The sequence below is a fragment of the Panthera uncia genome (genome assembly GCF_023721935.1).
Source record: "Panthera uncia isolate 11264 chromosome E2 unlocalized genomic scaffold, Puncia_PCG_1.0 HiC_scaffold_19, whole genome shotgun sequence".
NCBI classification, from domain to species: domain Eukaryota; kingdom Metazoa; phylum Chordata; class Mammalia; order Carnivora; family Felidae; genus Panthera; species Panthera uncia.
In genome coordinates this window covers 5,379,637-5,451,725 of record NW_026057588.1, presented here as the reverse complement: position 1 = coordinate 5,451,725, position 72,089 = coordinate 5,379,637, and the positions used below count along the sequence as shown (strand labels likewise).

Genomic DNA, 72,089 nt, shown 5'->3' with positions numbered 1-72,089 from the left:
CAGGTCACGACCTCGCGGTCCGTGAGTTCGAGAGACAGAGCATGAACGGGGGAGGGTCAGAGAGAGAGGGAGACACAGAATCGGAAGCAGGCTCCAGGCTCTGAGCCGTCAGCCCAGAGCCCGACGCGGGGCTCGAACTCACGGACCGCGAGGTCGTGACCTGAGCCGAAGTCGGACGTTTAACCGACTGAGCCACCCAGGCGCCCCTAACATTTTTTTAAATCTTATTGAAGTAATCTCTACACCCAACATGGGGCTTGAACTCAGCACACTGAGATCAAGAGTCACATGCTCCACTGAGGCAACCGGGTGCCCCTCCACATTTCTACTTCTGGTCCAAGAGCCACACTTTTGAATAACAAAGAGATCAGAGAATCATGGATGACTTTCAAGTGAAAGGGTACTGTGAAAATTAAAAGTTCTTTTTTTTTAACGTTTTATTTTATTTTTTGAGAGACAGCGTGAGCAGGGGTACAGGCAGAGAGAGAGGAAAACACAGACTTCAAAGCAGGCTCCAGGTTCTGACCTGTCAGCACTGAGCCCAACAAGGGCTGGAACCCACAAATGCAAGATCATGACGTGAGCTGAAGTCAGACCACTCAACCGAGCCACCCAGGTGTCCCCCCCTTTTTTTTCTTTTAAAGTAGGCTCCACACCCAACATGGAGCTTGAACTCACAACCCTGAGCTGAAGAGTCGCACACTCTACCAACTGAGCCAGTCAGGTGTCCTGGAAATTACAAGTTCTAATATCAAGAATGGAAACAACAATCCTTCTTGAACATGTACTATGTACTAGATATCGTTCTAACAGCTTTTCATAAATTAAGCCATAAAACCACAAAAATGATCTATGAGAGCAATAGTGGTATTATTCTTCATGACTCAAAAGAATATCTTGGCAAACTGTCAGTAATTGTAGAACCTGAGCATTACCCCAGATTATCTGACCTTGAATTTATCTAAGTGGAGCATACAACTATAGAGGACAACCCTAAAATAATGTTCGTAACAGGTTTTGAAACTGAGTAAAGTATTGGAAAAAATTTAAGAAGGTACCAATACAGAATTGATCAATTAAAAAGAGATAAAAGACACTAAAAGTTAAATTTTTATTTTTTTTTTTATTTTTTTTTTTTTAAATTTTAACGTTTATTTATTTTTGAGACAGAGAGAGACAGAGCATGAACAGGGAGGGTCAGAGAGAGAGGGAGACACAGAATCCGAAACAGGCTCCAGGCTCTGAGCTGTCAGCACAGAGCCCGACGCGGGGCTTGAACTCACGGGCCGTGAGATCATGACCTGAGCCGAAGTCGGACGCTTAACCGACCAAGCCACCCAGGTGCCCCAAAAGTTAAATTTTTAAAGATTAAAAATGGCTGGCTGTCTCACTTGGTAGAGCATGCAATTCTTGATCTGGAGATCGTGACTTCCAGCCCCACATTGGGGGTAGAGATGACATAAAAAATAAAATATTCTTCAAAAATTAAAAAATATATATGGGCCTATGTGGCTTACTTGGTTAAGTGTCCAACTTTTGATTTTGGCTGAGGTCATGATCTCACTATCATGAGATTGAGCCCCACATCAGGCCCAGTGTGGAGCTCACAGCCTGATTGGGATTCTCTCTCTCTCCCACTTTCTCTCTGCCCTTCCCCTGCTTGTGCACTCTCTCCCTCTCCAAATAAATAAATAAACCTTTTAAAAAATAAATTAATTAAAAAATTTAAAATATATTAAAAAGGGATGGTGTCGAAAATTTTCATTGTCATTGAAATAAATAATTTATTTTATTTTATTTTTTATTTTTTAAAATTTACATCCAAATTAGTTAGCATATAGTGCAACAATGATTTCAGGAGTAGATTCCTTAGTGCCCCTTACCCATTTAGCCCATCCCCCCTCCCACAACCCCTCTCGTAACCCTCAGTTTGTTCTCCATATTTATGAGTCTCTTCTGTTTTGTCCCCCTCCCTGTTTTTATATTATTTTTGTTTTCTTTCCCTTATATTCATCTTTTTTGTCTCTTAAAGTCCTCATATGAGTGAAGCCATATGATTTTTGTCTTTCTCTGACTAATTTCACTTAGCATAATACCCTCCAGTTCCATCCACATACTTGCAAATGGCAAGATTTCATTCTTTTTGATTGCCCAGTAATACTCTGTTGTATATATATGCCACACCTTCTTTATCCATTCATCCATCGATGGGCATTTGGGCTCTTTCCATACTCTGGCTATTGTTGATAGTGCTGCTGTAAACATGGGGGTGCATGTGTCCCTTCGAAACAGCACACCTGTATCCTGTGGATAAATGCTGGGTCGTAGGGTAGTTCTATTTTTAGTTTTTTGAGGAACCTCCATACTGTTTTCCAGAGTGGCTGCACCAGCTTGCATTCCCAAAAGTAAAGAAATATTTTTAATTGCTTGAAACTTATACATCTATTTCTGGATGATGTTTTATTTTTTTTTTTTTTTTTTGGTCTAATAAACACACTCTGGAGACACACATTGATAGAACTAAAACAGCTATTGTTTCTGAGTCTTGTGTTTCTTTGAAAGTTTTTGTTTCATTTATCCTTTGTGCTGAGCTATATTTTACAGTTTTAAGACAGTAGAGCTTATATTAATTATACAATTCTTGTTTTTGTTTTCCGCAGCAAAGGAGAAGTGATAAAGAAGAGGAGGTCTCTGACATGAGTGCGGAATACAACGGAAACTTAGACCTGATTAAAGACCAAGACCTGATTAAAACCTTCACTTGTGGGATGGAGCACCTGGGTGGCTCAGTCGGTTAAGCGTCTGACTCCAGCTCAGGTCATGATCTCACGGTTTGTGGGTTGGAGCCCCATGTCAGGCTCTATGTTGACAGCTCAGAGCCTGGAGCCTTCTTCGGATTCTGTGTCTCCCTCTCTCTCTGCCCCTCTGCCACTCATGCTCTGTCTCTTTCTCAAAAACAAACAAACAAAAAAAAAAACAAAAACAAAAAAAACCCTTCACTTGCAAAAGCCAGTATGTCTGGCCAACAGAGAAGGCATCCTTTATTAGCCAAAGCAAACTACAAGCAAGGTTTAACTGAGAAGAAATGGGAGTTTCCAGATTAAATGAGGTGATTTATGGGTACCTCATAGTATATCCCAAGATATTTATTTTTTAAATTTTTTTTTATTTATTTTGAGAGAAAGAGAGCAGAGGCGGGGCAGAGAGACAGAGAGAGACTGAGAATCCCAAGCAGTCTCTATGCTGTCAACACAGAACCTGAAGTGTCTCGACCTCATGAACCTCGAGATCATGACCTGAGCCAAAACCAAGAGTCAGACACTCAACTGAATGAGCTACCCAGGTGCCCCAGAAATGTTTAGTTTTAATGAAGTTTAGCTTATAAATTGGGGTGCCTCGGTAGTTCAGTCGGTTGAGCGTCTGTCTTCTGCTCAGGTCATGATCTCACAGTTTGTGAGTTCGAGCCCCACATCGAGCTGGCTGCTGTCAGACTGTCAGTGCAGAGCCTGCTTTGGATCCTCTGTTCCCCTCTCTCTCTCCCTCCCCCACTTGTGCTCTCCCAAAAATAAATAAATATTAATAAATAATTTCATTCATGCATTGTCTCTAGTGTTTTACTTAAAAAGCATTCATTATATATCCAAGGTTATCAAGGTTTTCTCCAGTTATGTATGCAGAGTTTTGTTATTTTTCACTCTACATTTAGGTCTGTGTCCATTTTGAGTTAATTTTGGTTTTGCTATTGTTGTCGTTGTTTATTTATTTTGAGAAAGAAAGAGAGAGAGCAAGTAGGGGAGGGGCAGAGGGGGAGGGAGAGAGAATCCTAAGCAGCCTCCAAGCTGTCAGTGCTTGGAGCCAGCAGGACACGGGGCTCGAACTCACAAACTGTAAGAGCATGACCTGAGCTGAAACCAAGAGTCTGATGCTTAACCAACTGAACCACCCAGGTGCCCTGTTGAATTTGTTTTTGTGAAGGGTGTAAGGTCAGTTTCTAGATTCATTTTCCTTCACGCAGATATTCAGTTCTTTCAATACCATTTGCTCAAAAGACCATCTTTCCTCCACTGGTATTTTCTTTGCTTCATTGTGAAAGATGAGTTGACTGCATTTACGAGGGGTCTCTTTCTAGGTTCTCTATTCTGTTCCATTGATCTATCGGTCTATTCTTTTTTAAGTTTTTATTTTAGTTCCAGTTAGTTAACATACAGTGTTATGTTGGTTTCAGGTATACAATATTCAACACTTCCATACATCCCTGGGTACTCATCACAATAAGTGCATTCCTCTACCAGGTTGTTCTTCCACTAACATAGCCTTGTGTTGATTACTCCAGCTTTATAAGTCTTGAAGCCACATGGTGTCAGGCCTCCAACTTTGTTCTTCTCCTTCCATACTGCGTTGGCTATTCTGGGTCTGTTGTCTCCTCACCTGGGTGGCTCAGTCAGTTAAGCGGCCAACTTTAGCCCAGGTCATGATCTCACTGTTTGTGAGTTCAAGCCTCACGTTGGGCTCTGTGCTGACAGCTCAGAGCCTGGAGCGTGCTTCGGATTCTTTGTCTCCCTTTCTCTCTGCCCCTCCCCTGCTTGCACTCTGTCTCTGTTTCTCTCTCTCTCTCTCAAAAATAAAAATAAACATTAAATTTTTTTTTTAAAAAATGTGAGTATACTTAATGCCACCTAATTGCAAATTTGACAGGCTTTAGAATGGGGATTTGTGGTTTCCAGTTCCACATATAAGGATCTTGAAAGTTGCCATTTCATTCTAACAAAGGTAAAAAACTGAACAGATTAAAAATAACTCTTCTTGGACCCATAAAAGAAGGGAGGACATGGGGCAAACTGCTTTCCCCAAGACTGGATTGACAATTCCATATTTACATCATTTCTCTCTTCTCCCGTTCTAGAAGCAGCCAGGAGGAAACAGACTATTGTTTTGACACTTTGCTTACACCTTTCCTCGGCCAAAGATCCAATTCCATCGCTCCCAAAGTCTACCCTGTACAAAACACCAGGACAGGAACACAATTCAGCCAAGTGCTTTCCATATTGTAACAGCAACACCTCTCCTCCAGCTTCCAATAAAGCGTTCCTCATGTCTGTCTGGGACCCCGCCAGAACTGCCTCTGCTGTCTGTATTTCCACTGAGGTGTTCTCAAGAAGACTAAGGTCCCCTCTACAGTCTCCCCTTCTCTTTTGAGCTGTCACCAGAATCGCCCTTCCTGGTCCTTTCGTGCTGATGCAGGCTTTTTCTACCCTGCTCTCCCACAGTCTTCCAGCCCCCATCCATCATGCTGTTCCCATGCCACAGGTTTAGGGATGTTTCACAGGTGTACCCCAATTCTCATTACCAATTTTTGTCTTAGTCTATTTCAGCTGCTAAAATGGAATGCCAGAGACTGGGTAGTTTATCAACAACAGACTTTTTTTTTTTTTTTTTTTTTGTCATAGGGGTAGAGGCCGGGAAGTCCGAGATCAAGACACCGGCAGATTCGGTGTCTGGTGAGAACCCATTTTCTGGTTTATAGACAGAATTTTCTGGCTAGGTACTCAAATGATGGAGGGGCAAGGGAGCTTCCCTAGGCCATTTTTATAAGGGTACTAACGCCATTCATGAGGTCTCTGCCCTCATGACCTACTCACTTCCTAAAGGCTTCACCTCTTCATGTCATCAAGGTGGGAGTTAGGTTTTACCATATAAAATCAGGTGGGACACAAATATTCAGACCAGAGCAGGGTACCAAAGAGAAAATAGATTTTTCCTTTACTGCTGGAAGGTTCAAACACTGTAGGTTTTTACTTAGTCCCAATAACCTTTAATTGGTAACCAAGACTTTCAATTTTGCCATGTTTTACCGGCTACTCTACCGGCAGAGATGTGATAACATCCTAGACAGGGTATTGACTGAACCTCCAGAACTACCAACAAAGAGAAGATCATCTAAACAGTGAAAAATTTGCCTCTCAAAGGATGGAGGCACCCATGCTAAATTCTGCTGTGTCCATCACTGGCATGTGGCAGAAGATTTGGTCTTACCAACACTTCTCTCCTTGCACATCTCTCTAATGAGAATACTTCCCTCTAAAACTTGTAAGACAGGGAAATATATAGTGCAACCCATCAATGTCTACTATAATTCTAAAGCAGGAACAGTAACAGGATGTTGAATGTATCCAAAGGATTCTGTCTATACTGTTATGGGAGCTTCCTTCCCAAACCCGATCACTCGAATTTGAGTTATTTTTTTCTAAGGGAGTGCGACGTATTTTAATGCACAGGTGCTGCAGCAATATTACACTTTCCCTTGGGCAAGTATTTGGGAGGGATTCAAGGGACTGTGTGAGGCTACCACAGGGTCTGCCCAGGATGCTAGGGAGATTTCATTCTCCTTTGGCTCTTCACCCTAAGATCCCTGCTGCCTTCTTTATCTTACAGCTCCTCGTGTCTAGAGAGTAATCAGGACCACGGGCTTTGCTCCATCCATGAAAGTAACCTGCAGACTTGGTGCTTCCAGACCCCCCTGTACCTAATGTCCCCTCCCTCTGCAGCATCACAGAGAACAAGATGGTGACATGGGTACCTGTTGTGAAAAAAGAGACAAGAGAACCAAACTGGGGTCACTTATGCTCAGCCCCACATTCCCAAACCAAGGCTTAATCCCTAACTTAATTTCAATTTCAGCCTCTCCCAGCAATGGGATCTGAAACCCGTCAGTGTGGAATCACTTGTTCGGCACTAGTGAAGTGCCCTACCGTTACTTAAAGAAAGGTGGCCTTGCCACACCAATCCACTCTGTGTTTGTACAACTTCCTTGTCCTGCTCTCTCCTGCCTAGAAGTCTTTTATTTTGTACAGCTCCTCAGCGCTCCTTTCTATTTGCTGGATGATGATGCCCAATTCACGTACCATAAAATAATATCTTTTAAATTGTGTTTGAATGGTTGAATTGTGGTTTTTTTAAATTAATTTTGAGAGAGAGAGCGCGTGTGCACGCGCACGAGCAAGGGAAGGACAGAAAGAGAGGGGCAGGGGAGAGAGCAAATCCCAAGCAGGCCCCATGCTGCCAGCACAGAGCCCGATGCAGGGCTTGAACTCATGAACCGTGAGATCATGACTTGAGCCGAAATCAAGAGTCAGACACGGGGAGCCTGGGTGGCTCAGTCAGTTAAGCGTCTGACTTCAGCTCAGGTCATGATCTCATGGTTTATGGGTTCCAGCCTCACATTGGGCTCTGTGCTGACAGCTCAGAGCCTGGAGCCTGCTTCGGATTGTGTCTCCCTCTCTCTGCCCCTCCACCACTCGTGTGCCATCTCAAAAACAAATAAACATGAAAAAAAGAGAGAGAGAAGCTTAAACCAACTGAGTCACCCAGGTGCCCCTGAATTTTGTTTTTTAACAGTACAGATGGCAGTAATAGGACCATAGGAAAGTTCTGACAGCTTTGGGGACAATGAGAAACACAGGCATGGGTCCCTGCAAACCCTCTGACCTCTCTCTCTTCCTGACCATCTTCGAGGGCTGTAGATAAATTCTCTCAGTTCTGAGATCCTCCCTCTGCATCAAGCTCTCATTCTTTTTTTTTTTTTTAATTTTTTTTTAACGTTTATTTATTTTTCAGACAGAGAGAGACACAGCATGAACGGGGGAGGGGCAGAGAGAGAGGGAAACACAGGATCAGAACCAGGCTCCAGGCTCTGAGCCATCAGCCCAGAGCCCAACGCGGGGCTCGAACTCACGGACCGCGAGATCGTGACCTGAGCCGAAGTCGGACGCTTAACCGACTGAGCCACCCAGGCGCCCCAAGCTCTCATTCTAATTGGCTTCCTAGTTCAGGGAAGACGAACTTGAGTTAGCAAATTGTTTCACCCAGAACCCAAGCCCCCAAGGCTTGGTTCAGTCCACAGTGTCCCATTTGATTGGAATCCTGGTCCACAAATATTTGGCAGTGTCTAAGAGAAATGAAAAGATGAAAATCTATGACCCAAAGATTTCACTACTATTCCTACTACTATGTACTGAATATAGATTCATATGTGTATCAATGTCTCACCAAAACACAAGTTCTAGGATTTACATACCAGCACTATTTCTAACAGCCACAAGCTGGAAACAACTCACTTGCCCATAAACGGTAGAATAATTACTTTTTTAATATTTATTTATTTTTGGGAGCGCGCAAGCCAAGGAGGGGCAGGGTGAGAGGGACAGAGGATCCAAAGCAAGCTCTGAACCGTCAGACCAGAGGCTGATGTGGGGCTCAAACTCACAAACTGCAAGATCATGACCTGAGCCAAAGTCGGATGCTCAACCGACTGAGCCACCCAGGCACCCCACAGAATAATTAAATCAATAGTTTAATGTTCACACAATGGAATACTACACAATAACGGCAATGCAAGGTCCATGCAATGGTATAGATAAATTCACAAACACCATATTGAATAAAAAAAGATAAATAGAAAAGAGTTCATGCTGTACCATACCATTTATATAAAATGAAACACAGGAGAAACTGATCTGTGTTTTTAGAGGCTAGAATAGTGTTCACCCTTGGGGTGGTGACTGAGAAGGGGAACCAGGGACTTCTGAGTGTTAACAATTTTCTGTATCTTTATCTGGGAGTTACATACAGAAGTATATGCAGATTCTGGAATTTCTTAAATTTGCTGCATACTTAGGACCTGTGCGCATGTCTTTGTTTTTTAATAGGTATCACAAGTTCTAAAAAACGGGTCTGGGAGAAGTACCTGTGTGACTCAGTAGGTGGAGCATGTGACTCTTGATCTCAGAGTTGTGAGTTCAAGTCCCAGGTTGGATGTAGAAATTACTTAAAAATAAAATCTTAAGGGGCGCCTGGGTGGCGCAGTCGGTTAAGCGTCCGACTTCAGCCAGGTCACGATCTCGCGGTCCGTGAGTTCGAGCCCCGCGTCAGGCTCTGGGCTGATGGCTCGGAGCCTGGAGCCTGTTTCCGATTCTGTGTCTCCCTCTCTCTCTGCCCCTCCCCCGTTCATGCTCTGTCTCTCTCTGTCCCAAAAATAAATAAAAAACGTTGAAAAAAATAAAATAAAATAAAATCTTAAAAAAAGAAAGAAAGAAATCAATGTAGAAGAGTTAAGATAGAAAAACAAGACGGGGCGCCTAGGCAGCTGAGTCTGTTAAGTGTCCAATGTTGGCTCAGGTCATGATCTCACAACTTGTGAGTTCAAGCCCTGTGTTGGAGCCTGGAGCCTGCTTTGGATTCTGTGTCTCCCTCTCTCTCTGTCCCTCCCCCACTCACTCTCTGTCTCTCTCTCTCTCTCTCTCTCAAAAATAAATAAATTTTTTTAAAAAGATAGAAAAACAAGACAATAGACTAGATTCAATGTAAAGCACACAATAAGAAGGTAATTCTAAACCTACATATGTATATCCATTACCATATGAAACACAGGAATTGCTCCTGTTAAAGTCAAACTTTTTTTTTTTAATTTTTTTTTAACGTTTATTTATTTTTGAGACAGAGAGAGACAGAGCATGAATGGGGGAGGGTCAGAGAGAGGGAGACACAGAATCTGAAACAGGCTCCAGGATCTGAGTTGTCAGCACAGACCCCAACGCGGGGCTCGAACTCACAAACTGCGAGATCATGACCTGAGCCGAAGTCGGCTGCTTAACTGACTGAGCCACCCAGGTGCCCCTAAACTTTTTAAAAATTATATGCAATTAGATTATTTTCATGGATATAAATTATAAGAATTAAACTAGAGAAATGGAAAATAGGTTCTACATAATTTTAAACAGTGAAACAATTAGCATAGATTTTAAGATGAAAGCATTTTGCCATTATTGAAATCAGTATTATTTTTAAATTCCTTAATGAATAATACTGCAATACTATTGAGTGATAGGAAACAATTATATGCATAGGTATATGTGTGTATGTATATATGTGTGTATATACACATGATTACATTTATATGAATACCATGTATATATATATTTATATATACATATACACAAAAACATATATATACTAACATAGTATATATGTATATATTTTCTCCCTTGTGATCTAATATATGGTAGGTACTTTGGTGCTCATGTGAGCTGAAAATATCTTTATTTTGTAGCACAAAGTTCAATATCTATAAGGTCAAATTAACCCTACTGCTTTTAAAAGTGTAGAATCCTTGGGGCGCCTGGGTGGCGCAGTCGGTTAAGCGTCCGACTTCAGCCAGGTCACGATCTCGCGGTCTGTGGGTTCGAGCCCCGTGTCAGGCTCTGGGCTGATGGCTTGGAGCCTGGAGCCTGTTTCCGATTCTGTGTCTCCCTCTCTCTCTGCCCCCAAAAAAAAAAAAAAAAAAAAACGTTAAAAGTGTAGAATCCTTGATACTTTGCATCAGTTTCATAATGTAAAGAGAAGTATATGAAAATATTTCCAAAATTAGAAATATCCATTTTTGAAATCTGCAAGCCACACACTCCCCATTTAAAAAACAAAAAACAAAAAAACAGAGGGGTGCCTGGGTGGCTCAGTTGGTTAGGTGTCCGAATTCAGCTCAGGTCATGATCTCATGATTCATGGTTTCGAGCCCCACATTGGGCTCTGTGCTGACAGCTAGGAGCCTGGAGCCTGCTTCAGATTCTGTGTCACCCTCTCTCTCTCCCCCTCCCCTGCTCCCACTCTGTCTCTCTCTCTCTCTAAAAAATAAATAAACATTAAAATTAATTTTTAAAAATTAAAAAATTCTAAAAAGAAAACAATAGATTCATGGGGTGCCTGTCAGTTAAGCATCTGATTCTTGACTTCAGCTCAGGTCATGATCTCACCATTTGTGAGGGCTCCATGAGTTCAAGCCCTGAGTTAGGCTCTACATTGATAGTGCACAGTCTGCTTAGGATTCTCTCTCTCCTGGGGCACCTGGGTGGCTCAGTCGGTTAAGTGTCCAAGCTTGGCTCAGGTCATGATCTCACATTTCGTGGGTTGGAACCTTGCATTGGGCTCTGTGCTGACAGCTCAGAGCCTGGAGCCTGCTTCAAATTCTGTGTCTCCCTCTTTCTCTGCCTCTCTCCTGCTTATAATCTGTCTCTTAAAAATAAATAAATGTTAAAAAATGTTTAAAAAAAGAAAAAGGATTTTCTCTCTCTCCTTCTCTCTCTGCCCCTCCCCTGCTCATGCGCACATACATGCCCTCCCTCTCCCTCTCAAAATAAACAAATAAACTATATATTAAAAAATAGTGCCTTGCCAGGATTTCTCACACCTGTCAAGGTCCTGAAAACCAAGGAAAGACTCAGAGAGTGTCATAGAGAAGACTGGGGAGACACAATGACAAAGTCTACTGTGATATTCCACACTGGACCTTGGAAGAGAAAAAAGACCAAATGCACCACGGTAACATCCAATGGTAACATTACAGGAGACTGGATAGAAGGCATTTGAGACATCTCTGTATTATCTTCACAACTTTTCTGCAAATCTAAAAGTAAATAAATAAATAAATTAGGGGGGCCCTGGGTGGTTCAGTCAGTTAAGTGTCTGACTTCGTCTTGGGTCATGATCTCATTGTTCATGAATTCGAGCCCCGCATCGGGTTCTGTGCTGACAGCTCAGAGCCTGGAGCCTGCTTTGGATTCTGTGTCTCCCTCTCTCTGCCCCTCCCCCACTCAGGCACTGTTCTCTCCCTCTCTCTCTCTCTCTCTCTCTCTCTCTCTCTTTCAAAAATAAATGAACCTAAAAAACTTTTTTAGTGAAAATAAATAAATAAATAAATACTTTTTTTTTTTTTTAGAGTAAGCTCTGTGCCCAGCATGGGGCTTGAGCTCACGACCCCAAGATCAAGAGGCACACGCTCTACCAACTAAGCCAGCCGAGCCCCTACAAATGTAAAATTATAAAAAAAAATTTTTTTAACGTTTATTTATTTTTGAGACAGAGAGAGACAGAGCATGAACAGGGGAGGATCAGAGAGAGAAGGAGACACAGAATCTGAAGCAGGCTCCAGGTTCCAAGCTGTCAGCACAGAGCTTGACGCAGGGCTCGAACTCACGGACCTCCAACTCACGGACCATGAGATCATGACCTGAGCCAAAGTTGGACGCTTAACTGACTGAGCCACCCAGGCACCCCTAAAATTATTTTAAAATAGAACATTTACTTTAAAACTTTGCAGCTTATAATTACAGATAGCTACATTACAATATTTCCCATGTTTGAGACCATAGCCATTTTTTCCTTGAAGGTATTTTAATGCCCTTTGTGATTTCAAAAACAAAGTTCATCCTTAACCAGACTCATATCTTTTGCCTCCTCTATTTCTTCAAGCTTAATAGAAAATTCCTCCACAAATGTGTTTCCTCAGGTTGAAAATTCAGGAGTCCATCTTGAAACCTTTTTCTTGTCAACACAGCCAATTGGCATCAAGGTTTTACAGGGCAATCTTCCTTCTACAGACCCTAGAAATGCCTTTATTTTCCCCATGTACCAAATCTCTATTTAATTGTTGCTTCCCACCTGCTGTTCTTTTAAACTTCAGCATCTTTCTGTCTCTTCTTAGTGATCCTATTGCTCATTCTTCCACTGTTTACCTGAAAACATTTTCATATGCTAATCTACACCATAACCACAACTGTGTTTCAAACCACCATGTACCTTAGGAGGTGAGGGACAGAATTTAAAACAAGGCTTTTAATTTCTGCAAGAGCTGAAATGTAACGTTTCTCCTGCTTCACACCCGGCCATTGGCATTAACATCCAGGCCTCTCTTCCTTCTGGATGGATCACCCCACATGCAATTCCTTTTTTAGGGAACTGTCCTTACAATTCCATGCCCAGTTAAGTTTTAGGAAAATTTAATACATCAGATTGAAACTGACACTCAAAAACATTTTCAGTATCTCACATACCTTCACGACTATTTTATCATTGCACGGACTCTGAATTTCTCCACAGTAGTTTTCGATGAACCGCACTTATGTAAGTAAGTACATAACACTTTATTTACTACCACTACTAACATTTACTTCTTATTATTAGGACAGAGTCACAGTCTGTCTTATTTACTAGTCTAGCTACAATGACACTGGTTTATAATTGTGCTTGAGGGTTTGGGTGAGAGGATTTCATCAATGTCTAAACACAGCCCCAAACAAACCATTTTATATTTTTCTGATGAGATCAGGGAATTCTGTCTTTCTTCCACAGCAGAAAGAGCAGAGCCTGTACACAGTGGGATTACGGCTCATGAGAACAAAGGGCGTGACGGTCGGGAATCCTGTGGTGATTAGTATGGAGGTGGTCACCACCCACCAATTGGGATTATCACAAAGAGCCAGATAAACATAAAACACGAAGGAGAGGGTGTAAAAAGATACAAAGGCGCTTACCAGAACAAGGACGGTGTGGATGCCTCTGGTCTCGGGGGAGGATCTTGGGGAAGCCTTGGTCCTATGAATGTGTTGGACCCGCTGCCTGTGCCTGTTCAGGATGAACACCATTGAGCCGCTGGCCCAGGACATGAGCCCCAAACATAAAACATCATGAAAGGCTATCAATGCTGTATACGTGGAGTCTGAGACTTTGTCGCGAAGCGGAGTAGGACAAAACATCATTGTGATGGTTTTGTTACTCTATCTGCCAGTCGCAAACACTGGAAAAATAAAATTTACCAGCATGTGGAGGACCCAGCAGAGGGTATTGAAGGACCCGATGTACTTCAGGGCTTTGGCTTTAAGCTCCGCCCACCTGGACTTTCTGGGGCTGATGGTGATGGCCTGGAAGACACTCAGGAGACAGATGGTGCCAATGGTCACACCACTGGCCACTCTGTGAATGTATAAAACAAGTTTGCATCCAAAATAATTGAGGAAATGTCTTAACCCAAAAGCTGCCATTGCCCTTGGGACTCCTCTGGAGAGAAGGACCAAGGAGTTGGCTACAGTCAGGTGCCTGAGAATTAAATCAGTTGACCTTGGTTTGCATCCACTGAAGGCAAGGGTCACAGAATGATAGAAGAGTGAGAAATTTCCCCAAACTCCAACGACTATCTAGAACAGGAAGATCATTGCAAATTTCAAATCCGCGAAGGCCATTCTGTCATTTTCCAAGAATTTGACATCAAAATGCACACGCAGAGCTTTTCTGTAAAAACATGAGTTGTGGGCTACATTTTTCATGGAAACAGAAATCCCCAAATCTCCATGTCTAGTTATTCCTCCAAAAAATCCACGTCTGTAATGTATTTTCTTGTGGAGAGATTTATCAACTTTGATTTGTATCTTACCAGAGCACCTGCATGAGCCACTGTTATTAATGCTTCGCATAACCTAATATTTAATACTCACAAATTTGTGAGCTAGAAACTAAAATTATTCTCCTTTTACAGACAAGGGGAATTTAGGTATGGGGAAGTTGTAGTGAGGGATCAAACCAAGGAAGCCTCATTACAGTGACATTGGTACTTAAGATCATACCACACTCTGTCACAGCTACCTCATTTTGTTTTTTAATATTATGCCGTCTATAATATTTCCACATTATTTTGTAGTTGTAGTTAAATACAGTCACATTTTAAATTTACTTTGTTTTAAGAGTGCCTGGGTGGCTCAGTCAGTTAAGCATCCAACATTTGATTTTGGCTCAGATCATAATCTTGTGGTTCATGAGACTGAGCTCTATGTTGGGCTCTGCACTGACAGTATGGAGCCTGCTTGGAATTCTCTCTCTCCCTCTCTGCACCCCCCTTTTCAAAATAAATATATAAACATTAAAAAAATTGTTTTGTATAAACTTTGTTGTAATAATTTGCCATTTGGTTATGTATTTATTTTATATTCTAACACTTTTGAATGAAAATTCAGTACTCTTAATGAGAGTAGATGCATTGAATGATTTTCCACATTTTGATTGGATTTATTTATTTATTTTTGATGTTTATTTATTTATTTTTGAGAGAGAGACAATGCAAGAGTGAGGGAGGGGCAGAGAGACAGGGAGACAGAGGATCTGAAGCAGGCTCAGTGCTGAGAGTGCAGAGCCTGATGCAGGGCTCAAACTCATGAACAGTGAGATCATGACCTGAGCCAAAGTCGGATGCTTAACCAACTGAGCCACCCAGGCATCCCCTTTTTAAAAAAATATTGATTGATTGATTGATTGATTGATTGGATTTATTGAACATGGAAAAATATAAAGACATTAAGAGGAAAAACTTCATTTTTTGTCAGGGACTAAGTACAATGGCAGTAATCACAGAAATTATTGCACAAAATTATAGTGTGCCCTAAATCATAGAACATGATATTACTGTAAGTGACAAAACATGTTAGGGTAGAAAGTAATTTAATACTCATTAGAGTATAGACGACTATAACTTTATTACATTAGAAAAACTAATTGAGGGGCGCCTGGGTGGCTCAGTCGGTTGGGCGACCGACTTCGGCTCAGGTCATGATCTCGAGGTCCGTGAGTTCGAGCCCCGCGTCGGGCTCTGTGCTGACAGCTCAGAGCCTGGAGCCTGTTTCGGATTCTGTGTCTCCCTCTCTCTCTGACCTTCCCCCATTCATGCTCTGCCTCTAAGATGAATAAACGTTAAAAAAAAAAATTAAAAAAAAAAAAAAGAAAAACTAATTGAAACTTTAACATTTGATTTGGGAAAGATATTAAAATGCAAAAAAAATTATGTGAAATGTGATTTGGGGTCATGAAATCTTTTGCATTCAATAAATTGGAATGGATGAGAGATGAGCAGAGAGAGCCTGGTAATAATATGGAATGGTTTTAAGCCAGAAAAAAATAACACAAGAAATATTTATGCTTTAAAATTGCTGAAGCCCCAATTGTTTTCCTGCTGTCTGAAACCTTCAACTCTGGCATTAAAGGACCTTTCTTAATTTCAGGTGACAAAAGCATCTCATCTTGATCAAAAGACCACAGATAGTTTCAGTAGACACACATTTTGCCATCTCCATTAAGGACATCACACACAAATTACAGAGAAAATAATTCTGTTTTAGCAATTGCAATTCAGCCATGCTGCTTCTGCTGGGAATTGAGCAAATAAACTAGCTCCATCATACTTATTATGAAGGTGTTCTGAACAAGCCTCCCCAAAATGTGCTACTTTGGCATATGGATTAGTTGGAGCCAGAGTCTATAAAACCCAAAGACACAGAAGAGCTTTTACCTTCTCCTTAATGACCTGAAAGAATTTAGATAGGGAGCCTGGTCCAGTAAGGGAACTTTTGTCCGAGAGATCTTTTTTTCTGGAAATCCTATCTGTATGGCAGGGTGAACATCTGCTTACCGAACATCTGCTCTTGTCATTGTCCTATTACTCTCCTCCCTTTGGAAGCCTCAGGCTCCTATCTCATTCCTTGGCTCAGAGTGGTAAATAAACCTCCATTGCCTGACTTGTTCCCGGAGTCTCATATTCTTAGGGGGCCCGTGTCTGTAACTAAATTTGTTTTCCTTCGGGTGCCTGGGTGGCTCAGCCAGTTAAGCATCCGACTTTGGCTCAGGTCATGATTTCACAGTTTGTGAGTTCAAGCCCCACATCAGGCTCTCTGCTGTCAGCACAAGCCTGCTTTGGATCCTCTGACCTCCTCTCCTTCTGCCCCTCCCTCATTTTCTTGCTCGCTCTCTCTCTCTCTCTCTCCCCTACTCTGTCTCTCAAAAACAAATAGACATTAAAAAAAAATGTCTCCTGTTAATCTGTCATGTTCATGTGATTATTAGATCAGCCAAAGAACCTAGAAGGGTAGAAGAAATTTTTTCCTCTCCTCCCCAACAATCATATGCACAGACTTTTCCTGATGTAAGTATGGTCTTTTTGAAGTATTCTCTGTGAACTTTGCACATCATATTAATTATTAGATTAATTTCCAAATTACAGTCTTTGACTACATTAAAATAAAGATTTTTTTTGTAAGTACGCTCCATGCCCACTGTGGAGCCCAATGTGGGGCTTGAACTCATGACCCTGAGATCAACACCTGAGCTGAGATCAAGAGTCAGATGCTTAACATACTGAGCCACCCAGGCACCCCCCCAAAATGAGGATTTTAATGCCACTTGTTCAAATCCCAAGAACCACTTTCAGTGAGGATTTCATTAACTTACATCAGCAGCTGTCTGGGGTTGCTGTTGTAGGACCTGCAGCCTCCAGTCTCCCCACAAATTCAGCCCATGCCTCAGGACTTACCTTCCTTCCAGTGGCTTTGGCACTGGCTCAGTTTTTAGCCCCAAAGAACTGCTTTTTGAGACATGAGCTCCTACGCAGATTTGTGATTCATCATCTTTCCTAGCAGATTCTGCCTCTCAGCTGGAAATTGGAAGTCCTCAACTGACTCCCTCCTGCTACCAAGAACGTGGGCTCCATGTGAAGGTCCTGGCAGCCAGTACACGCAGGAGTGGGGCAGCCAACCCCTGAGATATGTGTAGTGATCCTGAGACCTCCCCTCCCCACAGCACTGCAATTACCACTTCACCTGTAGTGGCAACGATGGTTCCCACGTGGGGAGCTGAGAATAATTCTGAAAAACATTGCCCTGGTTTTCAGTTCCTGGCAACGATTACAAGTTTCTAGTAAGCATTTCTAATGAGACCATTGGAGAGTTTGAGAGAGGCTCCCCCTGTGTCATGATTCTTGGGGGCAGACAAAGGCTCACTTGAAGCGGACAGGATATGTTGAAGTCTGAAGCATGAGGAACTGGCAGAGAAATATATGTGTGTGTGTGTGTGTGTGTGTGTGTGTGTGTGTGTGTGTGTCTCATTGGAGTGCATACTTCCCTAGGGAAATAGTCTATCCAAAATATAATTCTTTATTAATCTGCAGACCCCTGAGTACCACCATTATTTAATTTTAGGCAGAGAAATAGAATCTCACAAAGCACCTGAGAAGGGTTTTCCATTTGGCATGTGCAAAAGGAAGAACATTATACCAATAACTGACTTGAAAAACAAAAACAAGGGGTGCCTGGGTGGCTCAGTCGGTTAAGCGTCCATGTCCGACTCCTGATTTTGGCTCAGGTCATGATCTCATGGTTTGTGAGAGTGAGCCTCATGTCAGGCTCTGAGCTGACAGTGTGGAGCCTGCTTGGGATTCTCTCTCTCCTTCTCTCTCTCTCTGCCCCTCACCCCCTCTCAGAAATAATATAAACAAACATTAAAACAAAACCAAAAACATTTGCTTCATTTGGCCAATTCAATACAAATTAACTAAATGAAATAAAAATTTTCTGGGAAAATATGCTTTGCCATTTTTAAGTAGAGATAGAACTTTTTTTTAATGTTTATTTATTTGGTTTTTTTTTAACGTTTATTTATTTTTGAGACAGAGAGAGACAGAGCATGAACGGGGGAGGGGCAGAGAGAGAGGGAGACACAGAATCAGAAGCAGGCTCCAGGCTCTGAGCCATCAGCTCAGAGCCCGACGCGGGGCTCGAACTCACAGACCGTGAGATCATGACCTGAGCCGAAGTCGGACGCTCAACCGACTAAGCCACCCAGGCGCCCCTATTTATTTGTTTTTGAGAGAGAGGGAGAGAGCACAAGTAGGGGAGACGCAGAGAAAGAGAGAGAGAGGGGGGTAAACACAGAACACTAAGCAGGCTCCAGGCTCTGAGCTATCAGCACAGGGGCTCGAAACCGCCGATCACGAGATCATGACCTGAGCCGAAGTAGGACTCGTAACCGACTGAGCCACCAAGGCCCCCTAGAGATAGAACTTCTAAATAATAAAATATCCATAGAGGAATGAGAGTTTATAAAGCAGTTTCTCACAAACAAACAAACAAACAACAACAACAACAAAAAAGGATAGGTTGTTTAATAGAAAGTTCTGCAACACATTTAAATATCAAGATGTTGCTATTTATTTAAGAGCATTGCAGAGGAATTAAATTTTCCAAACGAATTTTATAAATCAAATAGAATACCAATACTAATATGTCACAAAGTTTGTAGCAATACAGGACTACAAAAAGATTCTACATAGGACTACATAGAAACAAGTAAAATATAGCAAACATACTATTACTAATATAATATAAAAATAATATATGGTTTCCTAGGACTTCTATAACAAATTTCCACAAAATTTGGTGGCATAAAACAACAGAAATTTGATCTGGAGTCCTGAGGTTCAAAGCCTAAGTGGCCAGTGGACCATGCCTTTTTTTGTTTTGTTTTGTTTTGTTTTGTTTTGTTTTGGACCGTGCTTTATCTGAAGGCTCTAAGGGGGAATACTTTCTTGCCTCTTTCTAGCTTCTGTTGGCTGCCAGAAAACCTTGGAGTTCCTTGGCCGACAGCTCCACAGCTCTAATCTTTGTATATGTTATCACATGACCTTCTTCCCTCTGTGCCTTTACTTAGCCTTCTTACGAGACACCAGTCATTGGACCTCTGTCTGTCTGAATTCAGTATGACCTCATCTTACCTTGATTTCATCTGCAAAGACCCTATTTCTAAATAGGGTCACATTCACAGGTTGATGGGGATTGAACTTGAAATATTCCTGGGGACACAATTCAAACCACAACTGTGATTAAGTGCATTTTATGTACTGAATTCAGGAACGATTAAATATGAGACAATCTACTAATAAAATTCCTTGTATTTATAGATAGAAAAATAAAATCAGGAGATCATGTTCATAGACACAAAAGCATCCCTTGGCAGAATTCAACAAGTGCTAAATTAAAACACTCAAAATTAGGAACTGATGGATTTTTGCTAACTTGACAAAACTAAACATTCATTGTTCTCATGAGAATGAATCAGGAAGATTCCCACTAAGGTCAGGAATAAGACTAAAACATACACAATTACTTTATAGTCATTTGATATTGCATTGAAGGGTTAGCCAAGGACATGTTAAAGTGGCATAAGAACTGAAACAAAGAGGGGCGCCTAAGTGGCTCAGTCGGTTAAGTGACCCACTTCTGCTCAGGTCATTATGTCACTGTTTGTGAGTTCAAACCCACCTCAGGCTCTGCACTGACAATTCAGAACCTGGAGCTTGCTTTGACTTCTGTGTCTCCCTCTCTCTCTGCCCTTCCCCTGCTGGTGCTCTGTTTCTCTCTCTCAAAAATAAATAAACATTAAAAAAATCTTTTTAAAAGAACTGAAACGAATATATAAAAGTCTGTTAGCAAAAGATATAATTGTATATTTGGAAACACAAAAGGAATTGATAGGAAAAAAAATAATTTGGTAAACTAATATATTATTGACATACAAAAAAACAGGTATCTACAAATGTACAAAAAATAATAATTTACAAGTTACAATTGAGATGGGAATTACAGTTATTTAAAGAATAAAATAACACAATAAAATAAACTAGGAATAGAGGCACATGGCTGGTTCAGTCAGTAGAGTGTGAGACTCTTGATCTCACCCTGGGTGTAGAGCTTACTTAAAAATAAATAAATAGGGGTGCTTGGGTGGCTCAGTTGGTTAAGTGTCTGACTTTGGCTCAGGTCATGATCTTGTGGTTCATGAATTCGAGCCCCACATCAGGCTCTGTGCTGACAGTGTGGAGCCTGCTTGGGATTCTCTCTCTCCCTCTCTCTGTCTGCCCCTACCCCATTCATGTGCACACTCTCTCTCTCTCAAAAAAAAATATATATATACATTTATATATTATTATATATAATATATATATAGTGTTTAAGTACTCAATGTGTTTTTAAAAATAATAATAAATACAAATTAAACTAGGAGTAAATCTAACAAAATACTTTTAGTATATGTGAGAAAAACCATAGAAAATTCCTGAAATAGATGTATGTAGACATAAGCAAATAGAAAAATTACATCACACTCTTGGGTAGAAAAACTCAATGTTATAAAAATCATCAGTTGTCCTTAAGCTGATTAAAAATGTAATTTTACCTCAGTACAGATACCATCAGTTAGTTCTTAGAACTAGGCATGTTACTGCAAAACTCTTATGGATGAAAATACAAATAAGGGTAGCCAAGAGAACTCTAAAAAAAAAAAAAAAAGAGGGGCGCCTGGGTGACTCAGTCGGTTGAGTGTCCGACTCTTGATTTTGGCTCAGGTCATGATCTGAGGGTTATGGGATTGAGCCCTGAGCTGGGCTCTGCATGGAGCATGGAGCCTGCTTAAGAGTCTCCCTCTGCCCCTCCTCCACTCACACTCTCTAAAATTAAACAAACAAACAAATAAATAAATAAATAAAAAGAGGGTAGCTAGCCCTATGAGATTCTATGTTGATCCTGAATAGACTAACAGACAAATATTCAGAAATATAACAACATGCATAATATGAGCCAAGAAACAACAAAACTACATTGTAGTTGGCATCATTAATATTTTTTTTTTGCCTCAGAACTTGATGTTTCTTATCACAAGGAAAAGTAAAATTCGATTTATTCTTCACATCCTGTAGCAAGACAAAGGCCCAATGACAGATAAACCTAACACAGCAAAAGAAAAAAGAAGTTTTTTATAAGGTAAATTATGACAAGTTTTGCCAGGATTTTAGTGTTTCTGAGAGAGGGCATGCCCCCAGACCTCTCTACTCCTGTACTGTCGCTGTGTCATTCCCCTCGATTCTTGCTTTGGAAGTGGATAAAAAATGTTTTCTCTGATCCCTTCTTTTTTTTTTTTAAGTGTTCTTTCTTTTTTAAGTTTTTTAAGTTTATTTATTTTGAGAGGGGGAGGGGCAGAGAGAGGGAGAGAAAGAGAATCCCAAGTGACATAGGGCTTGATCCCACAAACCCTGAGATCATGACTTGAGCTGAAATCAAGAGTCGGACGCTCAACCAACTGACTGAGCCACCCAGGCACCCTGCTTACTTCTTTGATAGACTCAAAGAAACCTATATGCACATGATCCTCAAATGATCAGTCAATGGTGTTCTGCTGAGGAAAGGCACACAATCTCATACTCCCGGAAGCACAATGTCTCTTGAGATAGGACACTTCTTCCTGAGGCCACAGGTTCTATCTCACGTGTGATCAGAGGCTTTCACAGGTTCTACATGACTCTTCAGACCAGCCCTACCACAGAGGCTGAGCCTTGAAAATCTGACATCAGAAGGTGACTGATGAACACCAGTCATGGGTACACTCATCTCCTACAGGGATTCTGTTCTCCCTTAAGAATCCCTCCAGATCCACTCAAATACAATGAATTTTCCTGGAGATATCTACCTCTTGGAGATAGATTGGTAGGTTTGGACAGAAGCTTTCATCCTCCCTGGGACCCCTGCTCTTTCCACCCATCCTATCTAAAAGTATGATGTTCTAATCTTTCCCAAGAGCCCTCATCTCAAGGAATCTCTTTGTGTTGGTTTGAAACCTCAAGAGCTTCCTGGGTGGCATCTGAAACCAGACCCTGTGCACAGAGGGCAAGGATGGATGGAAGAAAAAGGCAGGCCACTCCAGTTTGGTAGGTGGCAGATATAATAAGCAAGTGAGAATTTGCACACAAGGTTTGTCTTGTGCACCATAAAGTGAGTAGGCCTCTGCTCCTACCCACCAGAATCTTTCAAGCTTGGACAGAGACCTTAATAGGATTCAGTCACATACACCATCCAGATGGTCTCAACGACACATTGCCTCCTCAAGGCTGCATCCTTGAAAATGGTTCCTAGTACAGCGGGTTGAACATACATTCCAAGGACAAGGGAAGGGGTTAGAAGCCTCTGGTCACTGAGGGCCTGCCAGCTCTCATGTCAACCAGTGGTCACATCTTTTCCATGACCTCCCCCAACACTCTGTGACCATGTAATTGATTTAGTAAGGTGGGAAGAGCAAAGTGCAAGAGGCACCTTATGCTGGGTCATGGGTCTGGGGTTCCCTTGCCTGACTTAGGTCTCTGATTTACCCAAATATTGATAAATATAGCTTCCTCTCTAGGTGGTGGTAAGACAGTAGGAGGCTCAGTTTACACAAGAAGTAGAAAATGGAATCAGTGATGCATGAAAGCATGGAATCCAGCTTAAACTCGGCCATGAGGTACTAGGTCTCTTTGGAAAGGAAACAAAGAGTCCTCCATCATCTGAAGCACACTGTGGCCTTGGACAGCTGGACACCGCTGATCTAATTCCATGCCTGCATCACAGAGCAACAGAGCAGACCCAAAGGATTCTTATGGGTGAGGTAGGGGACCAAAAGAGAAAATGATCCCACAGCCCCTGCCCTTCCACCCGCTCTTACAGATACTGCCACCATCCTGGCCCAGCACAATTGCCCCACCCTTCTCCAGGACTCCCTACGTCCCATCCCCTTCCTCCTACCATGTCTTACCTACACTTTGGAATAACTTTCTAGTTATTCCACTGATGTTAATCCTCACATAACCCAAACATCACCTGCATAACCCTTCAGCCTTTAGAAACCTCAGGTCTGACCACACCAGATCCGAGGTCATGAAAGTCTGAAGTTTTTCCAGGAATTTTTGCCAGTTCCCATGGATTGGCAGAATCTCCACCATCCTTCATTTAGTTTTCCCTGAAAAACCTGTGAACCCAGGTACAGAATTCAGTCTCCCCTCTAATTATCTCACAAAAATAAAAGGCTTTTTTAAAAAGCCTCAGTGAGCCCTTGAACTTTATACACTGTAAGATGGCACAAAGGGAAACATCAGCATACTCTGTAGAAAATGATTTCATACACTCTTACGGTGATTTTTTCTTCCTTCCAAAGTTGCTTTTGCACTGCCAAGCCAATGAGAACTCTCAGCTCTCCCCTTTCCACCTATGCAATGTCCCCCATGCTGACCACTCTGCTCTCCCAGACCCAATGTTTTAATTCATTACCATTTTTACAGCGATCAATTTGCTTCTCCCAAATCATACCCGACCTACACACCCAAACTCATCCTGATTTGGAGACTGAGGGAAGCTTCTCTTAGCATAACACAATCTGTTAGAGGGGAGGGAAATGTGTGAATACAAACACCATACGATCACTTTCGGAAACTAGAAAGAGTCCAAAATTTTAGACAAATGGCAGGTGAACAAGTTAGTCTTCAAAGGTTTCATGGATGTGGGTAGAAGACACAAGACTCCTAGATCAGAGACAAGGGCTTTATTATTCACAGTACCACAGGTAACATAAGCTTGATATGTGCATTGGTTCCCTTTGGCCCCCAAGTTTCAAACCGATCCAGCTTTTGCCTGGAAACATTACCTTAATTTTCCTGCATGACAAATAAATCTGTTCTGTGACCCAAAAGGAGAAACCATCTGTTTTCTAAGGCTGTTTTCTATATAGACACCTTTGGGAAAATAGAAATAAAATCTATCAACAACTCTGCCCACAAGACACACAGAAACTTGAAAATCCCATGAGTATCAGCTCCTTCTTTCAAAGCATCATTATTTTTTTAAGATTTATTTTTATTTTTAAGTAATCTTTACACCCAACATGGGACTCAAACTCACAACCCCAAGGTCAAGAGTCATATACTCTATCAACTGAGGCAACCTGGTACCCCACAGCTCCTTATTTCTGTATAGTTGACTTCTGGTAAATTTTCCCATGAGTATACCCCGCCATTGGACAGTGGCAAATCATAGAGAATAGGCTGATACCAAATTCATTAATCATTTGATTAAAGTTACTATCATCAGGGCCCCATGCAGTCAGATCAGGGAAGCCTGACCTCAGAATACACTCAAAGTCCCAGATTCAACCACCTGAAAAATTTCATAAGCCATCAGGACATGCTTTGGGGAGCCAGGTGGTTTTCTCCTTAAGTGTTTGCATTGACCTTTATATTGAAGCTGTATCAGGGATTTGTTCTAATCAAGTATGGTAAGGTGACAGAAATGGAAATGAATGCCTTTGAAAAAAGAGTTTACTACTTACAGCTCCTGGGGAAAAGGAACATTTCACACCACACAAGACCCACAGGGAAGTACCAGGCAGGGTCAGTAGGAGTCTGAAGGAGCAAACGGAAAGCACCGCCCAGAGCATTTAGTGCGCTTTCTGTGGGAAGAAAGAAGAGAGGGAAATCAAACCACTTAAGATTGGCTGGTTTGAATAATTTCAGTGGACTCTGGACAGTAGGTGTGGTCCCCAGTCATTCAGTACCCGGCCCAGGGGTGATTTAGGGCAAGGGTAAATATTGGTTTGGTATGTGAGAGTTGGTTAGGGCTCTGGGCTCTGGAATGGCCGGTGGGTTTACACAGACGATTGTCACAATGTGAGGCAGTGGTTAGCTATCTCTAGGCGTTAACTAGCACAGAGCAGGGCAGTCTCTCTAGAATTAGGAAAGCCTCCAAGATGCCAAAGTATCATAAAGCACAGAAAATAATAATAATTTTTAAAACCTTGATTAATACATTTCACTTGGCCAGGGTTATTAATCCAGGTACACACTACTCTGGCATGCAAAGAAGAAGTCTAGAACTATTTCTTCACTCATAATAACCATGATCGGTGAGTTGAGGCTGATTTGAATACCTTCCAGGGCCAGTATGTTGTTTCCTTAAATACTGGCAAAGCCTCTTATGACCACCCCTAAGGTTCATGTCAGCCTATGCTCAGGGGTGAGGGATGTCAATGAATGGTTTCCACATAAGAAGAAGAATCCCACGGATGTACACAGCGTATGCACTTAACAAGTGTTTTGTTTTTTTTTTACTTTTTTTAATGTTTGTTTATTTTTGAGAGAGAGAGAGCCAGCAGGTGAGGGGCAAAGAGAGAGAGAGAGAGAGAAACAGAAACCAAAGCAGGCTCCAGGCTCTGAGCTGTCAGCACAGAGCCTGACATGGGGCTTGAACTCACAAACTGTGAGATCATGACCTGAGTGAAGTCGGATGCTCAACCAACTGAGCCACCCAGGCGCCCCAACAAGTGTTGTTTTTAAGGTTGGGTCCTACCAGTGGATCCCATGTCAATCAGAGTGCATGGGCTGAGAGCACCTAAAACATGCCATCCCTCTAGGCTGGCAAACCTTTGAACTCTGTGTTGTCCTGTAACTTTTACCCCTTCCATCCCTATCCTGGAAACAGTCAAGAAGAGAACATCTGCTCTTGAAGACGGCTACGTTCAATCACCAAATGGCCAAGCCAAGTTGTGTGGGCCAGGAGGAGGACAAGATAGAGGCAGAATTAGACAGTTGACCCATTTTTAGATTTGGTGATAAAACGCATAACACAGTGGGAGTGCAAATGATCCAGAAAGGGTAAACAGTGACACGGCTTGCAGGGTCACAATGATGTGGCTGGAGTCGGCTAACTGACATGCTGGAGGCATCAGCAGTGTGAGGCATGATGGCCTGGAGTCATTCTGCCTGGAAGGGTTGGGAGCCTCCCCAGCCGTGAGACGAGCAGGTCAACTTTCTCCCAGAACCACAGGTCTGGCACGCAGTGATGGCCTCTGCATCAACACAGAGCTGATGTGAAATGCTCTGAGCTCCATCATCAGATCTGAGATCCATCATCAGAGCTGAGCTCCATCGTCGATCGCATGATCAATCAGTGCTCAGTGATCAGTCCCTTATGACAACAAGCCCTTAACACGGGTTTCCAAGGGAGCAGCAGCTGAGATGTGTTCCCAGGTCCCAGCCCCACCGCCGTAATCAGAAGATCTACAGTTTTCAACATGGAAGGTCAAGAGCTAGAACATAGGCAACAGCCCCAAACCCTGAATTCTGACCACCGATCTTTGGGTGGAGCCACCATGCCCGCTTTGGGTTCTGCGTGGCTGGCACTGAGGCTGGGCAGCCACAGCACCCTAGGGAACACCATTAGGTGTCACTTTTCCCAAGCTGTCACTAAACCCTTGGCCATGCAGTCAGGAATGCTCGGTGAACCAAAGGCCTCACAGAAGAAGGAAATTTGCTTCAGACACTTGAGAAGGTATTGCAGACAGGGAGTCTGGAGTTCTCTCTTGTCCAGCAAGGCAGAGGATGCAGGATTAAATATGAGAGAGGCTAGTGTCCAGGAAGAGACAAGAGCCAGGAATAGTGGTTTTGTCTCCATATTTATTGAGCTCACAAGATATTACCCACGTGATGAACATGAAGAAAACAAGATCCTACACACATGAACGTGGAGAAAACAATCAGAAAGTAATCTTTAACTTGTGTGTGTAAGAAGCAAGGCATGTGGAGTTTGCAATCAAGGTACATTAGTATATTGGCACCAGATGGATAGTAATTTCCTGCAGGTGATACAAGTTACTCATGATCCCATTACACTAGCTCACTAGCTAACCTCAGGCATTTTTGCCCCATGGTGGTGGCTTTCCACTGGAAGCTTTTTTCTAACCCATTTATGTAAGTAGAAACTATTTCCTCACCAGAAGGCCTAAAATTTCCACCAAAGATAGCTCCCAATCTTTCCTTTAGACCTGAGATGTGCATGCACCAGTGTATTTTCCCTCTTGTATATACAATTTCTACATGACAAGCAAGGCTTCTGGGGCCTTTCAAGGAGCTTGCATTGACCCAACTCAAAGCTGGAGGGGTCTGGGGGTCTCAAGCCCTGGATGGGAAAGGATTCAGTCTGACAAGAGCCCCATAGGAAGAAAAGAACTGACCTTCAGGATCAGTACAACCAGTAATTATGTCCAAGTAACTATGAATCTAAAACCCCAAGGCACTTCCAGGTGGTGCCTTCGCCAACTGGCCCCAGACGACAAAATCACCAAATTCTCTTCACCAGTGGAAGAACTGAGCATTGTAAATATAACCACACATTTCCAGGAAACCTTAACTGGAGAAAGGACTATGAATTTCAACCACCCTTACTGATAGAGCGGCGGTAACAACCCAGGCAGGGCTATGGAGACCACCCTTCTGACTTGTTGACGAACAAACACAGTACTATCCACACAGTGGAAAGTTTGGACATAGAAGGGTAGAGACACTCATGATAAGACCTATCGTGCCTCCCTAATACTTTTCTACCTGCACTTCATCCAGATTGGCATGATTCACTCTGGCACTAATGGGACCTGGAAGCCCAAACATACAACAGGTGGATTCCAGCTACTGACTGATGGAGAATCAGCCACAACTCACAAACTTCCATTGTTCACTTCTCTTCCTTCCCTCACCGTGGACACTGTCCAAACCCTATCAGCTGAGTTTGAGTTTGGGTGCTTCATAATTATTTTTTCTATGTAAGTAGAGGCTAATGAGTTTAACACTTACTTGAGTCAGGGGCCAAGCAAGGTTATGCTATCCCCTGGGCATGTGAATGTAACAGGTCAGGAGAAGCTAATATGGGAGGAGACAGGGAAAAGGGGGAGGTTGTATTTACATTTTTAGTTTTTCCCCAGTTTTATTGAGACATAATTGACCTATGATATTGTATAAGCTTAAGGTGTACAATGTAATGATTTCTATGTGCATAGGTAAATGACTACCTCAATAAGCTTAAGTAACATCCAGGTACTATTCTCTTTTCCCTTTTCACACTAAGGTCTGTGCTGCCTTCTCACTGTGGTACATTCCAGGGCTTGGGAGCACAGCAGTCCCCCCCCCCCATTCCACAGGGGATACATTCCAAGACTTTAGATATATATCTTTAGAATGGTTAGTTGGAAACACCAATGATTGGTTGATATGCATATTTTATACTTCTTCACTAATCACTAAAGTAATGAATACTTGTTACAGAAAATGAGTAAACATAAGTGTAGAAGACTCTGGCAATTCTTCAAAGCTCTTGAACTAAAAAAGGATAATTTAATTATCTCTTCTTTTAAAAATGGTAGAATCCACCCATCAAACCATGCGATGAAGGTGCTTTTATCTGTTTATTTACAAAGATATCTCTTTCTTCTGTGTATACGTCTTCTACTTAGGCTTCCTATCATTACTGGAGTCAGTATTCCTCAATTACTCTTTACTACAAAATTCCATGTCATCTAAGTTTCAACTTAATCGGCATTGAGTAGGTCAAACATGTGCAATAATTCCTAATGCACATTAGCGGTTTCATGTTCTTTCTTTTACTTGTATTCCACTGAATATCCTTATCAGGTATTTTGTCAGATTCCATATTTCTTTTTTTTTATGTTTATTTATTTTTGAGAGAGAGAGAGAGAGAGAGAGAGAGAGAGACATATCGTGAGCGGGGGAGGGACTGAGACAGAAGGAGACACAGAATCCGAAGCAGGCTATAGGCTCCACACTGTCAGCACAGAGCCTGACTCAGGGCTCAGACTCATGAAAGGTGAAATCATGACCTGAGCCAAAGTCAGATGTTTAACTGACTGAGCCACCCGGGTGCCCCTCAGGTTCCATATTTCTGCTTATAACTTCAAGGCGGTGCACCCCAGTGGTCTGAAAATTAATAAGAAACCTGTTTTTAGGCAGAAAATCTTCTCTGGGAAGCAGAAGATCCAGTAAGACACAGGTGCTTCACCTCCAGTTCCTCATCTGTCAGACCACAGCATTTCCTGCTTCTTCCCTGTCTGCCTCCAGGGATCCCAGAAAAGAAAGTACTGTTCACAAAGGCAACCAAATGAACGGGAGAGGATATTTGCAAATGACATGTCAGATAAAGGGTTAGTACCCAAAATCTATAAAGAACTTATCAAACTCAAAAAACAAATAATCCAGTGAAGAAATGGGCAAAAGACATGAATAGACACTTCTCCAAAGAAGACATCCAGATGGCCAACCGACACATGAAAAAATGCTCAACATCACTCATCATCAGGGAAATACAAGTCAAAACCACATTGAGATACCACCTCATACCTGTCAGAATGGCTAACATTAACAACTCAGCACACAAGAGATATTGGCAAGGATACCAAGAAAAAGGATCTCTTTTGCACTGTTGGTGGGAATGGAAGCTGGTGCAGCCACTCTGGAAAACAGTATGGAGGTTCCTCAAAAAATTAAAAATAGCACTGCCCTATGACTCAGCAATTGCACTACTAGGTATTTATCCAAGGGATACAGTAATGCTGTGTTGAAGGGGCACATGCACCCCTACGTTTATAGCAGCACAATCCACAATAGCCAAAGTATGGAAAGAGCCCAAATGTCCATCGATGGATGAATGGATAAAGAAGATGTGGTATGTATATGCAATGGAGTGTTACTCGGCAATCACAAAGAATGAAATCTTGCATTTGCAACTATGTGGGTGGAACTAGACAGTATTATGCTAAGCAAAATTAGTCAGTTAGAGAAAGACAAATATCATATGACTTCAGTCATATGAGGACTTTAGGACGCAGAACAGATGAACGCAAGGGAAGGGAGGCAAAAATAATATAAAAACAGGGAGGGAGACAAAACATAAGAGACTCTTAAGTATGGAGAACAAACAGAGGGTTACTGAAGGGGTTGTGGGAGGGGGGATGGGCTAAATGGGTAAGGGGCATTAAGGAATCTACTCCTGAAATCACTGTTGCACAATATGCTAACTAACTTGGATGTAAATTAAAACAATAAAAAATTAAATTAAATTAAATTAAAAAGAAAGTACTGTTCACATACACTCCAAAGGACTCTTCAGAGATATGAACCAGAAGGTTGTAATTGTTTTTGGTAACTGGCAACTAGGAAAAACTTTTTTTCAGAAACGTTCCCAGGTCTCCAAGTCTGCACTGTCACTGCCAGTACATGTGAAATGGTAATTGTGGGTCTAAGGGGAGGTGAGGACACAGGACCACAAACCCATAGCTTACAGTATGGCTGCCCCCCTAACCCTCTGCCCCCCCCTCCACACAAACACACAAGCAAAGGCTGTTGCAACCTTCACACTCAGTCCACCAGCCTGGCGGCAGAAAGTTTTCAAGTAAGGGTTTTCTCTTTCAGGCTGAAGAGCAGAGTCCCTAATGAAAGGAGGTGTTTCAGGAGCCTGTGTAAGTGATGTCAGAAAAGGAATACTTCTGGGGTGGAGCCTGCTCCGGTACCAAAGCTATATGGGGATGAGGGAAATTCCTAAGGCATGGGCTGAGCTGGTAAAGAAAACTGGGAGTACTAGACCTACACCAACCCCTGATGATTCTTTTTCTTTTCTTTTTTTTAAGTAGGCTCTGCACCCAATGTGGAGCTTGAACTCATAACCCTGAGATCAAGAGTCACATGTTTTACCGACTGCGCCAGCCAGGTGCCCCAATCCTTGATGATTCTTAACATAACCTAATACAATCCTTACTCACAGTGTTTGCTCGTGTTTAAGCCAAGTGATTATGGAATTTTATTTTTAAGGTGTTTAAGGATTATAGTTCTTAAACCATCTTCTGTTCCATATACCTTATAGAAATCCAAGACGAAAATTTTAGGTTTATTAGAGGTGCATCTATAATGCACAAGGTGCCATGCTTTTAACAAAAAGTAAGATGGGTCCATAGGAATCACCCAATCCTTGGCAGAAAAAGTACGTCTGAACAGCCATTGCTGGAACAGAAATATATTTCTCTAACTTGGGTTGTGACACAACTCAAAGGAATTAATCCTGCCCCACTGAAAACATCCATTTCCAATGATAATGGTGAGGACAGTTTTCCCTCTTGAGTTAGGAAAACAGCATTTATTTTTTTAATTTTTTTTAATATATATTTTTTTTGTTTTTATTTATTTTTGAGACAGGGAGAGACAGAGCATGAATAGGGGAGGGTCAGAGAGAGGGAGACACAGAATCTGAAACAGGTTCCAGGCTCTGAGCTGTCAGCACAGAGCCCGACGCGGGACTCGAACTCATGGACCGCGAGATCATGCCCTGAGCCGAAGTCGGACGCTTAACCGACTGAGCCACCTAGGCGCCCTGGAAAACATTTAAAGAAAGGTAATTTAGGATTTGTGTTTCAGACAGTGGTGGTGAGGCTCAAATGTGTCCTGTGATATTTTCTCTGGTTGAAAAATATTGTGATATCCCAAACTCAATGCACATTCGTCTTTGACTTTAATACCATGCACAAGTTTCACAAATCTCATTTCTAATATTTTCACTTAACTGAGGTTTGAAAAGTATGTGATCAGAAAATAGGTACGATTTTATTTCTGTACATTTTATTATTTATTAAGCTTTCATGACCCATAGTTGATGGCATGGCATAAATTGTTTAATTCGGTGATATTAGTGTTCAATTACTATAATATAGACACAGCACTCTCATCCTGGTATAAAAGCAAATGAGTCTTTCTGCAAACATCCTAACATTGAGCCAATTTTGCATTCATTAAACCCAAACTTGGTAATGGGGCAGATTCCTTTCATATGACATTGCTATCTGTGCTGCATATAAATTTTATTAGAATCTCTAAAGCCTTATTCTTTAAGATTTTATTTTTTTAAGAAATCTCTACCCCCAATTCATAACCCCAAGATTAAGCGTCACAGACGCTGAGCCAACCAGACACCCCTCTAAAGTTTCATTCTTAACTGTGTTGACTTATAGAATGAATCTTTATACATAAAGAAAAGGTTTTAGGGGTGCCTGGGTGGCTCAGTCCGTTAAGCATCTGACTTCGGCTCAGGTCATCATCTCACGGTTTGGGAGTTCGAGCCCCACATCTGGCTCTGTGCTGACAGCTCAGAGCCTGGAGCCTGCTTTGGATTCTGTGTCTCCCTCTCTCTCTGCCCCTCCCCCACTCACGTTCTGTCTCCCTCTCTCAAAAATAAACACACATTATGTCCATCAATTGATGAATGGGTAAAGAAATTGTGGTTTATATACACAATGGAGTACTATGTGGCAATGAGAAATAATGAAATATGGCCTTTTGTAGCAACGTGGATGGAACTGGAGAGTGTGATGCTAAGTGAAATAAGCCATACAGAGAAAGACAGATACCATATGGTTTCACTCTTATGTGGATCCTGAGAAACTTAACAGAAACCCATGGCGGGGGAAGAAAAAAAAAAAAAAGAGGTTAGAGTGGGAGAGAGCCAAAGCATAAGAGACTCTTAAAAACTGAGAACAAACTGAGGGTTGATGGGGGGGTGGGAGGGAGGGGAGGGTGGGTGATGGGCATTGAGGAGGGCACCTTTTGGGATGAGCACTGGGTGTTGTATGGAAACCAATTTGACAATAAATTTCATATATTGAAAAAAAAATAAACACACATTAAAAAAAATTTTTTTTATGAAATACTACCAATCTAAGGTAAAATGTTGGGGCACCTGGCTGGCTCAGTGAGTTCGAGCCCCATGTTGGGGGCAGAGATTACTAAAAATAAATAAATAAAGCTAAAATGAATGAATAAATAGATAAAGTAGGGATGCCTGGATGACTCCATTGGTTAGGCATGTGACTTTTTTTTTTTAATGTTTATTTTTGAGAGAGAGACACAGAATCTGAAGCAGGCTCCAGGTTCCAAGTTCTGAGCTATCAGCACAGAGCCTGACCCGGGGCTCAAACCCATGAACCATGAGATCATGACCTGAGCTGAAGTTGGAAGCTTAACCAACTGAGCTGCCCAGGCGCCTCTGGGCAGCTGACTCTTGATATCAGCTCAGGTCATGATCGCACAGTTTGTGGGACTGAGCCCCATCTGGCTCTGCACTGATGGCACAAAGGCAGAGGGAAAAACAACAACAACAAGAAAAATACATGTTTCCGATAAGATGAGGGAATTTTTTTATTCTTATCCAGGCAAAGCTGGGCCTGGACACACTGGGGTCACAGTTCATCAGCATAAAGGGGCTGAGAGTAGGGAAACATACAGCAAAGAGAGCTGACATGGCCACCAGCAACTGGCTGGGTTATTTATTTAAAATTTTTTTTTTAACATTTATTTATTTTTGAGACAGAGAGAGACAGAGCATGAACGGGGAAGGGTCAGAGAGAGAGGGAGACACAGAATCCAAAACAGGTTCCAGGCTCTGAGCTGTCAGCACAGAGTCCGACGGAGGGCTTGAACTCAACCGCGAGATCACGACCTGAGCTGAAGTCGGACTCTTAACCAACTGAGCCACCCAGGCGCCCTGGCTGGGTTATTTAAACAAGCCACACAAACTTGACAAATGGAGGAGAGTCTATGACAAAACATAAAGGTGTTCACCAGAACGAGGATGCTCTGGGTGGCTCTGGAACCAGCGGAGAATCTGGGGGAGACACTGGTTGCATGAATGTATCACACTCTGCTTGTGCCTGTGCAGGATGGAGACCATGTAGCCCCTGGCCCAGAGCATGAGCCCCAGAGAGAAAACATCAGTGAGCGATAGCCACACCACAAACAGAGAGACTCTGATATTATCGTGAAAGACCCCACAACAGTATCCATAACTCCTTTTCCACGTGATGTTTGTGCTGATCCACTGGCCAGTCTCATAAAGCGGGAAAATGGCGTTTATCAGCACGTCCGGCATCCAGCAGAGGGCGGTGGAGGGGCCGATGTACTTTGCAACTTTCCCTTAAAGCGCTGCCCACCTGGAGTTCTGGGGACTGATGGTGATGGCCTGGAAGATACTCAACAGGCAGGTGATCTCAATGGACACACCCCTGGCCACTCTCTGAACATAGAAGAGAAGGACACATCTAAAATCGTCAGCAGGGGCGCCTGGGTGGCGCAGTCGGTTAAGCGTCCGACTTCAGCCAGGTCAGGATCTCACGGTCCGTGAGTTCGAGCCCCGCGTCAGGCTCTGGGCTGATGGCTCGGAGCCTGGAGCCTGTTTCCGATTCTGTGTCTCCCTCTCTCTCTGCCCCTCCTCCGTTCATGCTCTGTCTCTCTCTGTCTCAAAAATAAATAAAAAACGTTGAAAAAAAATAAAATAAAATCGTCAGCACACGGGGCACCTGGGTGGCTCAGTCAGTTAAGCGTCCGACTTCGGCTCAGGTCATGATCTCATGGTCCGTGAGTTCGAGCCCCGTGTCGGGCTCTGTGCTGACAGCTCAGAGCCTGGAGCCTGCTTCGGATTCTGTGACTCCCTCTCTTTCTGCCCCTCCCCCACTCACACTCTGTCTCTCTCTGTCCCTCAAAAATGAATAAATGTTAAAAAAAATAAAATGAGGGGCGTCTGGGTGGCTTGGTCGGTTAAGCGTCTGACTTCGGCTCAGGTCATGATCTCACGGTCCGTGAGTTCGAGCCCCGCGTCGGGCTCTGTGCTGACCGCTCAGAGCCTGGAGCCTGTTTCAGACTCTGTGTCTCCCTCTCTTTCTGACCCTCCCCCATTCATGCTCTGTCTCAAAAATAAATAAACGTTAAAAAAAAATTTTTTTTAATCATTGGCGCACTGCCTCCCCCCAAAATCTGCCATCGTGTGGGGGACTCCTTTAGAGAGAATGACCAAAGCGTTGGCTACAGTCAGGTGCCTGGGAATCAAATCTGCACACTTCGCCCCCAGTGAAAGAAAGGAGGAGGTAAGGGTGAAGAAGAGACAAGTTCCCCAGGATTCCGACCACAGTCTGTGATAAGATCACTCTGACTGCCAGATCCCTGGTGGCCTTCCTGCCAGTCCTCAGTGACTGATGCTTGCCTTCAAAGCCATTGGATCCTGTGTAGGAAGTGAGGGCGGGAACCACATCCAGAGTGTCAACTGAATCCCAACATTCTCCATTTACTCTGTGGGTTCTAAGATATTTCTAACTTCATTTTTTTGGTCTTTTCTTAAGAGATTTTTCAAGAGTTAGGGGCGCCTGGGTGGCTCAGAGGGTTTAGTGCGAGACTCCAGCTCAGCTCATGATTTCACAGTTCATGGGTTCAAGCCCCGTATCAGGTTCTGTGCTGACAGCTCAGAGCCTGGAGCCTGCGTCCGATTCTGTGTCTGCCTCTCTCCCTCTTTCTCTCTGCCCCTCCCCCACTTGCTCTCTGTGTGTCTCTCTCTCAAAAAATGAATAAACATTTTAGGGGTGCCTGGGTGGCTCGGTCGGTAAAGCGTCCAACTTCGGCTCAGGTCATGATCTCGCGGTCCGTGAGTTCGAGCCCCGCGTCGGGCTCTGTGCTGACTGCTCGGAGCCTGGAGCCTGTTTCAGATTCTGTGTCTCCCTCTCTCTCTGCCCCTCCCCTGTTCATGCTCTGTTTCTCTCTGTCTCAAAAATAAATAAACGTTAAAAAAAATTTTTTTTAAATGAATAAACATTTTAAAAATATAAAAATATTTTTTTTTCAGGGGGCACTTGGGTGGCTCAGTCAGTTAAGCGTCCAGCTTTGGCTCATATCATGATCTCAATGGTTCGTGGGTTTGAGCCTTGTGTTGGGCTCTGCACTGGCAGCTCAGAGCCCAGAGTCTGCTTCAGATTCTGTGTCTCCCTCCCTCCCTCTCTCTCTCTCTGTCTCTCTCTCTCTCTGCTACTCCCCCACTTGTGTGCATGCACACGCTCTTTCTCTCTCAAAAATAAACATTTTTGGGGCGCCTGGGTGGCTCAGTCAGTTGAACATTCAACTTCAGCTCAGGTCATGATCTCACGTTTCGTGAGTTCGAGCCCCCATCAGGCTCTGTGCTGACAGCTTGGAGCCTGGAGCCTGCTTCGTACTCTGTTTCTTTCTCTCTCTCTCTCTCTCTCTCTCTCTCTCTTTCTCTCTCTTTCTCTCTCTCTCTTTCTCTCTCTCTCTCTCTCTCCCCCTCACCTGCTTGATCTCTCTCTCTCTCAAAAATAAACTTAAAAAAAAACATTTTTTTAAATGAAAAATAAATATATTTTCACTGGTATAAAAGTATACATCTATTTGTGGATGATGCTTTTTGTGTCTTTTGAACACACCACAGAGACATGCACACAGACTAAAATAAAAGCTATTGTTTATGAGTTGTGTGTTAAACTGAAAATTTGTTCTGTTGGGGCACCTGGGTGGCTAAGTTGCTTAAGTGTCCAACTTCAGCTCAGGTCATAAGCACTCGGCTTGTGAGTTCAAGCCCTGCATCGGGCTCTGTGCTGACAGTTCAGAGCCTCGAGCCTGTTTTCAGATTCGTTGTCACCTTCCCTCTCTGTCCCTCCTCAGCTCTCACTCTGTTTCTCTCGCTCTCTCTCTCTCAAAAATGAATAAATGTCAAAAAATTCTTTTAAAAAGAAACAAAATTTCTTTTGCTGATCATTTAGGAGTTGTATTTTAGAATTTTGAGACACTTAAACATACATTGATATGAGTGTTACAAAGCAATGAGTATGTCTGTGACATGATTGTGGAATGAATGGAAATTTGCAGGACCGATGCCTGAACAATTTAGAACCTTCACCCGCAAAAATGAGTATCTCCAAGTAAGTAAAGGTGAGAGCCTTCATTTCCCAAAGCAAACTGTAAGCAAAGACAAAGAAGAGAGGGGTCTTTCCAGATGAAATATGACGCTTTATGCAGAACTCTCAGTAAATCACTCCAGATCCATATTAACGACAAAGAAAAAACTTTACTAACCTTAAAATTGTATTGGCTTCAGAGTGGAGGGCTCTGCCAGAGAACTGAACCAAGAAGGTAAAGTTGGTTGTAATGGAACAAGCTGATGTCAGGTCCCTGACGCACCCTGGTCATGTCACTGCTGTGGTATTGTTGGAGGGGGAAAAAAAACAGTCAATTATACACCATGCCTCCAGCCCGTATCAGTGTCTGCCTTTGTCACCGGCTTTGGACCTCTATCGTCACCTTGGTTCCAAACGGACCCCAAGTTCTCATGCTCCACGGGTGGCTCCTGCACCAGCCCCTGCGAATGCAAGGTATGAATGCGCCCCCTGCAGGAAGAGCCAGGTGTGCGAGGAGGCATCAGACAAGTGAACCTGATGTGGAGGAGAGAGCCTGCTCCGGATGTAGAGAGAGTAACGTGTGCAAAGCAGGAGCTTTAAAACATTTTTTGCATATTACTCTGAGCTGTTTGCTACATTCTTGTTTCTATGAAATATGTGAATTATACTAAAAGTTGTTGACTTTTAAAAAAAAATTTTAATGCTTATTTTATTTTTGAGAGAGAGTGAGACAGGCAGAGTGTGAGTGGGGGAGGGCAGAGAAAGGGAGACACAGAATGCGAAGCAGGCTCCAGGCTCTGCGCTGTCAGCACAGAGCCTGATGCAGAGCTTGAGCCCACGAGCCAAGAGATCATGACCTGAGCCAAAGTCAAGAGGCTCAACTGACTGAGCCACCCAGGTGCCCCTATAATTTACTGTTTTTAATCAACAACATTTAGGGGCGCTTGGGTGGCTCAGTCGGTTGAAAATCCGACTCTTGATTTCGGCTCACGTCGTGATCCCAGGGTCTCGGGATGGAGCCCCATGTCGGGTTACATGCTAAGCATGGAGCCTGCTTGGGATTCTCTCTCTGCCCTTCCCCCGCTCACACTCTTTCTCTCTCTCAAAAATAAATAAAAAAAAAAACTTAAAATGTAAATTTAAAAAAACCAAATTATCATCAGAATCTAATCAGGAGAAAGCATCAGTTTTATGCAAATTTCGAGCCATCTATAGCTTCCAAGTCCCATAATCTCCAGTGTATTTAAACTGTTTCCTTAGCAATCTAGACAACAAGGTTCTCTTTTTCAGAAAATTCTGAATGATTTTAGACCACGAATGCCATCCTGTTTATTTGTGCATTTCCTCATCTTGGTCCATACAGAGCCGATGGAACCTCTGGATGAAACCTATACATTAAATGTTCTTCCACATGGATATCCCAGGACCCGAGCTCATCCCTAATCCTGGGTATCAACAGGTCGCTCTGTCACCAAGGGAACATTTCCAACGGCTAAAGGCCATTCCTTCACGGTGGGAATTGCTCAAGGCATAACAGCAGCCAGGCTGCAGAGGGTTGAGAGAAAGCTCTGGGACACAGGGAGAAGGGTCTAAAGACCAAACCCTGACCCTCATGAGAAAAACAGGAAAAATAGAAGATGAAAATAAGCCTGTCAGACAGGACCATCAGAGGCAGAGAAATAAACGTTTCCATGTTCTAAAGCCACATACTTCAGGGGCACCTGGGCGGCTCAGTCGGTTAAGTGGCTAACTCTTGATTCAGCTCACATCATGATCTCGTGGTTCATGACATTGAGTCCTGCATCGGGCTCTGTGCTAAGGGTTCAGATCCTGCTTGGGATTCTTTCCCTCTCTCTCTCTCTCTCTCTCTCTCTCTCTCTCTGCCCCTCCCCCATTCTCTCTCTTTCTCTCTCTCTCTCAAAAATAAATGTAAAAAAAAAAAAATCCATGGTATTTCAGAAGAAGACGAGGACACCACCTGACCCGGGACTCAACATTTACCTGAGAACTTGCCTGTTGCCTTCTCTTCCTTCTCTGGGTTTCTTCTTTAAGTGAGATTATATGAAGGAGCGATGTGTGCATCTTGAGACTATGCCTTAAATGTGCCAGCCCAGCCCCTTCACCTGCTGCCACTACGTCGCAGGCAGAGGGACCCTGAACTGCAAAAAAGTGCCTGGCTGGCTCAGTGGGAGGGGCATACGAGTCTGCATCTCAGGGGTCATGAGTTCGAGCTCATGTTGGAGGTAAAATTTATGTAAACAACAGCAACAACAAGGACAAAAAAACAAAAGGTGACCTTCTCCCGACCTTTGTTGCAGGTAAGAACCAGGGTTAATAAGCTCCCACATGGAGATCAGCACGTGACTCTCTCCTTTCCTGTGTTCACATGGCCTCCCCTCCCACAACTCTGGCAACAGCATGGGGATGGTAGCTGCTCCAACCTGCTCCTTCCAAATTCACCTAGAGCGGACCCTCGTTACCTCCCCTTAAACCAAAGCCCGCACTCAACTCTCATAAGTGCACCTGGGAGCCCTCGTGATCAACCCCAGCCTCACCTTAGAATCACCTGGAGCACGTTATTAAAGTGACATGGAGGGGCGCCTGGGTGGCTCAGGTGGTTAAGCGTCCGACTTCGGCTCAGGTCGTGATCTCGCGGCTCGTGGATCCGTGGTTCTCATCTTGTACAGACATGAGCAGCCGGTCCACCACGTTCACAGAACCAGCGTCTTCCCCAGATCCTCTGCCGAGGCCAGAGCCATCTGTAGACTCCTCGTATCTGTTTTCATCCTCTCTTTTCTCTTTTCAGTTTATGTGATGCCTGTAGTCCATCCTCACTGGTGGCTGATGAAACGGCGCTGCCCTCATTGATCTCTGCTTCCCGACAGTTAGCACCTTTGTTCTCTTGAACGAGGACAGCCGGGTATCCAGGCTCTGCTCTGCCTGCTGCACACAGAAGAGCCAGTGCCCCAATCTGGTGATCAGCTCTAAATGTTAGATTAGTCTTTGCAAATGCAAAGTCCCGTCACTTAGCCATTTGATTCTTTTTATAATGGTTTCGATGAGATATAATTCATGTGTAAAATCTTCCTTTGGGAAGTGTGCAGTTCCATTGATATGTGTGTGTGTGACAAAAGAGTGCAATCATCACAATCTAGATTTATTTTTTTTTAATGTTTATTTATTTTTGAGACAGAGCATGAGCAGGGGAGGGGCAGAGAGAGAGGGACACAGGATCCAAAGCAGACTCCATCCATGCTGTCAGTGCAAAGACCATCACAAGGCTTGAACCCACAAACTGTGAGATCGTGACCTGAGTTGAAGTCGGGCGCTCACCTGACTGAGCCACCCAGGTGCCCCCACAATCTTCCCTACAAGGGAATCTTCCCTACAACCCCTGCTCCCTGCTACATCTCCCTAACCCAAATACTAGTACATTCTCTGCTTCTATTTTTGACATTCCATATACATGATAGTATACAATCTGTGCTCCTTGGGAACTGGCTTATTTACTTAGCATTATGTCTAAAAGATTCGTCTCTGTTGTAGCGTGTAATGGTGCCTCATTCTTTTTAAATTTCTGAAGATGAGTCTATGAATACACTACATTTTATTTCCCCATGAATCTGTTCACAGATATTGGGTTGTTTCTACTTTTCAACAGTTACGAATGATGTCATGAACTTGTTGCACAAATTTTTTTGTGTGTACCTATGTCGATTCATTCATCCGAGCTTTGAATCATATCAAATGTGTGCATACCATGGGAATGCTAGTTTGGGTAAAATATTGACTCTGCTGTGCTGATGGGGGTCTCTGCAGGGTTATGGAGGAGCCAGTGCTACCCTCCGGCTGTGAGGCTAATGGGTGTTCATGGCGGTGGCATCACTGACCTGGGGGTGGAAGTGTGATGGACATACCTCCACGATATGACACTGGAGATATCGCTGTCCTGCTGAACTCCTGCGGTCTCTCTTGGCCAGAAGATTCTCCGCTCATGCGGAGAATGGAGTTTCAGAAAACTGCCAAATCTGCTGAAATGTTTGCTAGCATTTTTATCATTTGGGAGGGAGAGTTGATCAACTGTGGTCTCTCCCTGCAGTTCCCGTCCATATCTCTTCGCTGGATCCTGGAGTGGTTCACGCACAGCCTTGCGCGGCCACAGGACAGTTTTGAGACTGAGTCTGCATTTACAGAGCTCAGAATTCAATAGGCATGGCAGGCACCCAACAGACCATTACAAAATATGCATGCGTGGTTCCTTTCTCTTTATTTCAATGGGGAAGTTCTGGGTCTATGTTAAGGAACTTTTCAGGGAATTTAGAGGAGACCTGGGAAATACATCTTGGAAAAAAATGGACTGAATTTTGATATATTCAGAATGTTTCTTTTTTTCTTAAGATTTTGGTGGGGGGCATCTGCATGGCTCAGTGTGACTGTTGATTTTGACTCACATCATGGTCTCATGATTGTGGAATGGGGCCCCACCTCAGGCTCCGTGCTGAGCATGAAACCCGCTTGGGATTCCGTCTCTCTCTCTCTCTCTCTCCCTCTGCCCCTCTCCCTGACTTGCACACTCTCTCTGTCACTAGAATAATTAAATAAAAAAAACAGATATTTTAAATTTTTAAGTAATCTCCACACCCAACACGGGGCTTAAACTCACGACCATGAGATTAAGAGTTGCACACTCTTCCAACCGAGCCAGCCAGGTGCCCTTGTTTTTTTCTCAACGTTTTTTTTTTTTTTTTTTTTTGGGACAGAGAGAGACAGAGCATGAACGGGGGAGGGGCAGAGAGAGAGGGAGACACAGAATCGGAAACAGGCTCCAGGCTCCGAGCCATCAGCCCAGAGCCTGACGCGGGGCTCGAACTCACGGACCGCGAGATCGTGACCTGGCTGAAGTCGGACGCTTAACCGACTGCGCCACCCAGGCGCCCCGCCCTTGTTTTTTTTTGAAGATTATTTTAGGGGCACCTAGGTGGCTCAGTCAGCTGAGCATCTGACTTCGACTCAGGTCATGATCACACATTTGTGGGTTTGAGCCCCGTGTCAGGTTCTGTGCTGACAGTTCAAAGACTGGAAACTGCTTTGGATTCTGTGTCTTCCTCCCTCTCTCTGCCCCTTCCCCACTCACACTATGTCTCCCTCTTTCTCTCAAAAATAAATAAACATTAAAAAAAATGTTTTTAAGAATAATATAAAATTTTTAAAAGATTTTACTTTTTTAGACTTTTTTTCAAAGTTCATTTATTTTTGAGAGAGTATGTGCACACACGCACAAGCACGGGAGGGGCAGAGAGACAGGGGGACAGAGGATCCAAAACAGGCTCTAAGATGATAGCAGAGAGCCCAATGCAGGGACTCAAACAGCCCAATATGGGACTCAAACTCACGATCCGTGAGATCACGTCACCAGACCTGAGCCGAAGTTGGATGCTTAACTGACTAAGCCACCCAGATGCTCTGATTTTATTTCATTTTTTAAGTAAGCTCTACAACCAACATGGGGCTTGAACTCACAACCTGAAATCAAGAGTCATATGCTCAACCAACTGAGCCAGGCAGGTGCTCCCATGTTTTCTATATTTTCATATTAGTGTTTTCTATATTTTCAAGGGATAGTTCAGTTTCCTTCACTAAACACTATTTTTCAAAACAGAGGAAAAGAGGCACTGAATATATCTTATTTAATTAATATACCTTGATATTAAAGTTTTTGGGTTTTTTTTGGTTTTTGGGGTTTTTTTTTGTTTGGATCATTTTTTGGTTTTTGTGAGTTTTTCTTTTTTTTTCTTTTGATATTAAAACTTTTAAAAGAACCAACAACTGATGAATTTGTGTTTAAAATGGATAACACAACTGCATGGATTTTTTTTTGAAGAATAGAGGACTTGTGACTATGCATTTTGCAGAGCATTTGTGACTGATGCACCATATTACAAATAGATGTTTGAATAGTCTCAGCAAACTACTTGATAATTGTTAACAGTTGTTCATATTTTATAATGCAGATGTATCCAGCCTCTTAGGTTCAGCATGACCCAGTCAACAAGCACTAGTAAATTTCATGTTGATGCTCAGACATTAGAGCAGTCCCATAAGTCACAAACGAATCTCAAGAATTAATCTCCAGTATCACCACTTGTACTCAGGAATATACTGGGATTTGTAGCCATAAAATAAGATGATAAAATACAAAAGATGAATCTTAATAAAAACAGGGATGGGGGGGTACCTGGCTGGCTCAGTCGGTAGAGGATGTGACTCTTGATCTCAGGGTCGTGAGTTTGAGCCCCACGTTGGGCGTAGAGATTACTTAAAATCTGTTTTTTAATGTTTATTTATTTATTTTGAGAGAGAACAAGATAGAGAGCAACTGGGGAGGGGCAGAGAGAGAGTGAGACAGAGAATCCCAAGCAGGCTCCATGCTGTCAGCACAGAGCCTAACACAGGGCTCAATCCCATGAACCGAAAGATCATGACCTGAGCCAAAATCAGGAGTCGGTTGCTTAACTGACGGAGCCACCCAGGCATCCCCCAAAATAAAATCTTTTAAAAATAATAATAATAATAAAGTTTCATGCAATACTGGATGTGTGTGCATGTATGTGTGACTGGGTACAATGACAATATAAATGACAATATAAGAGATCAATGGACGGTTTTATTTTTTTTATTTTTTTTAATGTTTATTTTTCAGAGAGAGAGTGCAAGCAGGGGAGGGGCAGAGAGAGAGGGAGACACAGAATGTGAAGCAGGCTCCAGGCTCTGAGCTGTCAGCACAGAGCCCGACGCGGGGCTCCAACCCACACTGTGAGATCATGACCTGAGCCGAAGTCAGACTCTTACCCAACTGAGCCATCAAGGCACTGCAGACAGTTTTAATAGCAAGAGTGTCACTAAGGTGAGGGAACTGAAGAATATGGACACAAAAAGGTTGAGGGACCGACCATATACAGCCACGCATTAAAAATGAAAAATCGTCCTGATGGATTTGGCTCTGAAATGAAAAATAGGCTAGAAGGAAAAATAGGCTAGACACGTATATGTGGAGACATGGTTTTTGAATATGTGACAGGTGTGGTATACAAAAGAAAGAAGGAAAAAGTAAATTGGGCTTTACCAAAATTAAATTAATTTATGCAGGGGTGCCTGGATGGCTCAGTCAGTTAAGCATCTGACTCTTGATTTCGGCTCATGCCATGATCTCATGGTTCATGAGAGTGAGCCCCGTGCTGGGTGTGGAGCCTGTTTGCAATTCTCTCTCCCTCTGTTCCTCCCCTATTCATGTGTATGCACACACGTGCATGCATTCTCTCTCACAAAAAGAAAATATATATATATATGCATTGAGGGATACTATCAAGGAAATGAAAAGACAACCTATCTGGGAGAAAACATTGGTGAGTTATATAACTGATAAGGTTCTGATGTCCAAAATATATAAAGAACTCTTATAACTCAAAACAAGCAAACAACAAAAAAAAAACTTTAAGATAAGCAAAATAATTGAATAAATATTTTCAGAAATAGAAAAACCCATCCTAAAACTAATAAGGAACGTCAAGAGTCCCCAAATAACCAAAACAATCCTAAAAAAAGAGCAAAGCTGGAGGATTTACACTTTCTGATTTCAAAACTTACTGCAAAGTTAGAGTAATCAAAAAAGTGTGTTGTGGGCCATACATAATACGCAGGCCATATGCTAATGGAATAAAACAGAGAACCCAGAAATAGCCCTTGTATATATGTCAGAATATTTTTGACAAGGGTGCCAGGACAGACTTTTTAGCAAGTGGTGCCAGGAAAACTTGATATCCACAGGCAGAAGAATGAACCTGGATCCTTACTTCACACTAAACACAAAAAACTAATCCAAGAAGGATCAAATACCTAAACATAAAAGCTAAAACAATAAAGCTCTTACAAGGAAACATAATGAAAAAGTTACATGACCTTGGACATGGCGATTATCTCTTGGATTTGACACCAAAAGCACAGGCAGCAAAAGAAAAAAAAAAGAAACAGATAAAATACACTTTATCAAAAGTAAAAGCTTTTGTGCATCCTAGTACATTATTAAACGAGTACAAAGGCAACCCAAAGAATGGAAGAAAATATTTGCAGATCAGGTATCTGATGAAGAGTTAATAGCCAGAATACATAAAGAACTCTTACAATTCAACAACAAGCCCAATTAAAAAAGAGTCGTAGGACTTGAACACACATTTCTCTGAAAAAGAGACACAAATGATGTTCAACATCATTAAACAACACATTAAAAAATATTCAACATCACTAATCATTACAGAAATGAATATCAAAACCTCAATGGTACACCACTTCACACCCATTAGGATGATGATTACATAGAGACAAAAAAACAAACAAAAACAAGAAATACAAAGCATTGGTGAGGATAGGAAGAAGTTGTAACTCTTGGGTATTCCCAGAACAAAGGCAAAATGGTGCAGTTGCTATGCTTTTCCTCAAACAGTTAAACACATGGGGGCGCCTGGCTGGCTCAGTCAGAAGAGCCTGTGACTGTTGATCTCAGAGTTGTGAGTTCGAGCCCCACACTGGGTGAAGAGATTGCTTAAAAAAATAAAATCTTGGGGAAAAAGAAAAACATTAAACACATGATTACCATATGATCCAGAAATTCCACCTGTAGGTATATGCTCATGAGGACTGAAGTGAGGGACTCAAACAGATTTCAATACTCTTGTGTGATAATCACCTGCAAGTGTTATGTTGTTTTCTCATTACAGAGTTAATTTTTTTTTAATTTTTAAATATTTATTTTTGAGAGAGAGAGAGACAGAGCACGAGCAGGGGAGGGGCAGAGAGAGAGGGAGACACAGAATCCGAAGCAGGCTCCAGGCTCTGAGCTGTCAGCACAGAGCCCAAGGCGGGGCTCGAATCCACGGACCATGAGATCATGACCTGAGCCAAAGTCTGACGCCCAGCCAACTGAGCCACCCAGGCGCCCCTAATTTTGTAAATGTTTTAAATTCCTACTTTGAATAATATGGAAAGGAAACAAAGCATTGATGCATCACTATGAAATATGTGTACAAGAAATTGTTTTAATTCATTGCTGACTTCATTTTGATTAAAGAGGTAATATTTGCCACCTATATTCACAGGTAAAAGGAGCTTGTAAACTGTCCTACAGTAAAATCCAGCTATTTCAGATCCAGGACAGAGTTTTCTCTGTATGTTATTAAGGAAGGGAGCATGTGAGTGAAAGATAGACTTTGGTCAATGATTCTCACCTCTGGAATGACTGAAATCTACATTTAAAAAAAATTTTTTTAATGGTTATTTATTTTTGAGAGAGAGAGACAGACAGAGGATGATCAGGGGAGGGACAGAGAGAGAAGGAGACACAGAATCTGAAGCAGGCTCCAGGCTCTGAGCTGTCAGCACAGAGCCCGACACGGGGCTCGAACTCACAAACTGTGAGATCATGACCTGAGCTGAAGTCAGATGCCTAACCGACTGAGCCACCCAGGCGCCCCTGAAATCTACATTTTGAAAAAATGTTTATTTATTTAATTTAGAGAGAGAAAGAGAGAGCATGAGCAGGGAGAGGTGCGGAGAGAGGGTGAGGGAGAGCAAGAGAGCGAGAGAGGGAGAGAATCCAAGCAGACTCCCTGTTAACAGTACATGGAGCTGGATCTCACGACCCATGAGGTCATGACCTGAGCTGACATCAAGAGTCAGCTGTTCAACCGACTGAGCCACCCAGGCACCCCTGGAACCTAAAAATTTAAGCTGAAGAGTTAATGATTGTAAAATCTACATTTTTCAGAATACCTCAAATATTTACACATAAAAGATTTTAAAATTACATCACCAAAAAATACATCTATGGAGTATTTATGCATTATAGTGTAATTAGCAAAGTTGAAACAACCCAAATGTTTAATAACTAATTGTTGGATTAACAAACTGGGGCATATCAGGATGCTTGAGTGGCCCAGTCAGTTAGGCATCTGACTTCAGCTCAGGTCATGATCTTGCAGTTCGTGAGTTCGAGCCCCACGTCGGGCTCTGTGCTGACAACTCAGAGCCTGGAGCCTGCTTCGGATTCTGTGTCTCCCTCTCTCTCTCTGCCCCTCCCCCAGTCACTCTCTGTCTCTCAAATATGAATAAACATTAAAAAAAATTTTTTAGGGGCGCCTGGGTGGCTCAGTCGGTTGGGCGTCCGACTTCAGCTCAGGTCACGATCTCGCGGTCCGTGAGTTCGAGCCCCGCGTCGGGCTCTGGGCTGATGGCTCAGAGCCTGGAGCCTGCTTCCGATTCTGTGTCTCCCTCTCTCTCTGCCCCTCCCCCGTTCATGCTCTGTCTCTCTCTGTCTCAAAAATAAATAAACGTTAAAAAAAAAGTCAAAAAAATTTTTTAAATAAAAATCTTTTAAAAAACTGTGGCATATCCATACAATGAAATGTCACTCAGGAATAAAAAGGAATGAACTATTAATCTACAGCACAGCATGGTTTAATATCAAAGGCATTACGCTGAGTGAAAGAAACCAGTTTCAAAAGGTTATATAATGTATGGTTCCAATTATATATTATGAAAAATGTTAAAAATCTGACAGAAATTAGATTGGAGAATCCAGGTGTGAGCCTGGGGGAGATATGATTTCAGAGAGGCATGAGGAAATAATCTCTGGAGTGATGGCTAATCTCGGTACCTGATCACTCACAGGGCTTCTAAGAGGTGGGCGACATGAACAGGACCCAAGAGCAACCAATGACAGCTCTGTCTCCAGCATGGTCCACCTCCATCCTGGAAAATTCTGGGCTTGCAGGGTTCTAGCAGTGTCTGCTGCATGAGGCCTCTTTCGCTCAATATTCCCAGGAAGGGTATGACATCATATGGTCAACATGCCCAAGTTTGTGATTCTACCTCCATGACAATATTGGACGTGTGAGCCCCCCAAGGAAATGAAATCAAGTATGAGTCAGAGTGAAATGAAATACACTTTATTAAATAGTCTCTCCCTTCTGATGATTCTACCCTAAATAAAGTCTAAGGGACATTAGTTAAAAAAAATAAGTGTAGTTGGGAATGCAAGCGGGTGCCACCACTCTGGAAAACAGTATGGAGGTTCCTCAAAAAACTAAAAATAGAACTACCCTACGACCCAGCAATTGCATTACTAGGTATTTATCCAAGGGATACAGGTGTGCTGTTTCGAAGGGGCACATGCACCCCAATGTTTATAGCAGCACTATCAACAATAGCCAAAGTATGGAAAGAGCCCAAATGTCCATCGATGGATGAATGGATAAAGAAGGTGTGGTATAATAAACGATGGAGTATTACTCGGCAATCAAAAAGATTGAAATCTTGCCATTTGCAACTATGTAGATGGAACTGGAGGGTATTATGCTAAGTGAAATTAGTCAGTCAAAGAAAGACAAAAATCATATGACTTCACTCATATGAGGACTTCAGGAGACAAAACAGATGAACAAAAGGGAAGGAAAACAAAAATAATATAAAAACAGGGAGGGGGACAAAACAGAAGAGACTCATAAATATGAAGAACAAACTGAGGGTTATGGGAGGAGTGGTGGGAGGGGGGATGGGCTAAATGGGTAAGGGGAATTAAGGAATCTACTCCTGAAATCATTGTTTCACTATATGCTAATTTGGATGTAAATTTTAGAAAAATAAAAAATAAAATTGAAATGTATGAATGAATGAATGAATGAATGAATGTAGGGGTACCTGGGTGGCTCAGTTGGTTAAGCGTCCAACTCTTGATTTTGGCTCAGGTCATGATATCCCAGTTCATGAGTTCAAGCCCCTCACTAGGCTCTGAACTGACAGCACAGAGCCTGCTTGGGATTCTCTCTCTCCTTCTCTCTCTGCTCCTCTCCTGATCTCTCTCTCAAAGAAATAAAAATTTAAAAAATAAATATCAACAAGTAAATTTTTAGGTCCCATCTGAAATGAGGTCATAGACTTTTGTAATGATCTTTATGATGTGCCATAAAAATGTTTTTGAAGACGCTTATGTATCACAAAATCCCAAAATTCTCAGATGAAAGTTGAAGCTATAAATATCTGCTAAGACCAGAGAATAGAAACAAACACTATGAACTAGTTCTATAAGGACCCTCTGGATCCCTTGCCTGTTCTCAGTCCTGATGCAATGATCCTGGCACTAATAGTAACTTTGGACTCATGAAGGGAAGAATGAGCACTTTGTTAGGTTATTTTTTTGCCCTTTAGCAGAACTCGGTGTGCATGTTGAGGCCAATACAAACATGTGACATGGGCATACAAAATACTGCTTGTTTGACCTCATAAACTGGGGAATTCCTGATGCCCTCCAGGAATTTTTATCCCACAAAGCAAATTTAATAGGGCAAAAGGGAACATTAACTAGTTTTCTCAATGTACCTTATATCTCAATGATACAAATAAAAATGGAACAAATAAATGAGGGAGAAGAGACAAATATTTCTTGCAGAAGAATGCTAAATAGTATACACGGATATTCCTCTTTCCAAGAGGTAGAGATTAGTTCACCTGCTCTTTCCAAGAGGTGGAGATCAGTTCACCCGCTCCCACACCATTGTGTTTGGGCTAAACCTATCAACTCCCTTCCAATCAATACACAATGGGAATGGACAAATAGAAATTTTATAGTGGAAAAACTGGAAAACACTACCAACACTTGATAACCAAGTGGTCGAGATCGACATAGCAGGTGATAAGTAAAGATTAATGATTAATGAATAATTCATTTCCAGTGATATGATGTGATGAGATGTTTTTTCTAAGTAAGCATTGTCTAATCAAAGAAAAACATCAGACAAAACACATTTTAGAGGTATTCTAGACAGTACCTGAACAGTCCTCCACATACCTGTCAAGTTCATCAAATTCTAGGAGACTGAGAATCAGACAGAGAGCAGAGGAAGTTGGAGACACATGTCGGCTGAATGTAATGTGGTATTCTGGACTGGATCCCGGAATTTAAAAAAAAAAGACATTCGTGGTAAAACTGATGAAATAAGAATAAAGTCTACAATTCAATTTACAGTGCGGTGCCAGGGCTGGTTTCTTAGTTTTCCAAAATGTACCATGGAAACCATGGAAATGTAAGATGTTAACAACAGGAGAGACAGGGGGAGGGAAAGATGGGAATTATATGTTCTTTGCTACTTTCCTGCAAATTTAGACAGATTCCAAAGTAAAAAAAATACATTAAAATTGCAACCATTTATAAGTTAATTACAGATATTTACATTAAATTATGTTGGGGTGCCCGGGTGACTGGTTCGATTGAGCGTCTGACTTTGGCTTGAGTCATGATTTTGCAGTTCATGAGTTCGAGGCCACGTCAGGCTCTGTGCTGACAGCTCAGAGCCTGGAGCCTGCTTCAGATTCTGTGTCTCCCTCTCTCTCTGCTGTTCCCCCACTCTCACACACACACACTCTCTCTCTCTCAAAAACAAAAAGTACATTAAATTATGTCTGAGTTGATATCTACTGTTTTCTTTTGAATGTGTCCATTTGCTCTGTTGGGTGATTTCAAAAGCAGGAAAGCTCATTAAGCAAAATGGATTCAATAGATTCACGTCTTTGGTCTCCAGATGGCTACTCCTCTGCTAATCCAAGCTTAATGAAGAGTTCCTCTATAAGCTTGTCTCCCCAACTTGGAAATGCAGGCACCCTCCTTGGAATCGACTTCTCATCAACCAGCCTGTTGGCACCAAGACCGATCCCAGAACAACTGACCTTCCAAAGACCCTGAATATTAATTCATTCTCATCACAGACATAAAATGTCTACTTAATGTTAGCCTTCTACCTCCACTCTTTTTACATCTCAGCTAACATATCATCCTGCCTTGGCCTTTGTCTCCTCAGAATTCCAAGGTTCCACTGAAAATATTTTTAACATGCTCATCTTTCTCCACACACGTTTTCTTTTTTCTTTTTTTTAATTTTTATTTACTTTTGAAAGAGAGCAAGAGACAAAGTGCGAGCAGGGGAGGGGAGGGGCAGAGAGAGAGGGAGACACAGAATGTGAAGCAGGCTCCAGGCTCTGAGCTGTCAGCACAGAGCCCAACGCGGGGCTCGAACCCATGAATCGTGAGATCATGACCTGAGCTGAAGTTGGATGCTTAACTGACTGAGCCACCCAGGCGCCCCAACACGCATGTTTTCTAATTTCAAACTACTACTGTTCTCTAAGAATGTGAGACACAATATTCACAACCTGGTTGTCATTGTCCTTAACAATGAAAACCTAATTTTACCTCCAGCTTCACCTCAGGACACTTGCATTACGTTACAGGGATGCGGAACCCTCTGCCCTGAATTCCTCGAAGGAACACCCCACAGGTATTCCTCTTACAGGCACAACTAGTCTTACGATCACATGGCCAGTAAATCCCAAGGAAATTTGATATGTCACATTAAAAATTATACATCCAGGGTGCCTGGCTGGCTCTGTCGGTTAAGCGCCCGACTCTTGACTTTGGCTCAGGTCATGACCTCACGGTTCATTAGATTGATCCTGAGTTGGGGGTCTGTGCTGACAGCACAAAGCCTGCTTGGAATTCTCGCTCTCCCTCTCTCTCTCTTTGTCCCTCCGCCATTCATGCTCTATCTCTCTCAAAATAAATAAATAAGCATTTTGAAAAATTATACACCCAAAGACATTTCCAGTAACTCTACGTTATTTCAGGACCGTTTTATTTATTGGACTCTGAATTTCTCCACGACCAGCATTAATAAAATGTAATTACATGAGTACTTACATAATTATTACATAGGATTTCATTTACAATGGCTGTTATTTACTCCTTATTGTAGCAGAATCTCTGTCTTATTCAAAACTCTATAAAATAAGACTGACTGGGGCGACTTGGTGGCTCACTTGGTTAAACATCCGACTCTTGGTTTGGGCTTGGGTCATGATCTCACAGTTTCGTGAGTTTGAGCCCTACATCGGACTCTGCACTGACAGTGCAGAACCTGCTTGGGATTCTCTCTCTCCCCTCTCTCTTTCTCTGTCTCTCCCCCACTTGCTCTGTCTCTTTCTCTCTCAAAATAAATAAACTTAAAAAAATTTTTTAATAAAATAAGACTATTTTACTGAAGATTTCTTGAAGGATGAGTATAACAAGTGGCTGAACACTGGGGTGCCTGGGTGGCTCAGTCAGTTGAGCATCTGACTTCAGATCAGGTCATGATCTCACGGTTCATGGGTTCAAGCCCCATGTTGGGCTCTGTGCTGACAGCTCAGAGCCTAGAGCCTGCTTCACATTCTGTGTCTCACTTTCTCTCTCATGCTGTCTGTCTCTCTCAAAAACAAATGAACGTTAAAAAAAAAAAAGATGTGGCTGAACACAGTGCAAACCAGACAATTTATATTTCTCTGATGAGACGAGGGAAGTGTGTATTTCTTCCCATGCACACAGAGAAGAATCTGGATACGCAGTGGTTGTGACTCAGGAGAATAAAGGGGCAGGCAGTTGGGAAACCTGAATTGATTAGGGCGGAGGTGGTCATCAGCCACCAGCAGGTCTTATAAAAAACAGAAAAATAAATGTAAATAATGGAGGAGAAGGTGTAAAAAAATACAAAGGTGCTCACCAGGACAAGGATACTTTGAGTGGCTCTGATCTCAGGGGAGGACGTAGGGGGCACTTTGGTTCTATGAATGTATTGGACCTGATGCCTGTGCCTGTGCAGGATGGAAACCATGAACACACTGGTCCAAGTTATGAGCCCCAAGCACAAAACATCATGGACAGATATCAACAACATATATAGTAAGTCTGTGTGTTTGTCTTGCAGTTTAGAAGTACAGTATCCAAAGTCCATAGTTCTTGAAGTGTTTCTGCTGTTCCATTTGTCAGTCACATACACAGGAACCATAATATGGAGTATTATGTTCAGAGTCCAGCAGAGGATATTTGAGGGGCCAATGTATTGGGAAGCTTTCCCTTTAAGCATTGCCCACCTGGAGCCCCAGGGACTGATGGTGATGGCTTGGAAGACACTCAAGAGGCAGGTGGTGTCGATGGACATACCCCGGGCCACTCTGTGAACAAAGAAAACAACTTTGCATCCAAAGTCACTGAGAAAAGATTTCAGCTCAAAAGCTGCCATGGTCTCTGGGATTCCTCGAGAGAGAATCACCAAGGAGTTGATTAAAGTCAAGTGCATGAGAATCAAGCCTGTGGACTTTGCCCCGTATCCCCTGAGGTAATGGGATGTAAAATGGTGGAAGAGCCAGAAGTTTCCCAGGATTCCAAAAACTATCTGGAATAAGAAGATCATAGCAAATTTCACATCTGTTGAGGCCATTCTGTCATTTTCCAGGGTTCAGAATTCGCATTCACAAAGAGAAGACTCTACATGAAAACAAGAGTTGTGGGCTAATGGTTCGTGGAAAATAAATTTAAAATTCTCCACGTGCTACTACTTTTCTCTGAGAATTTCTTTCAAATACACACGTTTTCTTTGATTCAAAGATTTCCAAGTTCAGGGGCGCATGGGTAGCTCAGTCAGATAAGCGTCCGACTTCGGCTCAGGTCATGTTCTCGTGGTTCGTGAGTTCAAGCCCTGAGTCAGGCTCTGTGCTAACAGCTCAGAATCTGGAGCCTGCTTTGGATTCTGTGTCTCCCAATCTCTGCCCCTCTCCTTCTTGTGCTCTGTCTCTCTTCCTTTCAAAATAAATAAACATTAAAAAACACTAAAAAAAAAAAAAGATTTCCAAGTTTAACATATTGCTTTATATAGTTCTCATTTACTCTTTTTTTTATTTTTAAAAAATGTTTTTTATTTCTTTTTGTGACAGAGGGAGAGTACGAGCAGGGGAGGGGCAGAGAGAGAGGGAGACACAGAATCAGAAGTGGTCTCCAGGCTCTGAGCTGACACAGGGCTCGAACTCACAGACCATGAGATCATGACCTGAGGTGAAGTCAGATGCTTAACCAACTGAGCCACCCAGATGCTCCTAGTCACTCTTATTAATGCTTTACCTATGGTAAATTATTTAATACTTAGAGATGTATACATTTTACAGACAAGGAGGCTTTAATTAAAATGAGGTTATATGACTCACTGAAATATTACAATAGCCAGGGTGCAATAATCCTGGTGTTTACCATCATGCTATATACTCTCATAGCTACCTGGTTGTATCTTTTTTTTTTTTTTTTAAGATTCTATTTTTAAGTAATCTCTACCCCAACATGGGCCTTGAACTCACAACCCTGAGGTCAAGAATTGCATGCTCTACTTGGAAGCACTCCGGCACCCGTACCTGGTTGTATCTTTAAATAATACAGATACATGGGGGCACCCGGGTGGCTCAGTCGGTTAAGTGCCTGACTTCAGCTCGGGTCATGATCTCGCAGTCAGTGAGTTCGAGTCCCACATCAAGCCCTGTGCTGACAGCTCAGAGCCTGGAGCCTGCCTCAGATTCTGTGTCTCCCTTCCTCTCTGCTCCTCCCCCACTCACACTCTGTCTCTCTCTGTCCCTCAAAAATGAATAAATGTTAAAAAAAATAAAATGAGGGGCGTCTGGGTGGCTTGGTCGGTTAAGCGTCTGACTTCGGCTCAGGTCATGATCTCACAGTCTGTGAGTTCAAGCCCCGCGTTGGGCTCTGTGCTGACAGCTCAGAGCCTGGAGTCTGTTTCAGATTCTGTGTCTCCCTCTCTCTCTGCCCCTCCCCTGTTCATGCTCTGTCTCTCTCTGTCTCAAAAATAAATAAACGTTAAAAAAATATTAAAAAACAAAATAAAATGCAATACAGATATATGCACGCATACAGGGTAATCTTTGAAATTGACTTTAACTTAGGTTTGATTGTGACAATTCTTCATTTTTGCTAAAATGTTTGTTCCATTGACCAACATCACTTATGAATGAAGATGAAAAGGTCTGAATAAAGACCTGAATAGTATCTATCCATGAGCAAAACGGATTTCCCAAATGTGGATCAATGTTAGTATAGCAACAGAAGTAATCATATGATTTCCCCTCCCCCACAACAGAAATTGTTGTGTAATATTTCACTTTGCCCTAAACTATGGGATTTGTAGATTTAAATAAAACATTTGGAGATAAAGAAAACATTTAGAATAGGATCTATATTATTCCTCCTTAGAGAGCAGGCAGTGAGCTGTGATTTTTGAAAAAAAAAAAATAACAAAAACTACAAGACGAGAAAGATAGTAAGCTGCAAAACAAGCATGTGAAATGGAATTTCAAGGCATGAAATCATGAGCATCGAATAGAAGAAATGAAGGATGAGTCTGAAAATGATGCCAGAACTTTGAAAACCACACAAAATATCAGAAGACACATTTAAGCTGAAAAGCGCTGAAGTCCTTCGTTTTCCTGCCCTCCAAATCCCTCACATGTGAGGGTCACCTTTTCCTGAAAGTCTCTCCTAAATTCACAAAGGAAAATTGTCCTTCCGTGATCACTAGTTTACAAATATTTTCAGCAGAGATTTAGTTACTATCTCTATTAGATGCATCAAGGGTACATAGGAGAAACACAATTATGATTCAGCACATGCAATTCAGGCACATTATTTGCAGTGAGAGACACACGATGTGATTAACTCCATGAAACTCACTATCACATGCACAGTAACACTTTAAGGACATAACTACACATTATCGTGTAAATTTCTCTGTGGTTTCAGGAAGCAGCTTGAATAGCATATTAATTTCTGAATCGCAGTCTTAAGGATCGTAAAGTTCAGACTTGGCTACACCTAACTCCAGCAAGCGCAGTCAGGGAGGGATGTCCATTAAAACTGCATGAGGAGGGGCGCCTGGGTGGCTCAGTCGGTTGAGCTCAGGTCATGATCTCACGGTTTGTGAGTTTGATCCCCACGTCGGGCTCTGGGCTGACAGCTCAGAGCATGGAGCCTGAGCTTTGGATTCTGTGTCTCCCTCTCTCGCTCGCTCGCACTCTGTCTCTGTCTCTCTCTCTAGAAAATAAATAAACATTAAAAAATTAAAACAAAAAACTACAGTTAGGGTCTGGGGGAGGACCTCAGCCCAAACCAGTTTCTACCCCAGAAGAATCCTTTTTCCTGCCATAAGGATCAATCCAGACACAGACCCTGATACATCTCACTCCCTTACAGTTTGAGTCACTCAGACTGACAGAGAAAATACTCACCCCATCTCTCCTGTCGCCAGGATGCAGGCTCAATGGGACAGTCATGCCACCCCCTGTGTGGCAGAGGGAGGCAACCAGAGCTGATATGGGTATGATTCTGTGACCTCATCTCCCCACAGAACTGCAATTATCATTTCACCTGCATTTTCCATGACAATACACAATAAGGCAGGTAAGAATAATTTGTAAAAGCTTCCTCCCAGGGGCAGCTGGCTGGATAGCTCAGTTAGTGGAGCAGGTGACTCTTAATCTCAGGGTCACAAGTTTGAGCCCCAGGCTGGGTATAGAACAGATCCCAATTCCCAGGAACAATTATAAGTTTCCTAGCAAGGCTCTGCAAAGAGGCAGGTTTGGTGTCAGAAACTTTCTCTTTCCCACAACACCTGGAGGCAGACAGGGGTCTCAGGTGGTGGAACTGGGAAATGTTCCCACCTGACAGGCGAGGGGCTGGCAATGATTCACATGTATTTCATCAGACCCTGTGCTGCCCTAAGAAGTTCATTGCGAGAAGGATTCCTCAAGAAGAGTAATACAGAGAACATGTTATTAACTAGAGATGCTTTCCACAACTCAGTGCAATTATTTGAAAAGTCTAGTTGATGTGGGTATTTCTAGGAATAAATGTTTTATCAATATGGACACAAAAAGAGATACAAATTCTAAGCTGGGCAATGTCTATAGAATAAACAGCAATATTTATAAGAAAGGTTCCTCATGAAAACAGCACTAGGTCATATAGTTTATCAATAGCATCTCACTACTCTTAAATATTAACTAAACCAGGGGTGCCTGGGTGGCTCAGTTGGTTGAGTGTTTGACTTCAGCTCAGATCATGATCTCACGGTTAGTGAGTTCAAGCCCCACATTGGGCTACTGTGCTGATGGTTTCCCCCATCAGAATCCCTTTCCCCCATGCATGGTCTGTTTCTCTCTGTCTCTCAAAAATAAACGTTAAAAAATATACATATATTCCATAAACCAACGTGACTTAGGCCATCCAAAAATACTGAAGAATGATACTTCCTAATAATTTTCCAAAATCTTACAAAGATAACCACACATATTTCACAAATCTCATACATGCCTGGGAATCCAAAATTATGACACTCAATATTGCATATACTGCCATACAATATTACGGCAAGATCAAGTGCAGCTTATATCTACGTTCACAGATTAAAAGACTCGATGTTGTTAAGATATCAGGTCTTCCCAAACTGATCTGTAGATGTATGAAATCCTCATCAAAATTCCACCAAATTACTTGTAGGTATCGACTAACTGATTCTAACGTCTGTATATGGAGGTATAAGGTCCAGAAAAGCCAACCCAGTATTAAAGTAGAAGAGGGGCACTTGGGTGGCTTAGTCAGTTGAGTGTCCAACTTCAGCTCAGATCATGATCTTGTGGTTTGTGAGTTCAAGCCCCACATCAGGCTGGTGGCTGTCAGTGTGGAGCCTGCTTTGGATCTTCTGTCCCCCTCTCTCTGCCCCTCTTCCGCTCATGCTCTCTCTCTCTCTCTCTCTCAAAAATAAATAAACATTAAAAAAATAATAAAGTAGAAGAAAAAAATCAGAAGGCTGAGGAGGCCCAATGTCAAGACTTAATATAAAGCCAAATTAATTAAGACAGTGTGTCATCAGTAAAATAATAAGCAAACAGATAAATGGGACAGAACAAAGAGCCCAGAAATAGACTCACACAAAGGCAGTCAACTGCTCTCTCACAAAGGAGCAAAGGTAATTCAATGGGAAAAGGATAGTCTTTTCAGCAAACAGCACTAGAACACGTGGACATCCACACGCAAGGGAAAAAAAATCAATCTGGATACAGATCCTGCACCCTTCACAAAAGTTAGCTCAAAATTGATCCTAGACATAAATGTAAAACACAAAACTATAAAACCACTAGAAGATAACGGGAGAAAATCTAGATGACCTTAGGTTCTGTGATAACTTTTTTTTTAATATTTATTTATGTTTGAGAGAGAGAGAGAGAGCAGAGGAGAGGCAGAAAGAGAGAGAGACAGAAAGAGAGAGGAAGAATCCCAAGCAGGCTCCACACTGTCAGCACAGAGCCTGATGTGGGGCTCGATCCCACAAACCATGAGACCATGACCTGAGCTGAAATCAAGAGTCAGACACTTAACCAATTGAGCCACCCAGGTGCCCCTGTGACAACTTTTTAGATACAACACCAAAGGCATAATCCATGAAAGAAATAATTGTTACATCAGACTTCATTAAAATTACAAACTTCTACTCCACGAAAGACACTGTCAAGGGAATGAGAAGACAAGCCAGATATTGGGAGGAAACATTTGCAAAAGACATATCTGATAAAGGACTGTTATCCAAAATATACAAAGAACTGGTTAAAATTCAACAAGAAAGCAAACAACTTGATTTTTTTTTTAATGGGCAAAAGATCTGTATAGACACCTCACCAAAGAAGACACACACTTAGCAAATAAGCAAATGAATAGATGCCCGTCGTGGATCGCGAATTGAAACAGTGAGATACATTAGGTGTCTATTAGAGAGGGTATAATTCAAAAGTGATGCCACCAAATACTAGCACGGAGGTGGGCAAGCAGGAACGTGCCTTCACTGTTGATGAGAACACAAAATGGTAGGGCTGCACTGGAGGGTAGATGAGGTTTCTTACAAAATTAAATAGCCTCTCTCATGATCCTGAAATCTCACCCTAGGTACTTATCCAAATGAGGTGGACGTTTATGTCCACACACAGATTTCTGCACACAAATGTTTATAGCTGCTTTATTCATAGCTGCCAAAACTTGGAAAGAACAGAGACGCCCTTCAGGAGGTGAAATAAATAACTGTCATCCATGCAGACAAATTCTGTTTAATGCCAAAAAGAAATGAGCTACGGAGCCATGAAAAGAAATGCAAGAACCTTAAATAAATATTACTAAGTGAAAGAAGCCAATCTGAAAAGGCTGCACACCATATGATCCCAGCAACATGACATTCTGGAAAAGGCTAAACTATACAGTAAAGATAGTAGTTGCCAGGCTCAGGGGGAGGAAGAACAGGAGGGGTGAATACATATGCATGAGGCTTTTTGGAACGGTGAAACTACTCTGTATGATGCTATAATGGTAGATACATGTCATTATATTGGCCCAAACCCATACAATGTGTCACACAAAGAGTAAAACCTAATGTAAACGATGGACTTTGGTTGATGATGATGTATCAATGTTGGTTCATTGTAACAAATGTATTGCTCTGATGCAGGTTGTTGATAGTGGGAGGCTGGGGGACGGCAGGGTCATGATCTCACGGTTCGTGGGTTCAAGCCCCGCGTCAGGCTCTGTGCTGACAGCTCAGAGCCTGGAGCGTGCTTCAGATTTTGTGTCTCCCTCTCTCTCTGCCCCTCTCCTGCTCATGCTCTCTCTCTCAAAAAATAAGTAAACATTAAAATAAATAAATAAAAATAAAATCCATTTGGAGGCACGTGGCTGGCTTAGTCCATAGAGCATGTGACTCTTGATCTCAGGGTTCTAAGTTCCAAACTCTATGTTGGGTGGAGAAATTACTTAAAAATAGGATCTTTAAGATAAACTAAATGTATTTTTTAGAAAGCATTATTACTACATACATAAAAATCCAATATTCTTGCTATTGGCAGATGCAATTACTGACATAGCAAATCTATGTACAATGATGTAAAAACTGTTAGAACTAACAGGATGTATCAGCAAAATTCCTGGATCCAAGATCAATCTGCCAAAACTGCACAGCCGGTTCCCACACTCAGAGGGCAGGAAGAAACCAAAGAAAGAGACCACTCTAGATGGGTGGGTGACAGGTTTAATAAGCAAGGGAACTTTCTTTTTATTTTTTTAATGTTTATATATTTTTGAGAGAGAGAGCGAGAGTGAGTGGGGGAGGGGCAGAGAGAGGAGGAGATGGAAAATCCAAAGCGGGCTCTGCGCTGACAGCACAAATAAAATCTAATAGATTTACACACTCAGGATCTCTGCTGTCCTCAATTTAGTCTTTCCTGCAAAATCTGCCAACCCAGACATCAAATTGAGTCCCCCTTTTAATTACCTCACAAAATAATCTATTTTTCACCCAAAGCAATCTATATATTCAATGCAATACCTATCAAAATAACACCAGCATTCTTCACAGACCTAGAACAATCCTAAAATTTGTATGGAACCAGAAAAGACCCTGAATAGCCAAAGCAGTCTCTTTTTTTTTTTTTTAATTTTTTAACACTTATTTATTTTTGAGAGACAGAGAGAGACAGGGCGTGAGCAGGAGATGGGCAGAGAGAGAGGAAGACACAGAATCTGAAGCAGGCTCCAGGCTCTGAGCTGGCTCAACACAGAGCCCGACACAGGGCTTAAACTTACAAACTGCAAGATCATGACCTGAGCTAAAGTCGGACACTTAACTGACTGAGCCACCCAGGTGCCCCATAGCCAAAACAATCTTGAAAAAGAAAACCAAAGCAGGAGGCATCACAATCCCGGACTTCAAGCTATACTACAAAGCTGTGATCATCAAGACAGTATGGTACTGGCACAAAAACACACACTTAGACCATTGCAACAGAATAGAGAACCCAGAAATAGACCCACAAACGTACGGCCAACTAATCTTTGACAAAGCAGGAAAGAATATCCAATGGAATAAAGACAGTCTCTTCAGCAAATGGTGCTGGAAAAACTGGACAGCAACATGCAGAAAAAATGAACCTGGACCACTTTCTTACACCATACACAAAAATAAACTCAAAATGGAGGAAAGACCTAAATGTAAGACAGGAAGCCATCAAAATCCTAGAGGAGAAAGCGGGCAAAAACCTCTTTGATCTTGGCCGCAGCAACTTCTTACTCAACATGTCTCCAGAGTCAAGGGAAACAAAAGCAAAAATGAACTACTGGGGCCTCATCAAAATAAAAAGCTTCTGCACAGCAAAGGAAACAATCAGCAAAACTAAAAGGCAACCGACAGAATGGGAGAAGATATTTGCAAATGACATATCAGATAAAGGGTTAGTATCTAAAATCTATAAAGAACTTACCAAACTCAACACCAAAAAAGCAAATAATCCAGTGAAGAAATGGGCAAAAGACATGAATAGACACTTCTCCAAAGAAGACATCCAGATGGCCAACCGACACATGAAAAAATGCTCAACATCACTCATCATCAGGGAAATACAAATCAAAACCACATTGAGATACCACCTCACACCTGTCAGAATGGCTAACATTAACAACTCAGGCAACAACAGATGTTGGCGAGGATGCGGAGAAAGAGGATCTCTTTTGCATTGTTGGTCAGAATGCAAACTTGTGCAGCCACTCTGGAAAACAGTATGGTGGTTCCTCGTAAAATTAAAAATAGAACTGCCCTATGACCCAGCAATTGCACTACTAGGAATTTATCCAAGGGATACAGGTGTGCTGTTTCGAAGGGACACATGCACCCCCATGTTTATAGCAGCACTATCAACAATAGCCAAAGTATGGAAAGAGCCCAAATGTCCATCGATGGATGAATGGATAAAGAATATGTGGTGTGTACACACACACACACACACACACACACACACACACACACACACAATGGAGTATTACTCGGCAATCAAAAAGAATGAAATCTTGCCATTTGCAATACATGGATGGAACTGGATGGTATTATGCTAAATGAAATTAGTCAATCAGAGAAAGACAAAAATCATATGACTTCACTCATATGAGGACTTTAAGAGACAAAACAGATGAACATAAGGGAAAGGAAACAAAAATAACATAAAAACAGAGAGGGGGACAAAACATAAGAGACTCATAAATATGGAGAACAAACAGAGGGTTACTGGAGGGGTTGTGGGAGGGGGGTGGGCTAAATGGGTAAGGGGCTTAAGGAATCTACTACTGAAATCATTGTTGCACCATGTGCTAACTTAGATGTAATTTAAACAATAAGTAATTTTTTTAATTAGGATTAAAGGGAAAAAATATATACTCTATTTTTTTAGGGGTGCCTAGGTGGTTCAGTAGCTTAAGTGTCCAACTGTTGATTTCAGCTCAAGTCATAATCTCACAGTTGGGAGATTGAGCCTGCATCAGGTTCTATGGTGACAGCAGGGAACCTGCTTGGGATTCTCCCTCTCTCTCCGTCTCTCTCTGCCCTTCTCCCCCAAAAAACAAAATAAATAAACACAAAAGAAATAAGAGGGGTGCCTGGGTGGCTCAGTTGGTTGAGCGTCCAACTTTGACTCAGGTCATGATCTTACAGGTTCGTGATTTCAAGCCCCACGTTGGGCTCTGTGCTGACAGTTCAGAGCCTGGACCCTGCTTCGGATTCTGCATTTCCTTCTCTAATCCTCCACCCATGTGCTGTCTCTGTCTCTCAAAAATAAATAGACATTAAAAGAAAAAAGAATCTATGTTTTTAAAAAGCTTCAATGAGCCCTATGGCCTTTGTTAAAGATGCTGTTGAAGGTGACACATTGGGGGAGAAATGCCAGAACACCCTCTAGCAAACAATTTAATAAACTTACATAGTGATCATTTTTTTCCTATGATCCCTTCTGGTCCGTCCTGTCGCTAGGACTTTTGGCTCTTCCTTTCCACCTGTGCAATGTCCCACCTACTGATCACTCTTCACTCTCCCCAGGCCCCTCCCTGCCCCAACATTTTACATCCTTTATCCTTTTTATATTAATCAATATGCTTTCCAAAATTTGCACCCACCTGCACACCTAAACCCAACCTCATTTAGAGACTAAGTGAGCTTTCTCGGCATAATCCAACCTCTTAGGAAAACATAAAGTGTGTTCATGTGTATGTGTGTATGTACATGTATACATGCATGTATGTATAGTCACACATACGGTTACTTTCAGAAAGTATGAAAAGCCCAAGATTTTACCTGAATTACTGGCAGGTAAGTGTGCCTGCAACAGTCCATGGATGCATAAAGACACAAGACTCCTGAGTCAGAGGAAAGAACTTTATTACTCATGGCATAGCAAGTAACATGAGCTTAATATTTGCAATGGCTTCCTTTGCACCCACCCCAGCCCCATCCCCAAGCCTCACACCTTCCCACCTCACCAAACTCACGCCTCCCTTTGCCCCAAGACGTTATCTTCATTTTCCTGTGTGCCAAACAAATCCGTTCTCTCTTCCAGAAGGAGATTTATATCTCCTTCCAAGGCTGTTTTCCATACAGACATCCTTAGGAGATCAGTCAGGAAGAAAATCTGTCCATGATTTTGCCCACAAGACATGCAGATACTTGAAATCCCACTGACGGCTACTCCTCAATTCTGTACTGTCTCGGCTTCTAGCAGATTTTCCCATGAGCACAGCACTCCATTAAATTTCTGATTAATCACAGACAACAGAGGCTGAGACCAATTTCACTCATCAGTTGGTTAAGATTACTATCAATGGTTGGGGTACCTGGCTGCCTCGGTCGATGGAGCGCACGACTCTTGATCTTGGGGTTGTGGGTTCGGTCCCCATATTGGGTGTAGAGATGACAATAAATAAATAAATAAATAAACAAATAAACAAATAAGTATATCAGTATCAGCAGGACTCCATGTACAGGACCAGGCTAACCTGAAATACTGATGTCACTACTGCAGAGAAGGGTCTCAGACTCAATCAGCTGTTTAAATATCAGAAGCCATCTGGACATGCCTTAGGTAGTCAGAGTATCAATGGCCTAGAGAGTGTAAAGGGTGACAGAAATTTGTTTCAAGGGTCACAACGGTGTGGCTGGCCAGCTGACTGTCATGCCTCGAAGCAGGTCAGAGTTCCAAAGGGGTGGTTGGAGCCTCCCCACCAGTGGGACAAACAGGTCAGCTGACCGTCATCCCTCGAAGCAGGTCAGAATTCCAATGTGGCTGGAGCCTCCCCACCAGTGGGACAAACAGGTCACCAGCAATCACAAGTGTTGCATGTAGTGACAGCCTCTGTATCAGAGACAGAATCGAGCTTGGTCATCAGCTTCACTGTGGTCACTCTCTCCACGGAACAGGCAATAGTAAATCCTTCCCTATCAATCAGTACTTTACAGGGCACCTGGGTGACTCCATCAGTTAAGTATCTGATTCTTGATTTTGGCTCAGGTCATGATCTCACAATTAGTGTGTTGAGCCCCCCATTGGGCTCTGTGCTGACAGCATGGAGCCTGCTTGGGATTGTCTCTCTCTGTCCCTCTCTCTCTCTGCCCTTGCCCTGCTCTCTCTTCCTCCCTCTCAAAATAAAGAAACATTAACAAAAATCCTTATCTTAAATGTAAATGAAATGTGCAGAACCACAGAGTGGCTGAATGCATGGAAAGCAAGATCTAACTGTATGCAGTCTACAAAAAAACCCACGTTAGATTGAAAGGCTCATGCAGACTGAAAGAGAAAGGATGGAAAAAGCTATCTCATGCAAATGGAAACCACAAGAGCAGGAGTAGCTATATTTATATCAGAGGAGGCTGATGTGAAGTCAAAAGCTATCCCTAAGGGCTCCTGGCTGGCTCAGTCAGTGAAGTGTACAACTCTTGATCTCGGAGCTGTGACTTCAAGCCCCACACTGGGTGTAGAGACTAATTAAAATAAATAACCTTTTTTTTTTTAACGTTTTTAAAATTTTTTTATTGTTTTTATTTATTTTTGAGAAGAGAGAGACAGAGCATGAGTGGGGGAAGGGTAGAGAGAGAGACACAGAATCCAAAGCAGGCTCCAGGCTCCGAGCCGTCAGCACAGAGCCCAACGCTGGTCTCAAACTCGAGCTGCGATATCATGACCCGAGCTGAAGTCGGATGCTTAACCGACTGAACCACCCAGGTGCCCCAGCATGGATTTATTTTAAAAGTACCTCTACGGACTCCAGAAATGTTGCCTTGTTTTGAAGACTGGTAGCAAGCAAGTTAATTTCCAAATTGCCATATATATGATTTTTGTTTTTTGTTTTTTGTTTTTTTACAGTTATATTTGTATTTCTTTTTTTTTTCAATATCTGAAGTTTATTGTCAAATTGGTTTCCATACAACACCCAGTGCTCATCCCAAAAGGTTCCCTCCTCAATACCCATCACCCACCCTCTCCTCCCTCCCACCCCCCATCAACCCTCAGTTTGTTCTCAGTTTTTAAGAGTCTCTTATGCTTTGGCTCTCTCCCAATCTAACCTCTTTTTTTTTCCCCCTTCCCCTCCCCCATGGGTTTCTGTTAAGTTTCTCAGGATCCACATAAGAGTGAAACCATATGGTATCTGTCTTTCTCTGTATGGCTTATTTCACTTAGCATAACACTCTCCAGTTCCATCCATGTTGCTACAAAGGGCCATATTGCATTCTTTCTCATTGCCATGTAGTACTCCATTGTGTATATAAACCACAATTTCTTTATCCATTCATCAGTTGATGGACATTAAGGCTCTTTCCACAATTTGGCTATTGTTGAGAGTGCTGCTATAAACATTGGGGTACAAGTGCCCCTATGCATCAGTACTCCTGTATCCCTTGGGTAAATTCCTAGCAGTGCTATTGCTGGGTCATAGGGTAGGTCTATTTTTAATTTTCTGAGGAACCTCCACACTGTTTTCCAGAGTGGCTGCACCAGTTTGCATTCCCACCAACAGTGCAAGAGGGTTCCCGTTTCTCCACATCCTCGCCAGCATCTATAGTCTCCTGATTTGTTCATTTTGGCCACTCTGACTGGCGTGAGGTGATATCTGAGTGTGGTTTTGATTTGTATTTCCCTGATGAGGAGCGACATTGAGCATCTTTTCATGTGCCTGTTGGCCATCCAGATGTCTTCTTTAGAGAAGTGTCTATTCATGTTTTCTGCCCATTTCTTCACTGGGTTATTTGTTTTTCGGGTGTGGAGTTTGGTGAGCTCTTTATAGATTTTGGATACTAGCCCTTTGTCCGATATATACATGATTTTTTGAATGAAGATTTCATTGCAGAATCTATACATATTTCCTTGCTGCATAGATTACAAATCCATATCCATGATCCACACAAATTGCAATAAACTAAACGAGAGGTGGCCAGAATTGAAATAAGGGCCAGAACCACCAGTCAGTCTCCACAGGCTTGGCATGCACCTCAACGATTCTCTTACTTTCTGGGTGGCTTGGTATCAGACCTGTTTCTACTGTAGAACTGCTTTTCCCGGCACGAGGTCCTATCTGGTCTCCTGACAGGTCTTGTTCCCTTTTAGACTGCATCTCAGACTGGAAGAGAAAATGCTCACCCAATTAATTCCATCCTGCTGTCAGGGCCGTGGGCTCAGTGTGATGCTTGTAACAGCCAAAGCATGTTATAGTTCTGTAACATCACCCCCAACCCCTCACAAGTGCAATTATCTTCCCAACACTGTGGCAGCACTCTTGGGGAGTGGAGAATATTTTTGAAAAACTTTGCCCCAGTTACCAATTATCAAGCATCTGGTAAACACCTACTAAGAGGCTGAGGAGTTTCGGAGACACTGTTTCTTTTCCATGATCCCTGGAGGGGGACAGGGTCTCACCTGAGAGCAGCAGATGCTGAGTCTGACACTTGAGGGACCCTCATTGCAGCACGCTTGCCTTCCTGTACTACCTGTTTGCCTGAGAGGTTCTTCCACCCCAAATCCAACTCTCTATCAGTCTTCAGGTTCCTGAGCTGCCCCACATTTTATGTTACGGGCAGGGAAATGCAATCACTCAAAGGATCCTCAGAAAAGATTTCCGATTTAGTAGTAGCAATGAGAAGAACATGTCAGTAACTAATAATGGAAATCACCGGGCTAATTTTCATCACCCAGAGCAAATAATCAGGAACCCTCGATAGTGTGAAATTTCTCCAGGAAAGAAACTACTGATAATCGGCCCCAGTATAGATGGGGGGGGGGGCGTCTAAAGACAACAATATCTGCAGAAGGAAGGGAGAAGTTTATACAAGTATGCTGCCCAAATAAAAGCACCAGTATTAGACGGTTTAACATGGATATTCTACCATTATTTTTATTTTTTTAATGTTTTATTTTATTTTTGAGAGAGAATGCAAGTGAGGGAGGGGCAGAGAAGAGGGGGGGGGACAGAGGATCTGAAGTGGGCTCTGAGCTGACAGCAGCCAGCCTGAGGCAGGGCTAGAACTCACAGACCGTGAGATCACAACCTGAACCAAAGTCGGATGCTCAGCCAAGTGAACCACCCAGGTGCTCCTACCATTGTTTTAAATATCAGGTAAGTCCATGCTACCTACGCAAGGAAGTAGAACTTGCAGATAATTTTAGGACATTTAATAGAACATGGATACATGCAGCGCCTGGGTGGCTCAGTTGGTTAAGTGTCTGACTTCAGCTCAGGTCATAATCTCACATTTCGTGAGTTTGAGCCCCACGTTGGTCTCTGTGCTGACAGCTCAGAGCCTGGAGCCTGCTTTGGATTCTGTGTCTCCCTCTCTCTCTCAAAGACAAAATAAACATTAAAAATTTAAAAAAGAAGAAGAACATGGATACCAAAGCTTCTAAAATTGTACCAAAGAGAATACAACAGAAGAACCTCACATCTGCCTATAGATGCAAAAAAGTAAAATGAATACTAGCAAATATATTCCAACAGCCCACTAAAAAACAATAAATGACCAAGTGCAGTTTATCCCTGGGATCCAACAGTGATTGTAGTGATGTAGGTTATCATATATATAAAGATAAAAGTCCTAGGGAGCCTGGGTGGCTCAGTCAGTTAAGCATCCAACTCTTTTTTTTTTTTTTTACATTTATTTATTTTTGATAGACAGAAAGAGACAGAGCACAAGTCGGGGAGGGGCAGAGATAGAAGGAGACACAGAATCCAAAGCAGGCTCCAGGCTCGGAGCTGTCAGCGCAGAGCCCGAGGCGGGGCTGGAACTCACAAACAGCAAGATCATCACCTAAGCTGAAGTCAGGCCCTTAACCGACTGAGCCACCTAGGCGCCCCAGGCATCCAACTCTTGATCTCAGCTCAGGTCTTTATCTCCGGGTCGTGAGTTCAAGTCCTGCATTGGGCTCTATGCTGGGTATGAAGCCTCATTAACAAAAAAAAAGAAAGAGGGGTGCCTGGGTGGCTCAGTCAGTTGAGCGTCCGACTTCGGCTCAGGTCATGATCTCGCGGTATGTGAGTTCGAGCCCCGCGTAGGGCTCTGTGCTGACAGCTCGGAGCCTGGAGCCTGCTTCTGATTCTGTGTCTCCCTCTCTCTCTGACCCTCCCCCATTCATGCTCTGTCTCTCTCTGTCTCAAAAATAAATAAACGTTAAAAAAAAAAAGGAAAGAAAGAAAGAAAAAGAAAAAAAAGGATAAGACCTCTATTTGGCAGAATTTAACATGCATTAATGTTAAATGAAGACACTTAAAAATGAAGAATCAATGGACCTTTTCTAACCTGACAAAATAGTCTTCATCCTACTCATGGAAAGCACTAGAAAGCATCCTACTAAGGTCAGAAACAACACCAAGAAGTATAAGATTGCCTATCCTGGCTGTCGAACACTGCACTGGAAATACAGCCAACACAATTTCGAGCACTGTAAGAATTCAAACACAGATGTGTGTGATTATTTGCAGGCGATATAATTATATACCTGGAGGGCGCCTGAGTGGCTCAGTCGGTTGAGCATCCACTTTGGCTCAGGTCATGATCTCACAGTCTGTGAGTTCAAGCCCCGCATCAGGCTCTGTGCTGACAGCTCAGAGCCTGGAAACTGCTTCGGACTCTGTGTCTCCCTCTCTCTCTGCCCCTCCCCCGCTCACACTCTGTTTCTCTCTATCAAAAATAAATAAAACATTTTTTTAGAAATTAAAAAAAATTATATACCTGGAACCACAAAAGAACTGAGGGAAACTCCTATTACAAAAAAACAAAGAGGGGCTCCAACTGGTTCAGTTGGTTGAGCATCTGACTTTGGCTCAGGTCATGATCTCACAGTCCATGAGTTTGAGCCCCACATCGGGTCTGTGCTGTCAGCACAGAACCTGCTTCAGATCCTTTGTCCCCGTCTATCTGCCCTCTCTTTCCACTCACCTCTCTCAAAAATAAATAAACTTTAGGGGTGCCTGGGTGGTTCAGTCAGTTAAGCATCCGACTTCAGCTGAGGTCATGATCTCACGGTTCGTGGGTTCGAGCCCCGCATCGGGCTCTGTGCCGACAGCTCAGAGCCTGGAGCCTGTTTCAGATTCTGTGTCTCCCTCTCTCTCTGCCCCTCCCCTGTTCACGCTCTGTCTCTGTCTCAAAAATAAATAAACATTAAAAAATTTTTTTTCTAATAAATAAATAAACTTTAAAAAAAAATACAGAGGGGATGCTTGGGTGGCTCAGTTGGTTAAGCGTCCAGCTCTTGACTTTGGCTCAGGTCATGATCTCACAGTTCATGGGTTCAAGCCCCACATCAAGTTTGGAATTCTCTCTCTCCCTCTGTCTCTCTCAGCCCCTCTGTGCTCACGCTCTATCTCAAAAATAAATAAACATTTTAAAAAAATACACAGAGAGAGTATGACATTAGCACAGAGAAAACAATGGTCTTCATATAGACAAACAAGTATTTACAAGTTATGATTTAAAGGCAGGCTACAATCACAAAGGGATAGTGTAAAAATGAAAAACCTACAAGTAACCTTCACCAGAATGACCAGTGGGTGATTCTCCAGAGCGGGGGTCTAAGGAGATGTATGGCGTGTCCCCCTCTGTGAGGGGACAATGCTGGAGCTGAGACAAGATTAAAGAGCCTGATTCAGCCACGCTAAGAGGGAGCGGCTGGTGCCTCCAAATACACGACGAAGCTATCACCTGGTCTGCAGTGAGGAAGGACAAAGTGTGTTGGAACGACAGAAATATGTCCCATGTGCCAGGAGTGTGTGTGGAAGGGAATTGTTGGGAGAAGGAAAGTGACAGGCAGTCATGGACCATGTTACGGAAAGCTGCCTTGGTCCAACATCTGAATTTCAAACTAAGAGCAGTCAGAGACCATGGGGGGAATTTAGTAGGGAGGTGATAATCCGCAGTTTGTAAAAGGTTTCTCTGGGACTGCAATGGAAGTGAGACTTAAGAGGGAAAAGAGATTCGCCAGCAAGTTGCTGATATAGACCAGGAAAAGTTTTAACAACTCTGATAATGGGGACGGATATCCAAAGTAATTTCCTGTTGACTTGGATATGTGGGTGAGAGAAATGAGAGTGCCAAGGATGGTTAGTTTGGGATTAAATGGTTGTATGGTGTCCTTAATCCACATGAAGACCAGAGGAAGAAACCAAGGTGAAGGAGGAACATGATGTCCCATCTTGGGTATATTAAGGGATGAGATGCATTTCATCCCTCTAAGTAAAACCCTAGTAATGTATCACCATGTGGACAAGAATGAGCATCTCTCGGGGCACCTGGCTGTCTCAGTCTGAGAAGCATGTGACTCTTGATCTCGGGGTAGTGGGTTTGAGCCTACGTTGGATATAGAAGTTACCTAAAAGTAAAATATTAAAAAAAAAAAAAAAAGAGGATCTTTCCACAACAAGGACTGTCATCCCAACATATAGGTGGGGAGACTTCTATTCTTTCCTGTGTAGACTTCTGAGGTACCACCTACTAATTTCATTTGCGAGCACGAATTTTAATGTTTACTACATGTCAAGAGGTAAGGGTCTTACAAATATTAACTGACTCATCCTCATTAACAACTCTGTGAGGAAGCTACTGCTAATTCCCACTCTGCCACTGAGGGATCTGAGGCCTTCAAGAGGTTAAGAAACTTGTTGAGGTCACTTGATCGTCAAGTCAGAAATGGAAATCATGGGATGCCTGGGTGGCTCCCTCTCTCTCTGCCCCTCCCCTGCTCTCTCTCTCTCTCTCTCTCTCTCTCTCAAAAATGAATAAACATTTAAAAGAGAGAGAGAGAAAGAAATGGAAATCAAACATCTGGATCCACAATTCCATACTCTTAGCCTCAACCCGGGAACGTCTGTTTGCCATCACCCCTCACCCAAAGAGAACCCCCTCTGAACTTCATAGCGTTCTCAGGGCCCACATCAGCAGCATATTCCATATTCCTTCCTTCTTTTTTAATTTTTATTTACTTTTGAGAGAGAGACAGAGCATGAGCGGGTGAGGAGCAGAGAGAGGGGGGACACAGCCCCGACGCGGGGCTCAAACTCACAAACAGTGAGATCATGACCTGAACTGAAGTCGAACGCTTAACTGACTGAGCCACCCAGGAGCCCTGATATTCTTTTCACTACAGTGAGGTGAGGGCTTGTTTCTAGGCCACCACCAAGATTCTCTGCCTCCTGCTTTCAGCCATGAACTGCCTGCTATTAAAGAGTCTGTCCTCTGGAACATAATCTTCCAGTGAGTTTTCTGCCCTGACACAATATAGCCCACTTCCCAGAGCATCTTTATTCCTTCCTGTACTGTCTACCAAAGCAACTCCAACATTTCTCCTTGACCTGAGAGTTTGGCCATTGTTTCTTCCGGGATTCTGAAAGACACTCCAGCAACAAAACAGCCCCAACTTCTGGGGTCCTTGCTGGAGGGTTAAATCCAACGTACTGAGCAACAGAATAAATGAGATTTTGTTTATCCAGCCCTACATCCCTGCCCTCTTCATCAAACTTCCATAAATCGAATCCCCAGAGTATTCCCTTGGCCCCTGCCATACATTCCAGCTACTTATAACTCTTCATGTTCATTCCTTCCTTAGCATTCCTGGCATGTCCAGAGCCAAGATATACTGAGATTTAGGCCCAGTTATGGGTCTAACATCCAGGAGAGGAAGTGGGAGAAGCTCCGGAGGGGATACTTGCTGCATCGTGCACAAAATTCTCTGCAGCATCTTCCAACACA

At 42.6% G+C, this 72,089-nt stretch overlaps 1 protein-coding gene and 2 pseudogenes across 1 annotated transcript; all 3 read right to left on the bottom strand.

The window, feature by feature from the left end:
• Positions 1–13,133: 13,133 nt before the first annotated feature.
• LOC125916111 (vomeronasal type-1 receptor 2-like) lies at positions 13,134–26,708 on the bottom strand (annotated as a pseudogene).
• Positions 26,709–27,856: 1,148 nt separating this feature from the next.
• On the bottom strand, positions 27,857–37,095 carry LOC125916110 (vomeronasal type-1 receptor 4-like; annotated as a pseudogene).
• A 15,359-nt stretch (positions 37,096–52,454) lies between these two features.
• On the bottom strand, positions 52,455–53,460 carry LOC125915542 (vomeronasal type-1 receptor 2). Its single transcript, XM_049621478.1, has one exon. It carries the CDS (start codon positions 53,397–53,399, stop codon positions 52,455–52,457), a length of 945 nt encoding a protein of 314 aa, XP_049477435.1. The 5' UTR covers positions 53,400–53,460.
• Positions 53,461–72,089: the final 18,629 nt, after the last annotated feature.

Bases quoted from the DNA above. Each gene is read 5' to 3' on its own strand.
- LOC125915542 (XM_049621478.1), bottom strand. From the start codon at position 53,399: ATGGCCTCAACAGATGTGAAATTTGCTATGATCTTCTTATTCCAGATA.